The 50,913-nt window shown below is 46.3% G+C and overlaps 1 protein-coding gene across 1 annotated transcript; it reads right to left on the bottom strand.

Annotated features, from left to right (window-relative positions):
* Positions 1–5,719: 5,719 nt before the first annotated feature.
* FBP1 (fructose-bisphosphatase 1) lies at positions 5,720–33,937 on the bottom strand. Its single transcript, XM_004470933.3, has 7 exons — positions 33,665–33,937; positions 18,622–18,784; positions 16,746–16,838; positions 12,005–12,145; positions 9,009–9,146; positions 7,711–7,830; positions 5,720–6,107 (listed from the first exon to the last, which is right to left on the bottom strand). Exons 1-7 carry the CDS (start codon positions 33,832–33,834, stop codon positions 5,919–5,921), a joined length of 1,014 nt encoding a protein of 337 aa, XP_004470990.1. The 5' UTR covers positions 33,835–33,937; the 3' UTR covers positions 5,720–5,918.
* Positions 33,938–50,913: the final 16,976 nt, after the last annotated feature.

Here is a 50,913-nt window from a genome sequence, read left to right as displayed (position 1 = left end):
CTGTGAGCTTCCTTCCCAGGGCTCCAGCTTAAGGCTTCAGCATCAAACTCCAACATCCAAACTCCAACATTAAAAGCCCTCGACTCTGTCCTTGGCCATGCCTTTTATCTGTGATAAAGGGCATTTTATTTAATGCCCTAATGACGTGGCCCAATCAAAGCCCTAATCATAACTCAATCATGCCCAGGTACAGATCAGATTACAAACATACTCCAATATCTATTTTTGGAATTCATAACCATATCAAACTGCAACACTGCCAATCTTTGTCTTAATATGCTTAGCATGGGTGTGCAGCTTCACAGTATGTGTTAGGGTGTTCCTAGAACACAACCGAAGAGAGGACATATGGGAGGTGGGTATCTATGGAATGATTCACATCCTTTTTCACGGGATGGGGATGGAGGCCGGTTTTGTTAAGAAGCTGGGGGTGGGGGTGGGGAGAGCATTTATCACCACAGGGCCATGGGGAATCCCCTTATTTTTGTTTTGCATGTGAGGAACACTGAGCAGCGGTTGAGGCTGTCTAGTATTAAAAATAACCATGGTCAGTATCTTATGAAGACTCTTCAGAAGTGTTCATAAGGATTTATCAGTTTATTTTGGTTGCAGTTGTGTTTTGTGTGTGTGTGTTTTTAAATGTGTGGGTCATCTTTTCCACCTTCCCCAAATCCTAATTCTTACCGATTCATTGGTGAGGAACCAGTGCTTTCTCATGTCTCAACTTCTGGGCTATGCTTTCTTTTCAAATGTATTAAACAAAAGAACAAGAAACCCTTCACATGCTCAGGCACACAAGAATGCGCCGAAGGCTGGCTAGCTGGGGAAGCGGGAGGGCGAGGCAGTGGCTTGTGTCATTTGTAGGCAGCCATCTACCCTGCCTTGAGGACGTTGGAGGGAGGGTGGGCTCTTCCCACCCTCGAGCCCAGGCTGACAGTTGGGTGCAGCAGTCACAGCCCTCTGCAGCTGCATTTAAATGTTACAAGTTCCAGTTACCCTCACGGTCTGAAATGGCAGCCGGTGACCTTTTAGCAAATGCCAAAGTTCTTACAGGGCAGGCCACAGGGAGGGCACTTGCAGAGCAGCTGCGGCCGAGCCCAGAGGCCCAGGGAACAGCATCCAGCACACATTTATCTCAGGGCCACTGATACTTTGGTGACCATGAAGCTATTTATGGCCTTGCTCTGCCCAGGGAGAGATGCTCCCAGACCGGAGTCTAAATAGATAAGGTCAAACAGACCCGTGGAACAGTGAGGGCATTCCTGCCTAAGAGGCAGGGCGTCCACCCTAACACTTGATCTAAATCGAAAGCAGGGACTCAAATAGATATTTGTGCACCGATGTTCCTAGCGGCATCATTCACAATTGCCAAAAGGTGGAAGCAACCCAGGTGTTCACCGACAGATGAATATACAAACAAAATGTACATCCACACAATGGAATTTTTTTTTTTTTTTCTTTTGAGGTATCAGGGTCCAGGAAATGAATCTGGGACCTTGTACGTGAGAAGACAACACTCAATGAGACACATCGGCTTCCCTTTTCATTTCTTTTCTTGTTTGTTTTTAGAAGGCACAGGGGAATCGAACCTGGGACCTCCCGTGTGGGAAGCAGGTGCTCAATCACTTGAGCCACATCTGCAATGGAATATTATTAGTGAAAAACAGGGATGACGTTCTGATACAGGCTTCAACAAGGCTGGACCTCGAAGACGCCACGTTGGCTGAAACACGCTGGACACCAGAGGACAAATATTACATAATCTCACTTGCACGAAACATCTAGAATAAGCAAAGTCATTGAGACAGAAAATAGATGAGAGGTCACCAGAAGCTGAGGAAAGGCGGGAGGGAGCTAATGCGCAAGGTAACGAGTTTCTCTTTGGGGCGATGAAAAGTTTTGGGCCTGGATGGGGGTGATGTAGCACAATAATGGAAAGGTGACTAATGCCACTGGACTGCGCACTTCAAATGGCAAATTTTATGTTGCATATGCTACCACAATAAAATGAAATGAAAAAGGCTGCCACTGAGGTACACAGGCAGTTCTGGAGCACCTCGCACCTTTACTATAGGATAATACATTTTTTTTTTCAGAAGGCCAATACCTAGAAGGTGACTGGGGAGGATTAATTGAGGGGCGGTTGTTAGCAAAGCCCTGCTAAGATGCTCCACGTGCATCCTCTCACGTAAACGTCAACATCCCTGCTATCTGTTCCGCGCCTGATCACTCCCGTAGAGAACCGTCCACACTGCCCACGGGAGGAAGAGCCAAGGCCACGTCCGTCACGTTCATCTCCTGGGAGCCTGGTCCCTGGCTGGAGCTGATGAGACCAGTGTAGACACTCGATGTAAGCTGAACTAACTCCTGGAACTCGATTTGAGACACAGGGACACTGGTGAATTGGCCGCTGCTGCTGGAACTAAAAGGGGTGTATCCCCAGGGCCAGGTGAGCTGTCTCCCGCCCTGGGCGCTGGGGTTTCATGAGATCCCACGGAAGCTTTCTACCAAATTGCCTTTCTGATGCAGCCAGATTTAGCCAGGAGCAGCTGTCTATGATTTACAGTGAAAATGTCTTGACGACAACGAGTAAGCATTAAATACCACAGTGACCATTTTGCAAAGGAAGAAACTGAGGCTTAGAGAGGGTAAGTCACTTCCTCAGGCGCAGTCTTAGGCCAGCCTGGGTTATGGTGCAGTAACACATATGCCCCAAGTCCCAGTAGTTTAGGACAGCAAATCTCCTCTCCTTTGTATCACAGTCTGATTGATGCAGAGGGGGTGGAGGCTCGGGCATCCCGGCTGCCATTTAATTACACGACCTGAGAGGCTGACGTGGAAGGGAAGAGAGAGGATGGAAGATTGGGCATTGGGTGAGTGACCTAGAAGTAGTGCACCTCATTCTAACCACAGCCCATTGGCCAAACCCAGGCACCTGACCCTGGCCTAAATGCAAGGAAGCCCAGGAAATGTAGTTTTCCTGAGTCCAGGAAGAGAAAACCGCCTTGGTTAGCATTTAGCTTGCCTCTTCCAAACTCACACGGCTGGTAAGTGGCAGAGGCAAGACTTGATCTCAGGACTCGCGACTCAACCTGCCCCCAGTGTAAGTACGGCATCTCGAAGGCCACACTGCCTGCGCCCCAGCGTGCAGGATTCCCAGCAGGCAGGGGAGTGCGGCCACATGCTCGCTGCCGCCTCTACTCTGCCCCCCGTCAGCTGGGGAAAGTCACAGCGAGCCCCACAGCTGAGAAGCAGAACCTTGGTGTTTCAGGGAAACCAAAAGAAGCATCTGGCCCAAAGGGCAGAGCCACTCTGAGTTTAATCCTTCAAAGTTCCAGAGTCAGCAAGTCACCCGCCCGTGTGCGCTCAACACCAGTTTGATGGGGAAGGTCAGAGTGAAGTGAGAGTTATTCTCTAGGCTCTGTGGCACGAGGGACCCGACTTCAATCTTTGGGGGTATCTGATTAGAGAAACAGAAGACCACCATTTCGGGATGGACACGGCATTTATTTCCTGGGGCTGCTGTAAGAAAAGCCCTCCTGCCTTCATCTTCATATTACCTTTTTCTCTGTCTCTTATAAGGAAACTTGTCATTGGATTTAGGGCCCGCCTGGATAACCTGGGCTGACCCATGTCAAGGTTCTTAACTAAATTACCTTTGCCAAAACCCTTTTCCCAGATAAGGTCATAGTCACCGAGTTCAGGAGCTTGGATGTGGACTTGTCTTTTGGTGGTACCACCACTCAACCTACCGTAGGCCTCTTAAAGTGATTCCCAGTTTGGAGTTAGGAGCCTGGGCTGAACCACTCAGGGGACTCTGGGAACCACTGATGTACAACCAGAGCTTCCAGCCCCCGCCTGGTCAGCAGGGGTTCCCAGTGGCACAACACAGATGTAACCCACTCCACTCCAAGAGACAAAGTCGGTGTGGAAAGGTCTTTCCAGTTAAACTGGAGTCCTGCAGGTTTTCTTCGAGCAGCCAAGTACATCATTGTGGAGAAACTCCTCTACTGATTTTAAAACATTTAGAATTTAGGCTTAAGCCCAAGTCTGGTTTTAATTGGGAGGGTAAGGGGTATAACTATGGGACCTCCAAGGACAAAAATGAGATCTGTGGGTGGAAAAGGGGAGCCTCTTTACAATCCTGTTCATAGGGTTCCTGAGGAACTCAGCAGAAAATCCCTAGCAGCCAAATATTTAAGTGGTTGGGGTGGGGTCATGGGGGAGGAGGTTTTCTCTTACAAAGGGAACATTATTTTTTTTTATTAGGAGTCTCCTGTTTCAGAGAGAGTATGTCATCATGGAGCCCAAGGACCTGCGGACCTGAGTTCCTGCCTATCACTTAGGATGGCCCTCAGCAGATCCCTTCACTCTCACCTGTCAGAACTCCAAGGTGAGATCCCCCACCCCGGAAATGCTTCCCTCATTTGTTTTGTTTGTTGTTTTTGCTTGTGTTTGTTGTCTGCTCCTTGTTTTTGCTTATTTTTTGCTTGTTGCCTGCTCATTGTATGTTTTTTCTTTAGGAGGCACTGGGAACCAAATCTGAGACCTCCCATGTGGGAGGTGGGTGCTCAACTGCTTGAGCCACATCTTCTCCCTGCTCATTTTTGTTTTGTTTTGCTCATTGTTTGTTCGTTGTCTTGTTCTTGTTGTTTTTGCTTGTCTGCTCATTGTTTTTGCTCAATGTCTGCTCGTTATTTTTGCTCAATGTCTGCTTGTTGTCTGCTTGTTCTGTGTCTTCTTTAGGAGGCACCAGGAACCAAATCTAGGATCTCCTATGTGGGAGGTGGGCACTCAACTGCTTGAGCTATATCTGCTCCCCCTCAGATCCGTCTTTGAGGGTCTAACTTTGAGAGAACCATGGTGCTGCTGTTCGTGTCTGTCTTGTTCCCTTAGCGGAGGACATGAAGACTGGACACTTCAGCAATAGAATGCAAAGCAGTGTCATTTGAAAATGCTCAGATAAAACCCAGAGCTCAATCCAGAGACACCACACAGAACACACAGACAGAAGCAAAGGAACAGGACGTTTTACTAATCTGCTGGATTTCGTCCTGGCGGGGAAGGGGAGGTGATCGTCTCCCATACAGTTTTCTTAACAGTAGAAATCACTGCCATCTGCTGACAGAGAGAATTTCCTGAGAAACACGCTTGCTCACAACAAATTCTTTTTCCTTGATTGTTGTTCTTAGGATGAATCCTTTTCCTTATGGTAATTAGACCTTCATTACCTTAGTGCCTAATTACCATGGTAAGTAAGATTTCAATGATACTTTCTATGAAATGTTATGTTTTTATAGAAAAGCCACCACTGAGAATAACAAAAACCTTCGTTTGTGACTCCCAGCTATGGGAACCCAAGAGGCCATTCCCAGCTACCACCAGTAACCTATGTTAACTCTCCCATTTCTAGAAGGACGTAAACAATTGCTTAGACTAGTGCTGCACACTCAGACCTACAACAGACAACATGCAGGAAAAGGGGGAAGTAACTCAGAGGGGAGTGGCCAGACTGCCCGGCTCCACAGCCCAGCTCTGCCACTTATTGGCAGATTACTTATCAGGAAGACTGTTTCACCTTCCTGTCCTCCATTTCCCCATCTATAAAATGGGTTAATAGTAGAGCCTAATTCACAAAGTTGCTGTGAAGATTAAATGAGTTACCTAACATCATAGGCATTAGCTATTACTGTTTGACACAAGGCAATGAAAGGCTTGATTTTTTTAAAAGAAAGAACATATTTATTTCTCCCCGACCCCATCAAAATATATGTAAAAGGTATTACATAGCATTTGATGGTGAAAATAGCCATGTTTTTTACTTCTGCTGTCTGGGAATGCAGTCAGAATGGGTGGCTCAGCATGAGCTTTGGTCCAGATAAAAGGCAATTCTTTCCAGCCTGGGCAAGGCCAGCTCTTCATTTGGCAGCCTGCTTGTATATCTCCAGGAACTCCTTCACGTCATCCGGGGACCCCAAGATGATCGGCGCTCTCTGGTGGATGTCAGTAGGAACGATATCCAATATGGCTTCCTTCCCAGTGGTCGCCAATCCCCCTGCCTTCTCCATGACGTAGGCCATTGGATTACACTCGTACAGAAGTCTCAACTGGAAAGCAAGACCTCACGTCAGAAGGTATGGCACTAAAAGGGGCCTGATCCATAGCACAATAGTGCAGAGCTGGTGGGAGTTCCCAAGGTACCTCATCCTCTCCCCTTTCTCCCCCCAAGGTTGCATCTAAGACCGAATGGTTAATTTAATACTCATCAAGACAGAGCCAGCATATCTGATGCAAAAGTCAGACAGACCACCTGGATTCAGGGACCGAATGACATTTTGGCAGAACTGATGGTTCCTTTCTCTTTATTAGCACGGAAACTGGACTTCATGAGTGATTCCGTGTGCGTATGTTTTGGATGAAGCTTGGACTATTCTAAAGCATTAAAAAAAACCCATGGTAGTGCCTCGCTTCAGGCATCTGGAAAGCAGACTGGCTCCTCCAAACACTATAATACTGTTTGCAACTCTGTCTGCATTCCCTTTATAATTCTCCTAAGACTTGGGAGGGTGGGATTTAGTATGTTCTACATCATGGCATTTACTTTTAAATATTAACGTTTTTATTGCATGCAGTTTCATGCAGTCTGCCTACTGAGCAGACAGCTCTTGGCAGGTGTTTCCTGACCTCTATTTCCATATAGATGCGATGGCCAGATTTGCAAAATTGAAAAAGGGGGTGCCCTAATATTTGGGCTAAGAAACAATTTTTGAGGCATTAAAGAAAAGTCCTATAAAGCAGGCTAACCACACAGGTCGAGATGCCTGAGGCGGCTCTGGAAAGAGTGATGTTTTAAGTATATAAGAAAGCCTTCAGTGAACTGGAGTCCTTATGCTGTGAAGAGAGACTTGAAAGTGTCCAACATAGAGAGATCTCTACCTATTTTAAAGGGATGTGTTGTTCCTATGTCATTCTGTCACATTTTACAAAGAAGACAATCTGTCCATTGGCAAAAAAATAAAAAATAAAGAGGATTCTACTTTAGAAAGAAGCACTGTGTCACCTGTGTAGAAGTAGGAGCTGTCTCAGTTGTGATAAGAAAGTGTGGCTCACGTTGTGGCTTGCTGGGAACAAGGTGGACCCTGGACCAGTACAGTCAGTGATCACAGCTTTGCTAGAAGCTACAGGTTTCCCACAGCTTCTTTCCTTCCCTTTAAAGGTATCCTTTTCCAAGCAGCAAATGTCAGCTCATTCGTTATTTCTATTTCACATCTTTTGAAAGCAATCAAAGAAAACCTCTATTGGGAAGACCTATTTGTATTGGAAACATGCCACTATTTGGAAGACCTATTTGCTGCGTTGGTAATGAGACTGGACTGTTTCATTTCACTTTATGAACGGAATTCAAATCACCCAAGCCAAACCCTGAGCCTGCTGGAGGCTCAAGCACTTCGAGCCCCTTCCTGACCATGACGTAGCTGATTATCTTTTGCCATGGCAGTGGAAGGGCTCCCAAGATGCCGTTTTTAGATATCCGCTGCCTTTTACCAGGGCACCCTTTAATCTGGAGGGGAATATGCCACAGCCATCTTTAGCAACTAAGGATGTAGAGCTGCACAGCTACCATAACCTTTCTTATTTCCTAAGTCAAATGGTCCAAGGTGAAAACTGAATCCGCTGCTTTTCAATGCTTCTTCAGGGGCACATGCTTACCTTGCCCTTGGGACTCTTCTTGTTGGCTGGGTACAGGAAGATCCCTCCGTAGACCAGGGTGCGGTGCACGTCGGCCACCATGGAGCCCACGTACCGGGCGCCGTAGGGGGCTGAGTTATCCTGCAAGGTTAAGACCAGAGATAAGCGGTGCAGCAGAAAATACAGAATGGGCGTTCTCTTTGTGTTCCTTATGTGTAGCTGACACCACGGTCATCCATCAGGCGCACACAGGCGTCTGTCTGGGGCTGGGCTAAGAAATAGGATGAAAATCCTGTTCCCAAGAAGCAGAAAACTGTCGACAGGTCATCTTAACGCATCCTGCGATGAGGTCAACGGTCGAACGAACCCCAGGAAGCCCCGAGGAGCTCGTGGGGCAGGCATTCACAGAACCTGGATCGCTAGGCAGGAGCTTGAAGGTCAAGGGTTTTGCTGTGCGAAGGAGCTGGGCAGGGTGGGGTGTGTATCTCACAGCAGAGGGGCGGCGCGAGCAAAGGCTGTCAGTGCTGAGAGCCAGGCCCCCTCGCTGGGGCTGGTGAACTACAGCGTGTGTGTGGATGGGGAGGGGGCAGGATCTAGGGCTCCCGGGAAGGAGAGACGGTGAAGCTGCAGCAGGGGGTCAGCTACGAAGGGCCCTAATGTCACGCGAACAACGCTTGGGCTTCATCCTTGGGAAGCAAGCCGCTGTCAGTGGCATTTACACGGGCGTCTGACAAAATCAGATACTGCCCCTTTGAACCAGCTACAAAGAGCCATTTCTTCTCTTCCTAGTCAGTCGTTTGTAAGCTCCTTAGGGAGACCACGGGAGCTCGAGACACGTCTTTGGACGAGGGATGGAAATCCATTAGAGCAGGATCAGACAAGAACCACGCTTTATACCATCTGGGATCTTGGACCCCAGAAGTGAAAATGTTTTATTGTCATGAACTCATTCATCTGGTTGGCTTTATTGTCCTGATTTTCTTCTGCCAAGAGAAAGCAGCAAAGGACACTCCAATTGGACCTCCTGAGTAGGAAATCCAGTTCCCACGGTGAGTACTTTACTACAGAGTCAATGCAGGTGTGAAATCCAGTCCATTCCTCCTCCCATCGGCTCCAGGCACATCAGGAACCAACAGATTTCTACATCGCCACATTGAACCTGGCACCTCACATAGGGGAAGCAAGCACTCAACCACTGAGCTGCACCCGCTCCCCCTCCAGGGTCTTTCTTGATCCTACTCACGCCCCAGAGCTGCCCGGTGCCTGGACGCTGACCCACCGCGAGTCTGAGAGAAGCCACTGCCCCCTCCCTCACTTACTGGGGGGAACTTTTTCCTCTGGACATACTCAGTGACGGCAGGATCAAAGTCTTTGGCATAACCCTCATTGATACTGTAGATGTTTCCCTTCTTTTTGATCTTCACGTCCTTGTCCACCAAAATGAACTCTCCGATGGCCTTTAAAACAAGGAAGGAAAGGTAGATGGTGAAAAGCTTCTTCCAGGCCTGGCCGGGACCCTCTCTGAGGTGCAAGGTGGGTAATGGGCTGGTGGGGGGTGGGGTTTGCAAAGAATTAAAAGCATGGACTTGAACAGATACGTGTACACCAATGTTCATAGCAGCACTACACACAACAGAAGTAACCCAAGCGTCTATCAGACGAATGGCTAAATAAAACGCAGTATGCACATGCCAAGGAATATTATGCAGCCGTCAAAAAGGCATGAAGTTCTGACACATGTGACAACATGGATGAATTTTGAAGACATTATGTTGAGTGAACTAAGCCAGTCAGAAAAAGACAAATATTACATGACCATGCATATATGCGATACCTAGAAGAAGCGAATTCATAGAGACAGATAGTAGATTACAGGTTACCAGGGACCAGGGGGGAGAGGAAAGGGAAGTTATTGCTTAATGGGTTTAGACTTTGAGGGGGATGAAAAAGTTTGGGTAATGGATGTTGGTGATGCTGTAGCACAATATTGTGAATGGAATTAGTACCACTTAACCATACCCTTGAAAGTGGTTAAATCAGGAAATTTTGAGTTTAGTGTGTGTATATATATATCTACAACACATTTTTCTTTAAAAAATAGGATGATCTAGAAAAGACAGAACTGTAGACACAGTAAAAAGTTCAGTGGTTGCCAGAGGTGGGGGGGGGGGGGCGAGTAAGTGAAGCACAGGGCATTTTTACAGAGGAATGGAAGGAGGGAAGGGAGGCAAGCAAGGAGGGAGAGACAGGGAGGAGGGGGGGAAAGAGGAGAGAAGAAGGGAGGACAGGACAGGGAGGGAGAATTGGGGAGGGAGGAGGGAAGGCAGGAACAGGCTAGGATTAAGGCACCCAGAGCTAGAAACTAGAACTAACGGTGCTCATCGAAAGGTGTCATTGTGGGTGATTTTTTTTCTCTTAGGGTTTTCATAATTCCAAAAGTTTTGACCACAAACATGTAGAAATATACTTTTATGATCAGTAAAGCTAAATGGTTTAGAAAATGCAGCCATCCCACCCCATGCGCCCGGAGCCCGAGAAGCCAGGCCTGGCAGACGCGGGTGCCTGGCCAGAACATCCGAGGGGCAGGGGAGAGCCAGTCTCCTGCGCCTGGAGACAAGAGATGCAAAAGCTTTCCTTTTAAAGCCTTCTAGAAGTGCAAATACAGCAGCTGCAGTTGTTTTAGCAGGAACCATCAGCCTGTCCTTGCAGCAAGCCGAAAGGAAGAGAAAGCACTTAGCGTCTCTCCGGTAGGAGGCTCATCCTGGCAGGCATCAGTGAGCCGAATGGTTTTAATCAAACTGAGTGACGACGGTGCGCAGGAGAATGTCACAGGCCTGCACGTTTCCTCCAGACACCTAGCGGCCTTTAGGTCTGAGGAGGGCAAAGGATTATCACATACACAGAAACTTACACCGGGAGAGACACCTGTCCGCAGTCGGGAAGCAAGAAGAGATTTTATTTTGTCCTACACATCCACCAGCTTAAAGGTAGTGGAGAAGACACCAGAGCAATGTCTGGGGAAGCAGTAAACGTCTGGGGAGGCGATAAACCCACTTACGTCAGTGATTTCGGAAACCGCGCGCGGGCGCAGATTGAACTTTGCCCTGGTTCTGCCTGTATTTTTTGGTAAGATTTCCTCACCGGGGGCTTTCCCTGGTGCCTGTTTATTTAAACACCCATACTTGTAAGGAGGTGGAAGTCTGAGTACGTGAGAATGCGTGGAGCAGAGGCAGGCTGTGTGCCTGACACTCACAGAGGTTTCAAGTTCAAAACCCACCGAATAAAGTGTTCCCTTAACATCACGAGGACATTGCTCAAACCAAAAGGAGGTTATAAATCCAATTCTTTTCCCCTTGGGACTTTGGAACCAACAAATAACAAGCCAGTGTTTTAAAGAGTCTTCCTTGGAGTGTATGTTTTAGTGGTGGGTTTAGAAGCTACAAAGTCAGACCAAATATTTAAAGATTTTCCTCCTATTTTATCTGCTCTGTTGAAATCATCATTTCAATGGGTAAAGAGAGCACTCAATAAGCATGTAGGAGAAGTGCTCCACAAATTAGAACTGTTATTGGCTATTTTCCATGGCACCTGGAGTGCTCTCAGGAGGAAGGTAGCTTTTCTCTGTAAGGTGGCTAAGGAAATTATCTTCCTTTCTTTCACTATTTTCATTTCCTTGACCTCTACTCTGTCAAATCCGCATTCACTGAAGGTTTATGTGCATGCACAGGACACCACATAGATTTGGTGGGCTATTTTTGAAGAAACAGTGTAGTCCATTGCTTCAGTTGGGACACCCCCTCTCCTCAGGAAAACAGCCTCTTGACAAAGATAGTGTCAAGAAGTGGACACGGTCCAAGCAGGGATGACAAACAGACAATCCACAGGCCCCACCTGGTCCATAAATGTGTGTTAGTTGGCTAACGTGGCCTATCACAAATCAAGAAATATTACATTTATGCAAACCCAGGGTTTCTTGAAACATCAGAAGCCCTGACAATATTGGGCCATATTCCTGAGTAGTGCCCTTTGCTGAACCTTGTCAGTTCCCCACCGTCCCCTCAGATGACCCACCTGGCCTCCGTGGGCATTTGAGGCACTTGAGTGGGTCCAAGAGGTCAAGTTGGAGCAAAGACTCTCTTATGCTCTGGGCAGATATTCTTTCCCACCTTGACAATCTCCTCATGACAAATGTACTGTCCCTGTATCTTCCCACCCCACCCTCCTTGTCCCTCCCAGGACCTCAGCTCCCACCTCTGCCCACCGCCCACCACATACGCGCTCACACACGCACAGCCCCTCCCCCAAGGCCTCTCACCGGATCTAACATGAAGCAGTTGACACCACAGTCCATGGCGAGGACCAACATGGTGGCGCTGCCGTAGAGCGCGTAGCCGGCGGCCACCAGGTTCCGGCCTGGCTGCAGAGCATCCTTCTCCGAAGGCTCGCCAGTTGAATTCTGGGGCAAGAAAGGAACAAACATGGCTTTTTTTTGGTTTGGTTTTGTGATTGCTCTTTCCAGTGGAACCCTTAAAGGGATGCCTGGCCAAGGTGCGCTAACCGAGGAGGACATCTCCCCAGAGGGGATGAACTCCACACACCAGTAATATCCTGAGTCTATTAGCACAGCAGCCTTCCCACCAGAACCCAAATTTCCTGCATCTGGATCCTTCTTTCCCATCAGGGTCCATCTCCAATTTTATTAATCTGATATTCTCTTCTTTCTCCATGATCACTTCCAAAAATGAGCATGCTCTCTTGCCATCTCTGGCTAATTTAATCTTATTAACAACATCAATGTCTTTCACCTGCCTACTCCATCCCATGGTTAAACAAATTAGCACTGGACTGCCTGGTGTTGAGGAAATCAATTTCATGAGCTCTTGCCAACTGCAGCACATCCCCACTGAAAAGTGTGGTCTATGTCACTCATGCATCCAGGAAATTCTCGGATGTGTAGGAACTTAGGATATCTCCCCAGAGTCATGAGAGGCTAGGGCAATTGCTTTCAAATTTTTTGACCATGCCGCACAGTAAGACATACATTTTATATTGCAAGCCAGAACCAACATACACACACACAAACTGCAAAAAAAAAAAAAATTAACGAAACAACACCTACACTTAGAACATGAGATGCACTGTAATCTATTTTCTATTTTTTCATTTTAAAAAAGAATACTAGCTGCAACCCACTAAGTTAATTTTATAGCCCACTGGGTTGTGTGACACACAGTTTGCCTAAAACAGGGGAAGGGCACATTTTAAGGGGTTGGCTCCTTATCAATGACAGTTTACCACCAAGTGTCATCTTTATTAACATTGACTGGTTTTTCCAATCCCCCAAACAGCTCCCAAACAATTCTTTCAGATTGATTACTCATTGCTTGAAGTTAAACTGAAACGAAGATGGGCAATTTCCCCCACATTTCATTCAGTCATTCCCCCATCACAGATTGGGTAAATAAGGGCATCTGTGTTATGCAGCTAGAGATAAATCTGTTATGAAGCTGGAGATAAATGTCCTCCCAGCACAAACATTCCAAGTAACTTCTTCCTATAACGATTGACAGTGTGGCCCACAGACCCTCTGCATCAGAATCACCTGAGCTACTTCATTGAAAATAACATTTCTCTTTCAATTAAACAGACTAAACATGGGGTAAAAAATTTTAGTTGTTTCCCCAAATGCCAAATTTTTCCAAGGCATAACCTTGAAAAGGACATTAATGGACTGTGTCAATACAGATCCCCTGTTGGGGGGTCATTTTTAACAATGCCTCACTTCCCTCAAAGCCAGGGACGTGGTGCAAAGACCCAGCTCCCTCTAACTATCCTTTCCTCCCCCCGGAGGCTTGGATAACCAGTTCTCAAAGCCCCCAGGGTCCCCCAGCCCAGAAATATCCCTGCCCCCCCGTGGTGATTCAGGAGAGTGAACATCTTTTCCTGAAACTGTCACCAAAGAAATGCCCTCTTCAATTTCCTGGCATGAAATAAGGAACAAAAACACTTGTCTGTGACCCCATACTCAGAAGAAGGAGAAAACAATTTCATGGAATGGCGGATTTGAAAGGCTTCTTTTCTAGCCTGCCTTCCTTCCCTAATGCCTGGATGTCCTCCTCCAAATCCCGGCCATGTCTTTTCCTCCAAGGGAATCAATTCCACTCTCATGCAGACATCCCAGGATAAATCAGTGGGCACAAAGCACTTGAAAAAACGGAAACCCTCTGGACACTACCTTTTTCTACCTAGCCAAGGCCACTGCCTGCTGCTATTTTTAAAGGGCACCGTAAATCAGAGGGTGCCCAGGCTAGAGGAAATCTCATATGAAAGATGTTTATTTAGCTCAAAGAAGAAGAAGGGAAAAAAAGCAACCAGTTAAGCTGTTTCCGAGCATGTAAACAAATATTTTCTGATGCTCTAAAAGGCCAAATGAGCAGCAAGGAAACATCTAGCCATGATGATTGTCCACCACCAAAAGGAATTGTCTTCTAGAGAATCTATTCCTCTGGATGTTTCCATTTCGAGGCTGGGTGACCCCTCGGAAGATGCTGCGGAAGGAACTACAGGCACACCTGGGGAATACTGCGGGTTCAGTTCCAGACCATTGCAATAAAGCGAATGTTGCAATAAAGTGAGTCACACGAATTTTTTGGTTTCCCATACATAAAAAAGTTATGTTGATGCTATATGTAATCTATTAAGTATAATTGCATTATGTCTCAAAAAGCCATGTATATATTATATACCTTAACTAAAATGTGACACAGAGACATGAAATGAACCACTAGAAATATGGCACTCATAGACTTGGCTTGACACAGGGTTGCCACAAACCTCCAACTTGTAAAAAAACAATATCTGCGAAGTGCAATAACACAAGGTGCACCTGGATGTGCCCTTCAAGGCCCTTTTGAGCCTGAGTTTCCAAGCCACAGAAGGGCAAAGGCTGACCACTGTTGCAAAGTGCTCCAGTTACAGATGCCATCCCACAGGGCAAGCCATCCAAGGAGGGGCTTCACAGGAAGAAAAAAGCAGGGGAGGTCTCCCTTGAAGCATCAGGCACCTTGATGTTTAACTGCACTGACTCAAAGGCCCGTGTCATACTCATCATCTTTTCAGTCTTTAAGAGAGTTGCTTTGGGTTCATTGAGAAGTGTTCTCTTCTCAACTAACTGTTGTGTTAGACCAGCATTCATCAGTCAAGCTGGTTTGAATTTTTCTTTTTTAACTTGACAGCCATTGTCTCTCCATTCCCTAGGATGGTTTTTCCTTAAAAGAGCTTTGATTTGTCGCGGAATGAGGTGGAGAATGGGGTCGGCAAACGGTAGCACTGCTTTAATTTACTTAAGTCATTAACCGGAAGTCTTCCTCCCTGTGGAAGGATTTTGCTATAAACCTGACTTGCTATACTATAGATTTTATATTTTGTGAGTCAAATGACATATAGACACATCCTTCTGTGTCTATAATAGGAATGGTACGATTCATGGTAGGTCTTGGAAATTAGAGGAATCATTGCCCTTGCAATTCTGGTAGGAGAATGAGAACCTTCTATAACTCCAGTTGATTTTGGTGTGGATGGGCTTTTCATACAACCAAAAAGCAAAATAAATCCCAATGACCAAAATAACTGTCCCATTTCTCATGGGTATGAAAGGAGATTATGTATAACACTAGACAATAAGTTGCGCTTTTTAAAAAAATATTAAGTGAAATTTCAGGTCTCATTTCTTAAGTTATGACCTTCGTAACCCAGCTCCAACCCTATCCAAGAATCTGAGGGCTCCTAATTAGGTAGTTCCTTATCTCCATCTTCCTCCCCACACCCTTGGAGCTCCAAGTGGTCTAATCACAGCAAAAGAAAACATTAGGAACCCAATGGCACTAACTGCAAACTCAGCAAACCATTCATCCAACCTGTGGCCACCGCCCCTTAACTTCCTCCAGAAGGTTTCCTCCAGCCACCCCAGCCCTTAGAAACCCCACTGTCCTCTGTCTAGATGACGTGGAGTTCTAGTTTCTCTTTCCTACTACAACAGACCTTATATTAAGTCATCTTTGCCCATGTAACATTCCAGTGCAGTTTTTTACTTCAACAAAACAGGGGTTCAGCCTCAACTGCATCTGGGAGGTTTTATTTCATTTTAAAATAAGAAAAACTGGAGCGAAAATGACATAGTTTAGATCTGATAAAGTTTTATGATGTGTTCACAGATAATTCATTCTATCTTTCGCTGGTCTGTGTACTTGAGAGCTTGCTCTCTTTCTAGCACTCTCTTTTACACACACACACACACACACACACACAGAGCACATTTAAAGGAAAAGGAGGAAAGGGAAGCTCTGGAGGTGGGCTGCCTTGCTCAGCTCACACAAATAGAGGAACCAGGACCAGGGGTGGGATTCCCATCCTGCATCTGTGTGCTTTTCATGCCTCAGAGCAGGGGATGGCAAACTTTTCCCATAAGTGGACAGATAGCAAATATTTCAGGCCTGATGGGCCATAGAGTTTCTATCACACTTACTACACAGCGATGCCACTGGAGTGTGAAATCGGTCAGAGGCAACACTTAAGCAAATGCGCGTGACCATATGCCAATCAAACTTATGTCTGGACACTGAAATTTAAATGGCATGGGTCACAAAGTATTATTCCCCTTTAGATTTTTTTCAATCATCTGAAAATTCCTTGCTCACAGGCTGAGTTTGGTCCATGGGCTGTACACATAGTTGGCCAACCCCTAATTTGGAGAATTTAAAGAACAGTTCTGGTATATGCAATCTCAACTGTTGCCGTACTCTCACAATTTTCTTTTGAAAAATCATTTCCCATCATAAAAGTATTAAAATACAGTCAAAAGAGTGAAATATCCTTTTCCTCCCACCCATGTTTTATTACTGTACTTTCTTTTAAGACATTAATGGGTCTTCACTGAACAATTAATGCTGGAAAAGGGATAAGCTGGGATATAAATCTATCTATACACATTCCGGATGCTCAAGCTTAAGTTTTCTTTTGGTCCAAAACCAGGGGCTTGATCTGTCATCATATTTTACCTTTCTGTAGATGCCAAAAATGGTTCCAATAGACACAAGGCAATCAATGTTGGAAGAGCCATCAAGAGGATCAAAACAGACCACATATTTACCCTGGAGCAAAGAAAAAAGAAATGTGGTTTTACTTTAAAAATAAACACATTTAAACCAGATAGAGCATGTACACCCAGGGGAAACAAAGGCAATCTAGGGGTAAGTTCAAGAAATGTGGGTCTCTTTCATTTATACTCTGTCATGGAAGACCTGAGATAAAAATATGTTATTAGAAGATCAATAGGCAGAGAAAACATAATTAGAATAGGAAGTAGATTTAAAAAGTCATAATTTTCTACATAGTTGATATTGTTGGATCATAATTTTGTTTGAGTTTCCTTGGAAGCCAAAGGAAAAAGAGAAACAGGGCTAGTTACTTATTTCTCTTTATTCATAAGAGAAAAACATAATTTCTTGGGTGAAACAAAGACTTTCCTGGTAATGTAATCTACAAGAAACTTCTTATTCAGGTCTAACAGATGATACTTGAAATTGCACTGAATAGTATTCTCAGCAGCATCTCTATTGCAATTCCCAAACAGAAGCGATCCTCTGTTGTGGGAATTCCAAGGATTCCTTCTTTGAGTGGGGTTTTCAGTGTGAGGAGCGGGGTGGAGTGCACTGGTACAGGCTCTCAAGGGTGCACATCTCCTCCCAACTCCACTGTCAGTGCTGTCATGTTGGTAGGTTGAAATCAGCTGTGGGGCGCATTTACACGAGGGGAATTGGCACATGCTACAAATCAGTTGTTTGGGGTTTGGGCTTTTTTTTAAAGAGCTAGTTTACCAAAACACAACTGGGGGTTTTCCATCTCCAAGTTATCCACCTTAAGATGTGGTTTTTAAATGTTCTGTACCACCTTAAGATTGTTCCCTGATCTCTTGCCCTTCAGAAATCACCCTCATTGACTATTACAGGGGAAGGTGTCATCTAGAATATCACATCTGTAGTCAGGGAAGCTTGGGGTGATGGATAGAGAATTCAATCCACATGCCTCAAACTGCCAGATACCTTAAAAGTCCAGCAGAGATAAACATGAACTTTGAGTCTGAAATCTACTTTAGGAATGATGCAAAACAAGTTACTCAAGTGTGATATCCATCTTCCTAATGTGGTCAAGAGTGGGTATGAGGCAGCTACTCTAAATTTATCTTCTCTTTTTTTTTTTCCCCCCCAAATCTGACTCCTTCATATCCCCAAGGCAGAAAAGACAGTAAGTCCACAGAACTGCACTTCTAATCTCAAAAGTTGTCACTAGCATTACTTTTGTTTTCTAAAAGCTGCATATCCTCTCTCATTGAGGTTTTCAATAGTCGTTTGTAGTCAAGCCCCTACCATGGACCAGGCATTGTGCTAGATTCTGGGATAGAGAGAAGAATAGAATCTACCCTCTGCCTTTAGAAGCAATTAGACCAATAGGAACTCCAGTGAGATCCAGTGATGGGAACTGTGAGCAGTTTAGGCTGGCACGAGGGTCAGGTGTGATGGTTGGGAGGTTGGTGGATGGAGCTGAAGCAAAGAGCAAACAGAAGTCAGGCTTGGAAAAGCCTTGAACTCAAGAATGAAGAGGATTAGAGACGAGTCCTCCTTCTCTAAGAGGATTAGAGAAGAGGATTAGAGACGAGATGCCAGTGGCAGGAACTAGTGCTAGTGGTACTGGAGAGGAGAGGACAGATTTTCGATTTGGTTGTGAGGCAGATCTGTGAAGCCCTGACTGATGTGGTTCAGGAGGGAGCTAGGGTGACTCCTAGGAATCCACGTGGATGAACAAATAGCATCCTTTGCAAAGCTGGGAAGAAAAATAGTTACATTTAAACCACTGAGAGTGGAAGCAAAGACCCACCCTTTTCTCAGGCTCTATGATGATGGCCTGCTTATCTTCTTCCGACACAAGGACACAGGTGGCAAAGGACGACTTCAACATGTTAACAACCAGGTCATTGGAGAGGACATCCAGCTTCTTCACTTGGTCGCCAGTCACATTGGTTGAGCCAGCGATTCCATACCTAGAGGGAGGAAAAGCCAGAAAAGGGTCAGCCCTGGTTTCTAGAACTTGTAGATGCATCTGTAAACCCACCCGGAGTGAGCATGTAGTAGGATTTAGAAGAAAGGAAAGAAGACACATTATCTGAGAAGGAACAAGCCATGCAGGACGGTCGTTTCACTGGAGAGAGGGAAACGTGTCCTTCAGCTTCAGCTCAGTCCCTGCCGTGGTGCCCAGCACACCTTCATGGTTAAATCAGGGTTGCTCAACATTCTATTTTTCAGGGGAAGCGGACTTTGGCCCAGTGGTTAGAGCATCCGTCTACCACACGGGAGGTCTGCGGTTCAAGCCCCGGGCCTCCTTGACCCGTGTGGAGCTGGCCCGTGCGCAGTGCTGATGCGCACAAGGAGTGCCCTGCTACACAGGGGTGTCCCCGCGTAGGGGAGCCCCACGCGCAAGGAGTGCACCCGTAAGGAGAGCCGCCCAGCGCGAAGGAGGGAGCAGCCTGCCCAGGAATAGCGCCGCCCACACTTCCCGTGCCGCTGACGACAACAGAAGCGGACAAAGAAACAAGACGCAGCAAAAAAGACACAGAAAACAGACAACCGGGAGAGGGGAGGGGAATTAAATAAATAAAAATAAATCTTTAAAAAAAAAACAAACATTCTATTTTTCATTGTGGCCTCCTAAGGAGTCTTTTTGGATATTTTTTCCTAATCTCACTCCCCCCATGAAATTTTAAAAGCAGAGATGTATTATATGTATAGATCTAGGTGGTTTTCTCTTGTTTGTTTGTTTTGGTTTTGTTGTGTGTTTTTTTAAAGGAGGTATCAGGGATTGAACTTGGGACCTTGTACGTGGGAAGCAGGTGCTCAACCACCAAGCTACACCTACTCCCCGTGTATACCTATGTTAGTATATAAAAAGATGAACATCTTTCTTTGCCCCCCCCTCACCAAGTTTTGCCCCTGAATTCATGGATTAAATGGATCAGTTAAGAGACACAGCAAGAAGGAAAACTTCTGGGTTGGAATGAGCCCAAAGAAGTGAGTTAAGATGTCCATGGTTTTATAGCTGAAAAGATTCTGTACTTTGACGGGGCCCACCACCTCCTATAATAGAGGAAATTCATAATCAGAGACACCAATGGACTGTTCCCAACCATAAGGACAGGGTGGAGGTGAGAACCATGCTCTCACTTCCAGGCTCTCTTACAGATATCCGCTGCCCCTGGCGGGAGTCCTCGGGGATGGAGGGAGTGGGCTACCTGCAGCTTTTCACTTTATCTTCAAGGTAACTTCAAATCAATAACTGTAGAATTCCCATAATCCAACCTGCTCCATCTAAATGCTGCCCAGTTTGTTAGATTTAAGGAAGAGATATGTCCTCATAGCCTGGGCTTGAAACAAACGCAGAGAGGAGGCGAAATGCTTTGGCAGAAAGAAGCACAAAACAAGATATGAGAACACACGTGGAAAGGGAGTGAGAAGGGGCGTCTGAAGATACCGCCCAGCAGCTGAAAGTGGGTGATGGGGTACAACTGCGCTGTGGCCGGGACTGCTGTGGGTTTGCCTGGGAACTCACTGTCACGGTATCCAAAGCCTGAATGTCTAACAAAGGCATTTTATCTAAACACACACCGCTTGTTTCTGGCTGGGCAAAACTGGGCCAGCACCAGACATCTTCCAAGCTCAAGTGTCCAGCCTGACATCCCCCCCGGGGTTCTCCCGGTCGTGTCATCAAGGCCACTTCTTCAGGGCCAGCCAAGCGGGGCATCGTTGCCTTTACCGCGTGGAGAACAGCATGTCAGCCCTCCAGCCCTTTTCCCTGCTTCTTTCTTTTTATCATGCCCCTTCTATTCCATGAGTAAAATCCCAAGGGGTCAGTCAATCTTGCGGAGATAACCCCCATTTGGCTCTCTTCCCACACCATCTCTTCCGATCTCAACTGTGAGTCCAATGCTGCTGGCAGACTAGGCAGCCAAATCCTTTGGTGGCACGAGATGCGCTTCGTGGAGCCCACCAACTCACATACACCCCCTCACTAACACCAGTACCCCCGCCTTCCTAGCCTGAGAGTCCCACCCATCAAGTCGTAATTGATCAAGAGGGGAGAAGAGTGTTGCTGGAAGAGAACACGAACTCTAAGACTGCGGCTCTGTTGAGATTTCACCCTCACCTGCTGGGAGCCTCCTTCCAGCTTGTGTCCACTGAGGCTAATGGCACCAACCTCTTGGGGATGCTGGACCATTCCCTGAGATAAGGGACACAAAGTGCGTAGCACAGACCTCCGTGTCTAATAGGTGGGAAAAAAAAAAAAAGGTAATTCCTTCCTTTCATCTAAAAGGCTGCACTCCTCAAGGGATTGCACATCTGCAGGGGAGGGAAGGGAAGGGAGTGTCTCCACAGTCTCCCCGGGCTTGAGCCACCATCTCGAGCATGTTTTCTTCCATGACATAAGAACCATGGATATGTTTTCCTCCTTGTGTCCCCATCGTAGGCCCTCAAGAAATTCTTGCTGAGGGAATGAATGGCATTCGCAGAGAACAGAAAGCTGAACTTGATGGACTAAGGTAGTTCCAGACCTTGGTGTGATGGAGGAAGAAAATGGCCTGGGGGACCGAGAGGCAGGCCTGCGTCTCCCTGAGGAAGAGGGATGCACGAGGCACTCAAGGCTGGCGGGGAAAAGGCCATGTTCTCTCTGGACTTGGCTCAGAGAGAAGGGTGAAGGTCAACCATGCCGTAGTTTGTGATACACAGGAGCTTGCTGGAGGCTTGTTTGAGTTTTCATGGACTCCACAAGTATTTACTGGGCACCTGCCGTGCACTGGGAACTGTTCTAGATGCTGGGGTTACAGGGCTGTGCAAGCTAGATGAGATCCGTGCCCTCAGGGTGCTTATATTCTAACGTAATATTCAAAGAAGAAACAAGGAACTGAATAAGGTTGTGCAATAGTGACAGGTGCTCTAAGAACATAAATCGAGGCGACAGGGCGACAGCGGGGCAGGTGGTTAACACAGATGTTCAAGGAAGGCCTCACTGCAAAGGGGGCCTTAAAACCGCAGGCTATTTTGAATGTGAAAAAAAGCCCTAAAGAGGCCCAAATAAGTCAGCCAGTAGACTCCAAAGTACAGCTTCATGTTAATAATTTATCCAAAGAAAACACTAAGTTTGCTTTTCATATATTTGCAAACCAGAGGGAGTGTACTCTGTGTGCATTTGTACGAGTAACTTGTAAAAACGTGGGGTCTCTTTCCCATGAGGCCTAGCTCCAGGGAGCACCTAAACGCAGGGACAGGACACCCTGGAAAGGCTCCCCTGGCATGAGGCCAGCTCTGGTTTGTGGTACTCCAGGGCCACCCAGCTGGTCAAGGAGAGACAAGATTCCCTATGACTATGTCCCAAACATACAGTCACCATGATTTATTGAATGAAATAAATCATTTTGGGATTGAATGAAAGTAGGAGAGTTTCTGATGCACAGGATTGTACTTCCTGAGCTTGCAGATTCAGCATCTGGCCAAACAGAAAAGAGAAGCAACTCCTGTACCCCCAGATTATGCCCGAGGCTACAATCACTGTCGAGGGTGGTTGTTATGGGTTGAATTGTGTGTCCTTCCTCCTCCCCTGTGGTGTTCTGAAGCTATGTACCCCAGAAAAACATATTCTTTTACACTGTAGTTTACTCTCCCCCAGTCCATTCAGTGGGTTATGGCAGGATATATACTGTCCTGCATCTGTCCCTGCAATATCATTTAGGACAACTCCAAGTTCCAAAAATGCCCCCACATCACATCTCTTCTTCCCTCTCCCTGCCCTCAGCAACTCCCGTGGCCACTGTCTCCACATCAGTGATAGTTTCTTCCATTGCCAGAGTCACAGTAGTTCTATAGTAGAATACCAGCAAGTCCACTGGTGCAGCACTGCTCCAAAATATATTCACCAAATGCAATGAATGTGCCACAATGATGAAAGAGGTCGTTGATGTGGGAGGAGTGGGGTGGGGTGAGGGGTATATGGAAACCTTTTTTATTTTTTTAATGTAACATTTTTTTGTGATCTATGTATCTTTAAAAAGAAAGGCCATTAAATTAAAAAAAATTTTTTAAACCCACAAAACAGGTTCTTAAACTTGACCCATTCCTGTGGGTGTGAGCCCGCTGTAAGGACTCTCGCTGGGGCTACTTCGCTTAGGCGTGGCCCACCTCAACCAGGAGGGCCTTAGCCCTGTTACTCTAGTCCTTTATAAGCGCAGTGCAACTCAGACCAGAGAGAAAGTCACAGGAAGCAAGAGCCGAAGGTCGACGGCACCGGGAAGAGACGGCACAGGCCAGGAGAGGCGGCCACGTGGCTGGCTCACGACGGGAAGCCCAGGACCGAGGATCCCCGGCAGCCGGCCCCAGGGCCTGGGGAAGAAAGCACGGCCTTGACTTCGCCCTGGTTTGGACTTCCAGCCTCGAAACCGTGAGCCGATAAATTACCACTGTTTAGGCCTAACCCATTGTGCGGTATTTGCTTGGCAGCAAATGCCTCCCCTCCCCCCCCAAAAAAGACACGTTCCAATCCTAGGCCCCAGACCTGTGAAGGCGACCTTACTTGGACACAGGGCCTTTGAAGATGCGATCAGTTAAGATGAGGCCGACCTGGTTAGGGCGGGCCCTGACCCGGTACGGCTGGTGTCTGTATAAGAGGAGGAAATTTGGACACAGCAACAGCACCACGGGGAAGGGCATGTAAAGACGGAAGAGGCAGAGACTGCAGCGATGCATCCTCAAGCCAAGAAACGCGTAGGATGGCCAGAAACCACAGACGGGGGAAGAGGCGAGGCCGGGTTCTCCCCAGCAGACCGCACAGGCGGCGTGCCCTGCCGACGCCTTGGTTTTGGACTTCCAACCTCAAGAACAGTGGAAAAATAAATTTCTGTTATTTCAGGCACCAGGTTTGTAGTACTTTAGAATGGCAGCCACAGGAAACTAAGACAGTGGGTGACTCGTCAAATCACGGTCACCAGCCAGGTTTCTTCGCTGCCACTCTGGGACTTCAAAGTGGGTCCTACTCTTAGGTCAAAGAAGGACCAACACGCATAGAAGCAGAGGCTCCCAGAGGGTGACACATTCTAACCACGATGTAAGATGTGTGGACAAGCGATATGCTGCAGGGATGGACAATACGGGGGATACTCACTGCACATCGTGCTGAGATGGTTGTTTCATCGCCAGATCATCGCAAAAGCCTAACTACTTCTCCAACTCTGCCTCCTTCGGGGTTTCCGTTACACAACTGGGTGACGACCGATGGGCTCCACTGGCTCTTAGCCCGCTCGTCCTCTTCTCACTACCCCATTGAGGGTCCCTTCCCTATTCTGGCAGGAAGAATCCTTCTCCAACATCTGATCATTTTTAAAATTTTATTGTGGTAAGCTATATCACATAAAATTTGCCATAGCCATACTTAAATGTACATCCAGTGGCATTAATGACATTCCCAATTTTGTGCTACCATCAGCCCCACCATTACCAACACTTTTCCATCACCCCAAACAGAAACTCTGTGACCATTAAGCAATAACTCTCCCATCTCCCCTCATCCCAACCCCTGGTAACCGCAATCTACTTTGTCTCTATGAATTTATTTTAGATATTTCATGTAACTGGAATCATCCATATTTGTCCTTTTGTGTCTGGCTTATTTTGCTTAGCATAATAATATTTAAGGTTCACCCATGATGTAGCATTCACCAGAACTCCATTCCTTTTTGGCTGCATAATAATCCATCGTATGGATATACCACATTTTGTTTATTCATCTGTTGATGAACACAGGTTGTTTCCACCTTTCGGCTGTTGTGAATAATGTTGCTAATGGATGTTGGTGTAGCTCTAGTTGTTGTTTTTTGTTTTTGTTTTTAGGAGGTATCAAGGATTGAACCCAGGACCTTGTGCATGGGAAGCAGGTGCTCAGCCCCTGAGCTATAGCCACTCCCTAATGAGAGCTGTTTCTTTTCATTTGTTTGTTTGTCTGTCTTTGTTTCGAAGAGGTACCAGGGATCAAACCTGGGACCTTGTATATGGGAAGCGGGTGCTCAACCACTTGAGCTACATCTGCTCCCCTCTAGTTGTTTGAGAAGTGTTAAAAGACACGTGGAGATAAGATTATTCTGGGCCCCTCGAACTCAAAACTGATGTATTTCCATTCCTCTTCTAAGTCATCCTTGCAGGAGAGATTCTCCTGGTGAGCCCTAGCATTAAGAAAACTTTCAGGGAGGCACAGAAAAGTGACTCTAAGGCAAAAACAAGGTTCAGAAGAGTGAAATCTCAGACTGTCAGCAAATAATACGGATATGTTGATAATGACAGTATCTGGGTTTTTGTGATCATCTCACTGGATATTCTTTGAGTTATGTCTTAGTCTGTTACGTGTCTCTCACGCTGCCCTGCCCTGCATTATTTTGAGGCAGGCATGCAAGGCCATGATGATGAGGCAAGCTCAGCAAATACACTTCCACAGGTCAATGAAAAGCCAGAAGCCAGCAAGACTTCTGTGACTTGGACAGAGGGAAAAAAGCCTTCAGAAATCTCTTCCAGGAACTAATTACCTGAAGAGTACATGGAGTTTATTTTCTCCGTAAGTTTTCAGAAAACTCCCTTGAACCAAGACATTTCTTCATTCTGACCCATCATCATTCGTCAAAGGCCCTGAAGGGTAGTCTAAGAAGAGCCTGCAGTACGTATTTTGATGTCCATGGGGAGACTTGCCCACAGAATCAATGGCAGATGTGGCCTCAGCTCCTGGCAAGAAGGTCACACTTTTGCTTGGTCCATTGAACCCGGCCTGGGAATTTTTTGCTCAGGAAGTGAATTAATAATACTCTTCAAACTGAAGTTCTAGATTGACTTCAGGGGAGCTGAGCAGGAGCTGGAAGCTCTGTCCTGGTTTAGAAGGTGCTTTGGTGTTGTGGAGAAGAGGGCATGGCACCATGGGGCTTGAGCAATGCCCTTCTCACAGCACTTGCCTCCCTTTTAGCTCAATTCCCAATTTGCTATCCGCAGGAATTAGAATAAGGCAGCAAATGAGGTTTCAGGGATGTGGGGAAACCACTGTATGACCCTGTCAAATGTCAAAGATGTGACAGCACCTGGAAGTAGGCCTGCACATAGTAAGTGCTCAGTGAACACTTTTTGAGGGGATGAATGAATTTAGAGAGTAACAATGGAATCCAAACTCTTTAAAGATTGCAAATTCCATTAGACTCCATGGTATCAGTAATGGCTCCCTTTATAATCTCTATGATCTAAGACCCCCACTCCCCCAAACAACACTCAGCTCAACCCACCCCTTGATTGAACAGTGTGCTTGCGAGACAAACTCAGTGGCAAGACGAGTGGCATAGCTCGTCCCTCCAGCCAGATCATCAGGAGGCCAGGGTGTCGAGGCTCTGACTGGAGACCCCTGGGGCTCAGACCCCCAGCTCTGCCACACGCTAAGTAACCCTGGGCAGGTCACTTAGTATCTCCGACCTTAGGTTCTCCATCTGTAAAGTGGGAATATATCTCTTCACAATGGGGAAGAGGAGGGGTAAATTAGTTCATATGGCCCAAGGGCTTAGAAGAGTGCCTGGCAGACTGTTATGGCTCCATTCCCACTTTGAACTCCCCTGGGCACAAATACAACCATGTTTGGAAGCACGGAAGGGTCCTGTGTTCGAATGCTGCCTTTCCCTCGTGGCAATCACGTACCCTCCACCAAGCAGGCTGGCCTCCCAGATGGAAGGTTCCCCCCCAGGCATACTGCCCATGATGCACCTGGTGCCCCCAGTCTCACCCAAAAATGGCGGCCTGACTCTTCTGACAGACCCATAGGCATCCCCCAAATATATAAGTGCGGACCGACAGTGGTGGGCAGGAGAGCAGCACCCTCTAAACCAGTTTTGCTGGCAAGTTCTGGGAAAACAGCCAAGGCAGAACTGTTGTCACAGGTAGCTGGCAAGGAGGAAAAAGTGCTCCAAGTTTACACTGGACTAAAACTCACTGGGGACATTATTTGATTTGAGATATGAAAGACAGTTCATTTGGATTTTATTAAAATGAGCTAACCCTGCAGCCCAAGTAGTTTTACTATCAGTGGAGGAAAGCAGCCCATTAGGGTTCAGGTCCTGCGACCTTTCCTTTTAAAACCCCCAGAGACACAAAAGTTCTCCTTCCGGAATTTGGGGAGCAAAAATTAATCTTAGACGCTGTCTCTATTTCTTCTTTTACAGTAAACCTCGGTGACATTTTTGAAAAAGCTATAAACTCATTTTAATTCACATGATAGGGAATTCATGGAAAGGATGTGTTAACTTGGCAAGGATTTTTAAATCCTTGAAAAAATGTGGATTAAGTATTAGCATGGCTTTTCTAATCTGCAAATGATTTCTGGACCCTAAAGTGGAATGGGCCATTTCACAGCCACCAAGCCTGGGATACCTGACACTCTGATTTCTAACGACCCGGGAAAGCTGTCTGTAGCATTTCTGAAGCACAGCACTGGACCTAAGGATTGGAGTCAATTCTCATGTGACCTTAATTTGCTAACTGGTCTAGGAGGACATCGCCTGCTGCCTACACAACGAATCTTAAGCAGGGCAGTGCTTTCCACAGCGGGCAAAAGAACCAAGTTGGAAAGTTCAGTTTCCTAACACCCTACAAAAGGAAAAGGGAGGCAAGATTATTATTGACTCCTTATGACTCACCTCAGGGGTAACACTGAAAAGTGGCCTCTCGTTTGCTACTGATTGATAACTTCGTGGTAAAGGACCAGCTGTTCACTCAGCCCTGAACGTCCAAGGGTCAGTTCAGAAATACAACGATGAAGAGACCTGCTTTCAAAGGTCACAAGCCCAGCTTTGCCTGTGGGCCAAAAACGGGCAACTAGAATGGTGTGTGGCTGGCTGGGTTTCTTTTATGGAAAGGAAGTTACAATTCACTTTTTACAGAGACGATCATTCAAGAAACAGGAAATAATTCTGATACAGCTTCTAAAATTGTCATGCTATCATAAACTACAAGATTTGAAGAGACACTTAAACATATATTAGCTGATCCATAAATTCCAAAATCAAAACCAAAGTTATTTCTCCTTTTCTTCTGTTTAAGAGGATCCCATATATAAAGGCAACTTTTCTGAACACCATGTGAGCATAAGTGGGGAGAGCTTTCCTAACCAACTAGTTGGTGCGATTGACATTTTAATATAGAGTATTCTAGCTTGGAATATATTCTTGCTGATATGCACATGGGCTGGGCTGCTACTACAGAATAAACAGCAAATTAATAACAAAAGTACTATCAGTTTGAAATAAAAAACAGTGACGATGAAGATACTGTTTAATGAACACAGTTCATCCCTACACAACTCTTTAAGGTTGAAAATACAGTTATCTCTATTTTACAAATGGGGAAACTGAGGCTCGGAGATGGTACATCAACTGCACAAATCCTCATGGAAATTAAATGGCAGAGAGATGACTAGGAACTCAGATCCCTTGCTCTGAAATTCCTGCTCTTAAGCCCTGCATGTTTCTGTTCCTCTAAATCCAGTCCTCATTTTCTTCTCTTCTTCTCACCTCTGGGCAAATATGCCTAAATCCAGTGGCCAAATCTTACTCAGTTCTTCATGCCCGAATTCCAGACTGGCATGTCCAACTGCAGGATATCATCTCCAATGGGATAACCCTCTAATGCCACAAGGTCCAACGTTTCCAAAAGGTTGGAATCACCTTCTCACCCTTGTTCAGCCTCCTGAAATCAGCACCTCCTCCCAAATTCTACTCTTTTATTTTTTAAAAGATATTTTAGTTTTATTTTTTATTTATTTCTCTCCCCCCACCCCCCGAGTTGTCTGCTCTCTGTGTCCATTCACTGTGTGTTCTTCCGTGACCGCTTCTATCCTTATCAGCAGCACCAGGAATCTGTGTTTCTTTTAGTTGTGTCATCTTGCTGTGTCAGCTCTCCGTGTGCGCGGCGCCATTCCTAGGCAGGCTGCACTTTCTTCTGCACTGGGTGGCTCTCCTTATGGGGCGCACTCCTTGTGCGTGGGGCTCCCCTACGCGGGGGACACCCCTGTGTAGCACGGCACTCCTTGCGCGCATCAGCACTGCGCATGGGCCAGCTCCACACAGGTCAAGGAGGCCCGGGGTTTGAACCACGGACCTCCCACGTGGTAGACAGACGCCCTAACCACTGGGCCAAGTCCGCTTCCCATTGAATTCTACTCTTGATTCCTGTTTTGTTTCATTTTTCAAATGACCCATCTTGCAACTGCTAGGACGAGTTCTCTGAAAACCTCTCTCAAATTTGGAATTTATTATAAGTCAACTAGAACTAAGCAGACTACCTCCTTCTTAAGGAGAGTGAGTTTAAATGAGACAATTTAATATACAGAGTATATGTATGCAGTGATTATGCTGTTTACAAAACAAACCTATGTGCAACTGAAATCTCACTTTAAATGCCTATAGATTCCTCACATAGTCCTGATTGTCTATATTTTTAGGCTTAGTGTAACATATTATTTATTGATTTACGAGTAAACAATTTATTAAATGGAAAAAAAAAGGCTCAGGCTTTTCCAAGGCCTCTTCCCCATTCTTCTCCAACACTGCTGCTCTTTTTCAACTGGTTTTTCCCATGTCTTATTTTTGCTCTTCCAGTTCTTTATATTTCCTGACAAAACTTCCCCAGATTAATCTCTAATCATGCCACTGTCTTATTCCAAAACTTTTACTCTCTCCACTTTGCATACCTCTCAAAAAGTGTAAGTTGGGAAGGAGACTTGGCCCAGTGGTTAGGCCATCTGTCTATCACATGGGAGGTCCGCGGTTCAAACCCCGGGCCTCCTTGACCCGTGTGGAGCTGGCCCATGCACAGTGCTGATGCGCGCAAGGAGTGCCCTGCCACGCAGGGGTGTCCCCGCATAGGGGAGCCCCACGTGCAAGGAGTGCGTCCTGTAAGGAGAGCCGCCCAGCGCCAAAGAAAGTGCAGCCTGCCCAGGAATGACGCCGCACACACGGAGAGCTGACACAGCAAAGGGAGACACAGATTCCTGGTGCTGCTGACAACAACAGAAGCGGACAAAGAACACGCAGCAAATAGACACAGACAACTGGAGCGGGGTCGGGTGGTGGAGGTGGAAGAAAGAAAGAAAGAAATCTTTAAAAAAAAAAGTATAAGTTATTCACCCTTGCTATCTGATGCTCCCTAACACACTCGCAATTTAACAGCCCCAAACTCCCCATCACGTGCCCCCCCATCATGTGCCCCCCCCGCACTTTAGACTGGCTGAGTAACTTTTCTGGAAACAATCCTTCCCAGCTCAGTACCTTGGCTCACACAACGCCCAGCCTGAAATGCTTTTAGCCATTAGGCCTTATGCCACCTGGGACTGTCCGTTTCAAATGCACCTCTTGAGGCGCCACAATCCTTTGCACCTGCATATATATATCTTTTGGACACCTCAATGATAAGAGTCTTTTTGGTCCCTCTGATAGATGGTTGCTAAGTGTTTTCATGAATGAACCAGAAGGCTGACTATCCCTTGCCCTAGAGCTGCCTATCTTTTCTCATAAGAGTAGGTGATGGAGAGTTGAGAAGCAAATACATAAGGCTTTAGGAAATTGTTTCCCAAAAGGCAATGACTCCTTGGGAAAAGGTTTTGAATTAATATTAGAAATATAACTGGTGGGGGGTCGCAGATGTGGCCCAGGCAGTTGGGTGCCCACCGCCCACATGGATGGTCCCAGGATCGGCTCCCAGGGCCTCCTAAAGAATACAAACAAACAACGAGCAGACATCAAGCAAAAACAACAAGCAGACAAGGAGAAAAAACGAGCAGGCAATGAGCAAAAAAAACCCAAAAGAGTAGGGAGTGGATGTGGCTTGAGCAGTTGAGTGCCTGCCTCCCACATGGGAGGTCCCGGGTTTGATTCCTGGTACCGCCTAAAGAAGAAACAAAGAACAGACGATGAGCAGACAATGAGCAACAAAAACAATGAGCAAACAGACAAGGGAGCCATGGAGGGGGTGGCGGATAAAAGAAACCTTTAAAAAACATGTAAATGATGGATAAAATTTAGAGTTTGGTGAGCTTTCAATGATTTCTAGAAAATAAAGGAAGAGATGTGTGGTGTGGCAAAAAAGGGTCCTGAGCTGAGGTTCTGGAGACCTGGGTCACAGACCAAGTCACCTCATCTTCCCTGGGTTTCAGTGTCCTCAACTGTAAACGAAGGGATTGGACTAGGTGACTTCTAAGTCTCTTTTATTTAGAAACTCTAGCATTTCGTGAACATCTTACCACGAAGCTAAGAAAGTGGCAACAATAGCAACCGTAGGCAAAAAAGGAGAGGGAATCTGGCTCTACGCTGAACTTCCTAAAGTTCCCTCTTTGTGGAGCTCCCCAGACGTGTTCTGTGACGTTACTGCATATCTGCAGTCAAGCTGTCTCTCTGGGCGCGTGAGCTCTAGGGCAAGGCTTCAGCACAACCTACTTGCACACACCCTGGTCTTTTCATCTGAGATATCACAGCCTGTAATGAATGGAATTTGGAGGCCTGATTTGAGATCTTGTCTCGTTGCCGCCTGCCTGACTACATGTCCTATTGAGAAATGCCCAATTCTTACTTTCCCACAGGTATACTTAAGGGCCTGGGTTCTTTCTGGCCTCATCAGCCGCCCTCACAACCAGGCATCAACCCCAGTTCCAAGGGTACAACACGGTCAAACAAAGACCCGTGAAAACTAAACGCCCAAAGACAGGACAAGAGTCAGAGAACTTGCAATAGGGCCAGGCAGTGGAATACTACACAAGTTTTAAAAAAAGGAGGTAGATTTATACATCCTGATATTAAGGGATGTTCATTATATATTGCTGAGTAATAAAAGCAAGCTGCAGAAAAGTATGCCAAGTGTGAGCCCATTTTGTTGGTTATTTACATGTAGGCATTATGGAAATACATGTTCATGTACTCACTTTCCTGATTATAAAGAAATATATGGGGAAAAAATAACCAGAAAATTGTTAATAGTAGATAGCCCAAGGAACGGTCATAAGGCAGATTTCATGATGTCCTTCATGTTCACTAGAACAGTTTGAATTTTTGTCAATAAATGCAACTTCTTTATTAGGTTAGAAGAATAACAACAGTTAGGCAGCTTAAATGAGCACCCTTTGTCCAGGACCCGCTATCAACAGTCATACACGCATTATCTGAGTAGGGGAAACACACCTCTCTCCAAGTGTTCATAGTTCATAAAAACATTAAACTGATCCATAAATGCCGAGGTTACTTAAAAGGTGGGAAAGATATACCTCAAAACAGATCTTGAGTTTCTGAGTCTCTTTGGGGTTTGAAAGGTACTGACACAGTTTTAAAAACAACATAAGAAAGGATAAGTTCTTTTTTAAAATAGCTCCCTGTCTCAAAGCCATGAGACCACCTATATTTGAAAATCAAATCTGAAGTGAGATTTTAACTGAGCATATTTACTAAAGCAAAGAATCCTTAGACTATTAAGAGAGGCCAAAGAAGAAATTAGTAATGGGGCCACCAACTTTCTGTGATATCTGTTCCAAACTCTCTCCCAGCCCACCCCTGCTTGACATCTGAAAATAAGTACGTGATCGCATGCTCCTTTCTGAAGTGTTAGCTCCACCAGCCCATACTTTGGGACTGGAAGCCAAACAGTCTGCCAGGAAAGGAATCCAGGTTGAAGGAAGGGTGGAGGGTGGGAGAGGAACAATTTTAAATAATGCAGAAAGCACATTCCAAAGTAGCAGGGTTACACTGTTCAGATCAGCTACGGGCGTCATGCCTCAGTTTTTTTTTTTAATAGTGCTCATAAGTGTGAGAAATGTTTAGGAAGGATTGTGGCAACCTGAAAACCAGGGACCCTTCAGTTACAGCAAGGAACAGCCTATAAAAAAAAACTGCACCCCAAGATAAATCAAAGGGTGTTTGTGTGACTTACAGAAAACTTCACAGAAGGTGCCATTTGGATCCCCACGTCCCCTAAGTCCTGGCTTCTCAGAGTGTGGCCCCACCTGAGAAGCATGGGCACCACTGGAGAGTGTGTTAGAAATGGGGGCTCTCAGGCCCACCCCAGCCACCGGTAACAAGACCCCCAAATGATTCCTGTGCAGGCTGGCAATTGAGGCGCACGCACTGTCCGCTCAATTAAAACCATTTCGTTTACACACAGCTTTGGGGCAAGGCTCCTCACACCATAACTGCAGATGGATAGATGTGTTTTAACCTCTCTGGGTGAGCCTTCTCTGTTTTGGGAACAGCACAGCAATTGCCCCAGGCAGCGCCCGCCTACCAGAGCACTTTGCAGCAATTGCCCCAGGCAGCGCCCGCCCACCGGAGCACTTTGCACAGAGCACTTTGCAGCCAACTACCCCTGAGAGCTCTGGGATGCACGCCTGGCCTTCACTTGCTACTAGGGCTGGTTTAGGGTCAAAGAGACACTGGATTGAAAACCTGACTTGGGACCCCAATTCCAAAGGGAGTGAAGGAGGACACACTTTCCTGTAGGAAGTGACCCCAAACTAGAAGGGGTGTGGCGGGCAGGCCAGGTGCCATCGCTGGCCAGCCAGTTTCACCTGGAGGCGCTGAGGGACATGCCAAGGCAAGCTGCTCAGTGCAAGAGGGATGAGGATGGAGGCAGGAGTCCACCTGGGAGACAGGCCCTCCAGCGGGTCCCTCCAGGATTGGGGCAGAGGACAGGGTTTGAGTGCGGCTAGGCAGGCTTGTGGAGAGAAGAGCTACCAGACAGACAGACAGAGAGATTCTCGGATGTCAGACAGACAGATTGCTGACAGTGGGATGGCCAGAAGGCCAGGGGTGGGCGATCCCCGCCTGACTCACAGGTGCGCGATGCCCGCCTTGCGCACGGCGGTGGAGATGGCCTTGACCGCCGTGCAGAGCGAGTTGAGCAGCTGGGTCATCTCGCCCGTGCCGCGGGCCTTCCTGCCCTCCTCCATGACGAAGCGGGTCAGGGTGAGGACATTGGTGTCGAAGGGCGCGTGGTCCGTCATGCTGGGCCCGGGCTGCGGCGCGCGGGGCGGCAGGTGCGCGGCGGGGAGGCGGCGGCGGCGCGGGGCGCGGAACTGGCTGCGGGTGCCCGCGGCGAGCGCCCCGGGGGAGCCTATAGGCGCCGGGGCCCGCCTCCCGCCGCCGCCTCCCGCCCCCGCCGGAAACGCCTCGGCGCTCGGACCTCCCCGGCCGCCCCGCGCCGCCCCGCCCGCTCGCGCTCGCTGCGAGGTCCAGACCTTCCGGGCCCCGCGCCCCGCGCCACCTCCGCTTCCCCCGTAGGCGGCCCGACACGCCTCCGTTCGGTCGGGGCGCGGCCGCGTGCCTTGGCGGAGCGTCACTCTGGGCCACCCACGTTCTCTCTTTCAGTCCCCGCAAAAACCCTGCCCGAGAGGTACAGTCGTGATTTTTTTTTTCTTCCAAAGTAGGAAACAGGTTCAGAAAGGTTAAGTAACTTGTTGAACATTGCACAGCTGGTAAGTGAAGAAGCCAGGCCCGCAGTCCGGGGCGGCTTGCGTTCAGCGGCCTCTTCCCCTCCTGGCTGGCCAGCGCTGCCCTGGTCCTCCCCTGTTTAGGCCTGTTACCTGGCTCCTCTCATCTCGGGAGTGGATTCCTGACAGCCCACGAGGGAGTCCTTAATTCAGGCCTCTTCCTCTCAAGATCCCTATAATTTGAAAGCCCTTGGGAGGCCTAGAGTTCTAATACAGGCTACAACTCCAGGCGGCTTGAAGATATGTAGGGTGCCCGCAGTAAGCCAGCCGCATAAAGGACAAAATATTGTGAGATTCCCCATGTACAAAATATCTAGAATCAGCAAATGCCTAGAGACAAAGGAGACCAGAGGTTGCCAGTGCCTGGGGGAGAGGAGAGCCCGCAGTTACTGCTTTACCTGCTTTCTGTTTGAGGTGATGGAAAGGATTTGGATGGTGGTGAGGGCTGCACAGCATTGTGCGTGTAATTAACACTACTGCATTATGCACTTAAGATAGTTAAAATGGGAAAGTTTGTTATATGTTAACACAGTGAAAAAATTTTGGGGGGGGGGGAAAAGCAACTGGAGACTTTAGTTTCCAACAACTGCAAAAAAAAAAAAAAAAAAAAAAAGGAGAGGAAAGTGTCCTCTGAGCAGCGCTGGCTAGTTAGTGGTAGCCCCGGGGCCTGCAGGCTTTGCGGCCACAACAGCTGCCTGAAGGCTGATCACGCCCAGATTCACGTCAAGGAATCACTGATTGTTAATAAATAGTTAGCATTTATTTATAAACATTTATTGTGTAACTACTATGTGTTGGACATTGTTCTAAGCACCTGGGCATGGAGCTTGAACAAAACAGATAAAACCCTTGCTCTCCCGGTGCTTGCATTTTAACAGAGAAACAACACAAGAAATACTAGCTCTAGTATGTGAGATGGCGGTAAGTGCTATTGAAAGCAGAATAGGAACCGGAGATGGGGAATGTTGGGGAGGGAGATTTAAATAGAGGAGTCTGGGAGATTTCACTGGGAAAGTGGCATTCGAGCAAAAAGTTGAAGGATGCCGGCAGAGATTGGAAGAGGAATGTTTTCAGCAGTGAGAAAAGCATGTGCAAAGGCCCTGAGGTGGGAGCATGTGAGGAGCCGGAGGGCTGGCCAGGAGATCATTGTAGCCGGAACTAGCAAGGGGGCGAAGGGAGAAGATGAGGTCATGGGTGGGAGGACGCAGTTGTGGGGCCTGGAAGCCTGTGGAAGGTCTGATTTTGACTTGAGTAGGAAGGAAATCCCTGGAGAGTTTCCGATAGAGGAAAGGCATGACCTGACCTGCCTTTTCACATGGTGACTCTGGCTGCTGTGTTCAGATTAGACCAAAGAGGAGAGAAGACAGATGCTTCTGAGACGACTGAGAGAGGTCGGTGGCTTGGATGGAGACGGTAGCAGTGGAGGCGGCACGAAGTGGTTGCATTCTGAACATGTTTTGAAGTTGGAACTGATCAGATTGACCAGTGAGGTGTGTGAGAAAGAGGGGTTGGGGATGCATCAAAGGCTAGGGAAGGACAAGCTGCCCTCACCTGCGATGGACAAGCCCAGGAGGGGAGGATGTTGGGGATCTAACCAGGATCTAATTATAGGGCAGCTAAGTTGGACATGCCTCTTAGACACCCAAGTGACTATTAAGTGGACAGGTGTGAGTCCGGAGCTGAGAGGAGAGGCCGGTGCTGGAGGCATGCACAGGAGGCCTCCCTGAATGGACAGTGTTTTGAACCTTGAGACTGGGAGAGGTCACCAAGGAAGGGGTAGGCTGGCAGCTAAGAGGGGTGGCTTCCCAAAAGCCAGCTGATCGATGTGCCGAATGCTGCAGATGAGTCGTTCAGGATCGGAACTGCACGCTGACAGCTGAGTGTAGTCGCTGGGCTGATTCGAATGCCGGGGAAGTCAGATGGGGGAGGCTGGACGAGGGATGGTGGAGGAACCACCAGGAAAGATGCAGGTCCTGTCTCCCCAGGGGGCTGTTGACCCCGGCAGGGAACAGACCATTTGAGGCAGTGCACAAATTCCACTTAACTCTTTGCTCCTCGTGTAATTCTTCAGGAGAAATAGTGTCGAATGTTAAAACAAAAACCTAGGAAGAGACGTATTTCCTGAAATATAAAATATGCAATGCGATGACATACTTTTGGCCTAGCAACTAGTTATATAGCCGCTCCGTTCAAGGCTTTGCCCATTTATGTCTCAGATTTCTTATCCCTCGGTGTAGTGGTTGGGAGCTGTATGCACTCCAGAAAAACGTGTGCTTAAACTTAAGCTGTTCCACGGGTGGGAACCCCTTGTACGTAGGACATTTCGATGAGGTTACTTCAGGCAAGGTGTGGCCCACCTCAGCCAGGAGGGGTCTCAATCCTTTTCCTGGAGTCCTTTATAAGCAGAATGACATTCGACAGAAAAAAGCCATGGGCAGCACGAGGTTGACATTCAGCAGAACGCAGAAGAGGACGGAGAGGCCCGGAAAGGCCACCATGTGCATTGCCTTGTGACCGGGGAGCCAGGGACTAAGTATCACGGGCACCCAGCCCCAGGGTGCCGGTCTTTGGGAAGAAAGTATCGCCTTGATGACTCCTTGATTTGGCCTCACTTCTTAGCCTCAAAACCGTGGGCTAATTCCCATTGTTTAAGCCAACCCATTGCATGGCATTTGCTTGAGTAGGCAAGGAAACTACAACACTCAGGATCTTGGATTGACGACAACTGTGAAAATGAACTGGTCCCACCCAACCCTTCTGAAGCTGGACTCTTGGGCATCTTCCCTGATGAGATGTTGGGAGCTAGACTCTCTTGGCATCATCCCCGATGAGAGGATTTGGGTTGGGCAGACCTGTTGGACTGCCAGCTTCAGCCCTACCTATCCTGGAGCAGAGTGATGTAAAGATGTAAAGCAGAGTGATGGTTCCATCTGGCAGGGTTGTCCTGAGTTTGAAGTGAGGTGCTCAGAGCCCAACGCAGAGGACACTACGTACATGGAAGAGACCTCTTGTCCAATTGTTTATCATGGCCACCCACAGTGATGGGATGCTCAGCACTTACAAGGCAAGCCATTCCCCTTTGGAGGGAGGCCACATGGCAAGGTGGTCAAGTGCACAGACTCTGGAGCTAGCTTTCCTGGCTCCAAACCTGACCTTGCCACTTACTAGCTATGCACGTCTGTGCAAGTTACTGAATCTCTCTGAGAAACAGTTTCCTCATCTGTCAAATGGGGTTAGTGGTTGTAGCCACCTTGTAGGGTTGATGGGAGGTAGGGTCAAAACGATGCAGGTAAAGTGTGTAGTGTGGTGCCTGGCACGTAGTAAGCACACGCTGTATACATTCTTGCATCGTTATTATATGGATAGCATCAGTTCTCTTGCCATCAAAAGAGGGCTGAGGGGAAATATTATGGTGAGGTTTTAAAAAATCCGGACACAGCAGGACAAATAGGATTCTGCTTACACGAGATTTCATAGAGGCAGCAAGTAGCTTCGAGGTTAGCAGGAGCTGGGGAAGGAAGGGGAAGGGCAAGTCGTTGCTTAATAGGCACAGAGTTTCTGTTTGGGGTCATGAAAGTCTTTGGTAATGGATGGTGGTGATGATACCACAACATTGTGCAGCTAATGACTGATACTGAATTGTACACTTAAAATGGTCAAAATGGCAAATTTTATATCCATGTAACGCCACCTCAATAACATTTCTTAAAAAGAGAGAGCGCTGAAGGGACTTTGGAATCGACATCCTCTGTCCCTGTTTGCCAAATGTGCAGTTTTAGCTCCTTCACAACGCGACGGGGCCCATGGGGTTAACCCCCTTCCCCGGGTTAGCCAGGCAGAAGCAGGGGCACGCCCTGAGGGAGTGGGCGCCACGCACCTGCCCCCCCAGTGTTCTCCCTCCCCTCGGCACCCGGCTTCCCCACCTCAGAGCTGCTTCCTGCCCGCGCTGTCGTCCATCACAAAACACACTCCGATTTCAGGCAGGTTTTGCAGCCTGGGGTAGTGGGTGCGCTATTAGCTCCGATTCAGTGACAGCTCCAGATCCCATTGAGAAACTTTCATCGCCCGTTTCGTCACCTGGTCCCAACCCAAGAAGTTTCCTCTCTGGTTTGTGTAGGGTATATACCTAGGAGTGGAATTGCCAGGTCATATTCTAATTCTACGTTTAACTTTTTGAGGAACTGCCAAACTTTCTATGGCAGCGGCACCATTTTACAATCCCACCAACAAAGCACAAGGATTCCAATTTCTTCACATCTTCTCCAATGCTTGGTCTCTTCTATTTTCTAAATAATAGCCATCCCAGTGGTTGGGAAGTGATATTTCATTGTGGTTTTGATTTGTATTTCCTTACAAAGATGTTGAGCATCTTTTCACGTGCTTATTGTCCCTTTGTATATTTCTTTGGAGAAATGTCTATTCAGGCCCACTGCCCATTTCTAATTGAGTTATCTCTCTTTTTGTTGTTGAGTTTAAGGAGTTCTTTATATACTCTGGGTACTAGGCCTTTATCAGATATGATTTGCAACTATTTTCTTCCATTCTATAGGTTGCCTTTTCATTTTATTGATAGTGTCCTTTAATGCACAAAAGTTTTAACTTTTGATGAAGTCCAATTTATCTATTTTTTCTTTTGTGTCTCTTGCTTTTGGATCTAAGAATCCGTTGCCAAATCCACTTATCCCTCCTTTTCCAGATTAGGGAACTAGAGCTTATTAACATCAACTAACTTGATGAGCTGGGAACTCAAACCCTGATTTGTCTGCTTCTGAAACCCACATTTCTCCTTAACTGTGTGTTCCCTGCCAAGAGACGGTCGTGCCTCCCTGTTCCACCTTCAGGGTCAGGCGAGGTGCTGAGCTGCCCACGGTTACTCCAAACAACTGTGCTCTAATTGCCCACCCGTTGGCTCCAATGCACTTCTGAGGCCTGTGCTCTTTCATTCTTTGACTCAACCAACAGTTATTGAGCATCTGCTGTCTGCCAAGCACAGTACCACATGCTGGGGTTACAGTAGTGAGCAGGACAGATATGTCCCTGCCCATTTAAGGGTTACATTCTTTGTGGGGGAGATAGTCAAGAAACAAAAATGAGCAAACAAAGATGCAAAACCATTTCAGGTAGCAAAGTGTGCTGCGACGAACATAAAACAGGGAAATGACATAGAGAACAAGCCTAGGAGAGGAGACCCTTTCTTAGGAAATGACTTTTGACTTGGGATGGAACAGCAAAAAGGAAAGAGTCACGTGACGAGCTTATAGAAGAACATTACAAGCAATGGGTACAGTAGGTGCAAAGGCCCTGGGGTAGAAACTGGCTGGCATACTCTAGGAAAAGCAAGCGGAAGGCAGTGTGGCTAGAAGGGTGGCTGAGGGGAGTATGGTAGAAGATAAGGTTGGAAAGGGAGGGAAGGGCCAGTTTATGAAAGACCTTGCAGGTCACAGCAAGACTCTTGGGTTCTACTCATACTGCAGTGAGAAGCCATTGGAGAGTTTTATGCTGGAGAGTGACATGACCTGATTTAAATGGTGTGAGAATAAGCTATAGCGGGTCAAGCTCAGAAGCCAACCTGGCAGAATGAGTTTAATCCATTATCTACTTGAGTGCCTGCCAAATATTTGAAGACTGCTCTTGTATTTCTCCTCAATCTTCATTTCTCTGGTTCAGTATTTCAGCTCCTCCTAGACAATATTTTCAGCTCCTCCTAGACAAGGTCTTAATGCTCTCCCCATCCTGCTCTAGACCCACCGATCTCTTGAAGCTTCTTCCAACACCACGTTCCATTTCTATCACCACTCCTTTTCACTTACCTGCTCCTACCTAAGAAAATTGCTTAATTTTTCCCCCCTTGCTGTTAACAGGCTGGTTATTGCAGCAGGTTGGGTTAGAGGGAAAGTTGAGCTATGATCCAGTTGCAAAAAAGAGCCCAGCCAGCCCTGTCTGGAGCTCTGAAGCTGGAATGAACCTTCAGAATTGTCCTGAGTTGGCACAAGAGGACCCAGACATTCTAACCCCATGGCATCCTGACATTGGACATGGGCAGCCCTAGAAAGGGCATGACAGCACGCGAGGTTGTTCTTTTCAGCTGAGCCCATGCCAGAGAGGGCGGTGTACCGACAGCACTCCCCAAAGCTAGGGGACAAGTTTTCATCCTCAGTGAGGACCTGGGTGGTACATCCCAACATCCAGAGAAGACTAGGAGCTGCGAGGAGGCAGGCATCTGTCCACCTGTCTCCCGGCTTTCCTTTTCCCGTTGTGTTAGCACTCTCCCCAATTTTAGTGGCAAATATGGACACAGGCATTTCCAAATTTAGGCTCAACCAGCTTAGCTTCCAGCAAAAATCCAGGGCTGAACTCTCACTGGCCCAGGTAGGTGACCATTCCTCAGCCAATGACAGTTGTTGTAGGATGACACTGGGTCTGCCCTATAAACGATGCATACAATTAGAAATGTCAGTGCTAGCTGTTGCACAGATGCAACGAAATCATGTAGAAGCACCTACCATGGTGCCTGGAAATCAGCACGTGCTCAATCTACAGCAGTTGTTGTTGCTGCCAGGACTTGGATAAGCCTGGGCTCTTGGGAGCGGGGGGAACATTCTGGAGCCAAGGGGAGGGTAAAGTGGCAGGAGAAAGCTGAAGATGAGTTCAGAGGACAGTGATGAACCAGGTAGGGGAAGGGGGAGTGTTGTGGTGAGAGGACAGTATGCGGTGAGCCTGGAAGGCAGATCTGCTCTGACCCTGGTCTGGCCAGGGAGGGAAGCGTCTGATTGCCATTCTGGAGGCAGCTGTCCTCCAGGTGTGGTCAGGGCGGCGCTGCTCTAGGAATTGTGTGCGGAGCCATGAGAAGTATGGAAATTCAGAGTAAAAAGGTACAGCAGTTTGACAGAATAAATGTAATGTCTATTGAATCTAATAGAAGAATCAAGGCTTGTGTTTTATGTATTTTTAATTTCCATTTTCTGGAAATTTGTTTTCATTGTATATTTTTTTAACTTTAAGCTTTTTGTTTTGAAAGATATTCGAATGTACATGACGGTTAAAAAATAATATAAACCCCATTTAGAGAAATCCAGCATGCCCCTTAGCCACATGTGCTGTAATATTCTACCGTCCATCAATCTATCAGTCCATCTAACCGTGTATCTGTCTACTTAATCCATTTTCTGGGCACTTGAGGGGATGTTGTATACATCATATTCCTTGAACATGTTTATTTATTTCCATGTTTATTATTTCCTAAGAACAAGTATATTCATTTATGTGTCTACCTTAAGTGCGGTTATCAAGTTCAAGAAATTTGACATTCATATAAAGCTTACTGTCGATATTCTTTTTCATATGTCCCAATAATGTCCTTTTGACCTTTAGATCCAGTCTAAGATCATGTATTGCCTTTAAGTGTCATTGTCTCTTTAGTTACTCTTTTCTTTTTTTAATTGTGGGATCATACGTACGACATAACTTTTCCCATCTCAGCCACTCCCAAGCATACCATTCAGTGGGATTAATCACAGTCACAACGCTGTGGTGCCCTCACCACCTCCCATTACTAAAACTTTCCCGTCTCCCCAGACAGAAACCCTATACACATTTGGCATTAACTCCCCATTCCCCTACCCCCATCCGTGGAAACCTGTGCTCTAATTTCTGTCTCTGTGAGTTTGCATATTCTCAGGTATTTTATTTGTAGTTACCATGGAGCTTAAATTTATCATCCTAGGGAAGCGGACTTGGCCCAACGGATAGGGCATCCACCTGCCAAATGGGAGGTCCGCGGTTCAAACCCCAGGCCTCCTCGACCCGTGTGGAGCTGGCCCATGCACAGTGCTGATGCACGCAAAGGAGTGCCCTGCCACGCAGGGGTGTCCCCCACATAGGGGAGCCCCACGCTCAAGGAGTGCGCCCCATAAGGAGAGCCGCCCAGTGCGAAAGAAAGTGCAGCCTGCCCAGGAATGGTGCTGCACACACGGAGAGCTGACACAGCAAGATGACGCAACAAAAAGAGACACAGATTCCCGTGCCGCTGACAACAACAGAAGCGGACAAAGAAGACACAGCAAAATAGACACAGAGAACAGACAACGGCGGGGAGGGGGTAAGGAAGAGAAATAAATAAAAAATAAATCTTAAAAAAAAAATTTAACATCCTAAATCTATAACAATCTTGTTTGCTTTGGTACCAACTTGACTTCAATAGTATAAGCAGATGTGGCTCAAGCGATTGGGCTCCTGTCTACCATAGAGGAAGGTCCAGGGTTCGATACCCAGGACCTCCTGGTGAAGGCAAGCTGGCCCATGTGGCTAACTGGCCTGAGTGGAGAGCTGGCCCATGTAAGTGACTGGCCCATGCAGAGAGCTGGTGCAGCGAGATGATGCAACAAAAAGAGACAGAGGAGAGACAATAAGAGACACAGCAGACCAGGGAGCTGATAATGGTGCAAGAAAATATACTTTATTATTTTTTTAAAGATACTTAGATTACATAAATGTTACATAAAAATAATAGGGGAGGGAAGTGGACATGGCTTAACTGATAGAGCATCCATCTACCATATGGAAGGTCCAGGGTTCAATCCCCAGGGCCTCCTGACCCATGCGGTAAGCTGGCCCATGCACTGCTGTTGCGTGCAAGGAGTGCCGTGCCATGCAGGGGTGGCCCCGCAAGGAGTGTGCCCCACCAGGAGAGCTGCCCTGCATGAAAAAAAGTGCAGCCCTCCCAGGAGTGGCGCCACACATACAGAGAGCTGACACAGCAAGATGAGACAACAAAAAAGAGATGCAGTTTCCCAGTGCCGCCAGATAATGCAAGCAGACGCAGAAGAACACACAGCAAATGGACACAGAGAGCAGACAATGGGGAGGGGGGAGGGGGAGGGAGGGAAGGGGAGAGAAATAAATAAAATAAATCTTAAAAAAAAAATTATAGGGGATTCCCATATGCCCTGCTCCCTACCACTCCCACGTTTTCCCATTTTAACATCCTTCATTAGTGTGGTACATGTGTTACAACTGATAAACATATTTTAGTGCTTTGCCATAGATTGTGGTTTCCATTGTAGTTTATACTCTCTCCCACACATTTTGGTAAGTTATTACAAGATATATAATGGCCTGTATCTGTCATTGAAATGTCATTCATGATAATTCCCAAGTCCTGAAAATGCCCCCAAATTACACCTATTTTTCCCTCTCTATTCCCACAGAATCTTCAGTGGCCACTGCTTCCACATCAATGATAAAAGTTCTTCCCTTGCTAGAATCACAAAAAGTCTATAGTAGAATAACAGTAAGTCTACTCTAGCCCATAGTTCATTCCCCAATACTGAGGATTCTGGGATAGTGATGCCAATTCCACCTCTAATTAAGAGGGGGCTTAGATCCTGTGGGGCAGATGGATGGGACTCTTGCTTGCAGTTGCAGACTCTTTTCTGTTCCTTGAGATGGTTCTTGTCCCTCATCATCTCCTTGTTGTCCTGGGTGAGTCCAATGAACTGGAGAGTAGGTGTTGCAACTCTGTTGAGATACAGGGCCCAACTGGTACATATACAACCCAAGGTGTACATATACACCTATCAACTCCAGTACTAACTATAGGTTCAAATAGAAAGGGCAGAAGAGCCATGTGTAGGGAAACCACAACTGAGTCCAACTCTGTCATGCTGGGGAGCACAAATTCCAAAGTAAAGCCCACTGGCAGGGTGCCAAACTCCTGAGCTGTGTACCTTGCCTATAGTATTTGGATGTCTCCAGGGCCCTCGGGGGCCCTGCTATTTGAGGTAATATTTACTTTGGCAGACAGTGAGGTCCTGCTGAGACATGCATAAGCATAACCTCTGGAATGACCTCCTGACTTACTTTGAAGTCTCTTAGCCATATAAACTCATTTGTCTTTATTCTTTCCCACTTTTGGTCAAGGTCTTTTTCCAGTTGAATCTCCCTGATTTTTGAAAGACACTTTTGCTGGATACAGAATTCTTGGTTGGCAGTTGTTTTGCTTTCAGCACTTTAAATATGTTATTTCACTGTTTTCTTGCCTCCTTGGCTTCTGATGTGAAATCGGTACTTGATCTTATTGAGGCCCCCTGGTATGTGATGCCTTGCTTTTCTCTTGTGGCTTTCAGAATTCTCTCTTTATCTTTGGCATTTGAAAGTTTGATTATAATATGCCTTGGTGTGGGTCTATTTGGAGTTCATTAAGCATCTTGTGTGTTTATAGTCAAGTCTTTTGTTGAATTTATTTCCTTGAATATTTTCTCTGCCCCTTTCTTTCTTTCTTTTCTTTCTGGGAGTCCCACAATGCATATATTGTATGCTTGATGGTTTTCCATGGGTTTCTCAGGCTCTGTTCACTCTTCCTTATCTTTCCTCCTTCTGCTATTTAGACTGAATGATTTCAACTTATCTTCAAGTTCTATGATTCTTCTGCCAGCTCCAATCTGCTGTTAAACCCCTCTAGGGAAATTTTAACTTCTATTACTGTGGTCTGCAGCTCTGTTTGGTTCCTTTTCATCTTTTCCATCTCTATTCTGATATTCTCTTTATGTTCAGCTATTGTTTTCCAAATTTCCTTTAGTTCTCTGTTCATGTTTTCCATTATCTCTTTGAGTATATTTAGGATCATTTTGTAAAAGTCTTTGGTATCTCCCAGGTTTGGTGGTCCACATTGGATATTTTCTAATGCCTTAATTTTTTTCCTTTACCTGGATCATCACTTCTGTTTCTTTGTATGTTTTGTAATCTTTTGGTAAAACCTGGACATTTTGATATTTTAATGTGTTATTACTGGAATTTAGACTGTGAAGACTATTCCTTCTGCTTGTTTCTAGCAAGTGTTATGACAGAGCTTTTCTTGAATGCTGTGGCAATTTGATATTATTTATGAATTCCAAAAAGAGATAGAGATTATGTTTTTTAAGCTGGTCTTTTCCTCTGGGCGTGATACCCTTTGATTGTATTAGATTCAGCTGAGATGGCTTTGACTAAATTTTGTTAAGATTAGGGGTTTGATTTGACCATGTCATTAGGGCATGCCAGTTTGTCCTTGCCCCTTTTGTGGGCCAATAAAACAGCCTTTTATACAGAAGTAGATACACAGAAAAAGACATGGCAGAGGAGAAAACTTGGTTTTGATGCTGGAGCCCCAGGAGAGGTGAGCAATTTTGCCTAATAGTTTACAGCTGACCTTATGAAGAGACCAGAGCACCTGAGCCTGGAAAGAAATGAGCCCCAGGAAGAGAGATGAGCCCTCTACCAGCCTACAGCTGAGATTGGAAGAAGCTTAAGCGCTTCTTAAGAGCCTTAAGAGGGAAGAGAAAGGCTGAACCCTGGCAGATGTCACCTGCCATCTTTTATCAACACGTGGCAAGAGACTTTGAGTGAGAAAATACCTTCTATGGTACCTTTGGTTGGACTCTTTAGGCTACTGTAATGATTACTCCAGAGAGTCTGACATTTCTATTGAAAGCGTGACCACCTTCCTCTGTTTGATATCCATATGAAAAACCTTGTAGCTGACCTTTGTTCTGAATCCCCCTCTGGGGGATGCCTTGATCTCTGATAACCAGTTGTAACTTTGACTCACTACTGATTGGTATCCACCCCTAACCTGTTTCAGCCCCTTAATATTTATTAATGAGAGAACCTGTGCAAACTCTACTCTGATTACTCATTAGCATCCTGATGTTATAAAATACTAGAATTTCTACAAATCCGGGAGGCAGTTTTGGGCCAGAAGGCTACTGTGCTCCATTGCTTGCACAACCAATAAAACTCTTTCTCGGGGAGCGGATGTGGCTCAACACCTTGGGCACCTACCTACCACGTGGGAGGTTCCAAGTTTGGGTCCCTGAGCCTCCTAAAAGAAGACGAGCAGATGCTGCCTCCCGCCTCAATGAGCTAGATTCCACCCCCACCACAGCAAGCATATGCCACAAGCCAGCATATGCCAGAGCCCGCGGGGAACAGATGTGGCTCAGGCCATTGGGCACTCACCTCTCATGTGGAAGGTCCCAAGTTCAGTTCCTGGCACCTCCTGGAGAAGGCGAGTAAACAATGAGCAGACAGATGAGAAAACCATCTGGGGGAGGTGGGGATAAATGAAGAGAAAATAAAGTAGAAACAAAACAAAACAAATGAAAAAGCCTCTTTCTCTCTTTGAGGGGAAAAAAGAAGTGCCTACACCAAAGGCTGGTGTAGGAAAGTCTTGCCTGTTTCACCACAGCATACATGGCCACCTAATCCCTAGTTTCCATGCAATGCCTGAATTTTGAGATTCTGTCTTAATAAATGAGGAAAGATCAGAAAAAAAGCATTATGAAGCTACCATATGTTGAGTTTTTGCACACATATCATCTCATCTTGTTTAATCCCTATGGCAACCTGCCAAGGAATGACCTACCATGTCACAGTGGAAGAAATAAAAGCGTAGGCAGCTTTACTGTCATACCTATCATCAAACACTGGTAAGAGACAGAGTCAGGATTAGCGTACAGCACTGTCTGACTCCATATCCTGCTTTTAGGCACTAAATGTAACCACCTCTTTATGGTCAAAATGAGACCGAGAGAACACCCAGTTTCTAGGACCAGCTCTGCTAGAAACCAGCTTCCTTAGGAGTGTCGCTTAATCTCTCAGGAGCTTCCTCACGTGTAAAATAAGAATGTAGAACTAAATGTTATGCAAAATTCCTTCCTTAGCTCACATTCTTTGATTCCAAGTAATAGTATTTCATATTTGTTGAGTGCTTATAACATGCCTAGCATTGTCCTAGGTGATTTTAAACTGATTATCTCATTTGATCCCACCATACCCTTATGAATAAGTATATTTTTGATTCGCCCTTGACATATGAGGAAGCTGTGGTTTGGAGAAGTTAAGAAGGCTTTCCAGGGTCACACAGATAATAAGCAGAGGAGCAGGATTCCATGAGTCCATGCTCTTAGCCTGCCTGGCTTTTGCAATTTCAGAATCCAAGTCTCTCTTGAACGAGGCTGAGCGCGCTCCTGCTTCAAGGCTGGCCAACCCACTATTCCTCCACCTGAAACAGTCCACCCCTCTCCCCACGCACACTGGTCTTGCACACTTCCTTCCACCATGGGGGTCTCAGGGAGGCCTCACACCCTTGGCTTGGTCAGGCAGATGCCTCCCTGCGGACTCTCATTGCACCTGGGCCTCTCCCTCCCCTGCCTACTACACTGATACATTCTGCCCTCCATGCTGAGCTAAAAGCTCCAAGAGAGGACAGGAATTGTCCATCTTGTTCATCCTTACTTTCCCCGGGCCTAGAACAATGCATTGTGTTGCAAAAGGAAAATCTTCCGCTTAGAGCAGCACTTGCTGAAAAGATCTCAAAACTGAACACTGTGTTTCACCTCAACTAGTTCTGACCAGCTGCAGTGATCTGGAAATTAAATCCACACAGGACCTCAGTGAAGACTTTTTTGACCAATGAGCAACAGGAATTTTTTAACCAACTATGTGCAGACCCTAAGGACTCATTCCATCCTATCCAGAGTGCACTCCTTTTCTTCATTCTTTAAAAAACAAAACAAAAGAAACAAAAAAAGCCCTGTTCTTCTCCCAGCAGACATCTCAGTGAATTTCTTAACTGGTATGTTCCCTTGTCTGACAAATAACTTCAGCTTTATCATCATCATCTTTATCATTATATTTATTCATGTGTGGCTCTGGTAAGTTTTGCTTTATTCCACATAGTAGGTTCAATAAATTATTTGTTAAGTGGCAGAAATAAAGCTAACACATAAAGGAAGGGATGATACTATACATGGATGCCATAGGAGTCAGAAGGAGGGCATAATCACTTTCTCCTAGAATAACAGGGGACGCTTTCACAGACGAAGTGAGATGATGAATTCACACTGAGTAGTTATCCTGTACTTCTTCCTTATCTATCAACCTTTTTTGCCTTTCCTATCCAACTTAGATTCCACAAGGCATCATTTCAATGATATTCTTGACAGTATCCTCAACTTCGTGCCCCTTTGTCTTTTCATTATCCTCACCTGGATTAATCACACTATCTGGTCTCTCCTTGCCTGCACTATTACCATGGCGCACAGCTGGAAAAAAGTCACACCCACTGGATACCTGAAGATCACCATAAATTCATGAAACCACACTTTGCCCTCAACACTTCCAGACATTTCTCCAGTCAACTCACTCTCTCACTCTTATCAAATCTCCAACCTTCCCCCACCCCCTTCTTCCTTCACTGGTTACTTATAAGCTTCCAGTAGAAACTCTTCTGTTTCTCCTACCTAGAAAGACATCTAACTATATGTGCACCCATCCAGTCCTCCTTCCTCTCCCCGAAAGCCAGTCCCTGCATCTGAGTTTTGGAGCCCAACCACTTGCCTTCTCAGCAAACCTTACCCTCTATTTTCCTCTCCACTTCTTGAATGTTTAGCTACCTTATCTCAACTGGGTCTATCTCATAGACAGCTAAGTATGTTCAAATCCTTCACATCTTAAAAGAAAGACAAACAAAACCCTTCCCTTGGCCCCCTTACTCCTCTCCACCTGCCATTTCCCTGTCAAATCTCTTGGGAAAAGGGGAAAAAATAAGTATAAAAATTATCTTCATTTCTAGTTGGATGGATGGATGAATCTATCAGATCTCTTGGAAAAAGGGAAGAAAGATCAATGAGTATAAAAATTATCTTTATTTCTAGACAGATATTTAGATAAGGCAAATATGGCAAGCAAAGTTTGTGGATCTGGGTATCTATGTGGTGGTTATGTTTGAGTTCACTGTATGAGTTTTTGCATCTGTTCTGTATGTTTGAAATTATTTCAAACTAAAAAGTTAAAACAAATAAAATGCCCTAATTTCCTCACCCACCCCAGAATAGCTTTGACATCCACTCATCCATCAAAAGAACTCTTGCCAGGGTCACTGATGACTTTTATGTTGCTAAATCCAGCAGACGTGTTTCAGTTCTCCTCTGGACTTCTCAGGAGCATTAGACATTGTTGACTGCTCCCTTTTTTCTTGCAACATCCTCTTGGTTTCTTGTTTTTCACACACCCTCCTGCTTTGCCCTTCACATCTCTGGAATTCTTCATGACACAGCCCCAGAACTTCTCCACTTTTCACTCTATACTCTCTTGGTTGGCAGTCTCTCCACAGGCCAGCCCATCATTTTAGTTACCATCGTTTCCCAGTGGATGTTGGCATGGGTTGAGTGGTGTTCTTCCAAAAGATAAGTCCATGTGCTAACAACCCTGGAATCTGCCAATGGAACCTTATTTGGAAAAGGGTACTTGCAGATGTAATTAAGTTAGGATCTTGAGATGAGATCATTCTGGCTTGTCCAGGTGGGCCCAAATCCAGTGACAGTTGTCCTTAGAAGAAGAGAGGGTACTTGCAGGTGTAATTAAGTTAGTATCTTGAGATGAGATCATTCTGGCTTGTTTAGGTGACCTTATAATAGAAGAAGAGAAGACACAGATTAGAAGGCCATGTGACAATGGAGGCAGAGATTGAAGTTATGATGATACAAGCCAAGGAATGCCTAGAGCTAGCAGACACTGGCAGAGGCAAGGAAGGATTTTGCCCTGGAGTCTTTGGAGGGAGTCCAGCACTGCCATTCCCTGATTCCATACTTCTGACCTCAGAACTGTGAGATAATAAAGGTCAGTTGTTTTAAGACATCAAGTTTGTGCTAATTAGTGATGCCAGCCCTAGGAAATTAATACAGATGCTAAACTCCAATCTCCAGCCCAAAGCTTCCCTAGGAGCTCACTCTTACTATATCCAAGTCTTCTTTTTTTTTTTTATTTTCCTTTTTCAGGAGGTACCAGGGATTAAACCCAGGACCTTATACATGGGAAGCAGGCACGCAACCACTGAGCTACATCTGTTTCCCAATGAGAGTTAGTTTTTGTTTGTTTGTTTGGTTGGTTGGTTTTTTTTAGGAGGTATCAGGAATCAAACCCCGTACATGGGAAACAGATGCTCAACCACTTGAGCTACATCCACTTCCCCCAGTTGCTTCTTGACTTCTCCATCTAGATGTCTCCAAAGGCCTTTCAACCTCAAAGTAGAGCTCATGGTCTTCTTCTCCCCTTCCACATCAAACCAAATCCTCATCCTATATTTCATTCCTCAGGAGATAGCATTACCAAGCAGCCAGAAATCTAAGGTTCTTCTTTGGTAATCCCCTCCCTCAACCTCTATGTCCATCACACCCCCAAAGTTCTTGTTCATTTTGTCTTCTTACTGTCTCTTGGATCTGTCCAGTTCTCTTTCTCTTCACTGGTATTGTTCTAGTCCGAGCTACCATCTTTCACCCAGATTTTAGCAAAGGCCCCCTAACTGGTCTTCTCATATCTACCCTGGCCCTTTCTAGCGCATTCTCTTTGTTGTAGTCAACATCATGTTGTCATGAAAACCCCATGTTTAAAACACTCCAGTGTGTTTCTTCTTCTTTTTTTAAAGATAAAAGCCAAAATGTTTACTCTGGCCTGTACAAAGCCTGGTAATCTGGCCCCTGCCCTCCTCGCCAGTTTCATCTCTCATATTTCTCCCATCAGCAGCCTCTCCTGTCTTTCTACTCCAGCCAGATTCTT

This window comes from Dasypus novemcinctus, chromosome 8 (genome assembly GCF_030445035.2).
Source record: "Dasypus novemcinctus isolate mDasNov1 chromosome 8, mDasNov1.1.hap2, whole genome shotgun sequence".
In the NCBI taxonomy this organism is placed as follows: domain Eukaryota; kingdom Metazoa; phylum Chordata; class Mammalia; order Cingulata; family Dasypodidae; genus Dasypus; species Dasypus novemcinctus.
This window is presented reverse-complemented; position numbering and strand designations above follow the sequence as displayed.

Excerpts from the sequence above, each read along its gene's own strand:
- FBP1 (XM_004470933.3), bottom strand. The coding sequence starts at position 33,834 with ATGACGGACCACGCGCCCTTCGACACCAATGTCCTCACCCTGACCCGC. Across the intron at positions 18,785-33,664 it reads AAGGCGGGCATCGCGCACCT|GTATGGAATCGCTGGCTCAA; the intron begins GTGAGTCAGGCG and ends TCCTCCCTCTAG. Across the intron at positions 6,108-7,710 it reads AGAAGAGTCCCAAGGGCAAG|TTGAGACTTCTGTACGAGTG; the intron begins GTAAGCATGTGC and ends CTTGCTTTCCAG.